Genomic DNA, 69,755 nt, shown 5'->3' on the forward strand with positions numbered 1-69,755 from the left:
TCAATTTATATCAAATATAAATTAATTAATTAATTAATTACTGTTAATTAATTTCTCATAATTAAATTCATATTTAATCAAATTAAATACAAATTTAATTTATACTAAACATCCAATAATCTAGATTTAGTTTCAAGTCATGCTAGGGACTTTGTAATCTTATTGCAAACTAAACCTCTTTAATTAATTAATTAAACTCTTTAATTAATTAATTAAATCACATTTTAAATAGTGATTAGTTTGTGTAGATGTGTGACTTATTAGGCTCATTACTTATTGGCAATGAGAAATGATATTAACTCTTAATATCGTTAGAACTCTTTCTTACCATAAATGATTTTTCTAAATCATTTCAGGTATCTCATAAACCATGATTGACACCTAGCATAGTATGCCATGGCCACCCAATAAGTAATAAGGAATATCTTAAATGAACATTTAATCATATGTTACCATGCACTAGATTCTCTCCGTTATAAAATCCCAATTCGAGCTGAAGTCATAGTTAATGTCAAATCCCATTTGCTATGAACATTATGTTTTCTTTTAATTCTAGTTATTGATTCATTAGATTTTTTTGTCAGAAACTCTTTTCTGATTAAATCTGTCTGTCCTGGTCAGGAACTTAAAACATCAAGAACAATTAAATGAATATAGGATTTTATCCCTATTTACTTAGGGTAACGGATTCCATCTTGATAAACACCTATCTCCATATATAACTAGTAGGAGCCAACACATGTCCATATACCCATACTCAGTACAAGTATGAAAGCAGTATCAAACTCAAACTACCTATATACAAGATAACTGTGTTATCTCAGGTCTAAAGATTATATGCACTTATATGATATATGACAATGCATTGACAAGAGTAAACTCCATGTGATTGTCATAAGCGTCACTGGTTCGGCCTACTTATCATGTATAAGTCCCTATCATGTTTATTATGTGGCATGAGACTCACTACTCTATCTTATTTATATCTCACATAAATACTTTGGGAATAAACATGATTACAATCTTTCTGGATAAGTCATGTCCTTTGTGAAGCATCCTCGATTGTGAATCAATTTTATGATACTTTGTGTTAGAAATACTATCACTCATATTAATAATAGAATTTCTAACAAAATATCAATTGACATTTTCTATTACACATAAATATAAATGAAAAAGTGAAATTACATTTTATTAATAAAATATGTACAAAATACATATAAAATGATATGCTCTAGGACATACTACTAACATCATTTTATAAAAATTTAATGAGATTGAATTATAAAATTTTACTAAATTACCTTATTTTTTATGATAAAGTAATTTTATTTTACTTTAAACTAAATAACCATAAAATACATCATTGTTAGTATCTCCTTTTATAACTAGACTATTTTTATTATTAAGGTATATTTTATTCAGTGTATTATAATAATTAAATAATAAATGTTATGTTGTTAATATTAATTAATTTTAAATTAAATTATATGCATATAACTAATATACAAATATATTGAATGATTAAAATTTTGTTCTAATTGAATTTATTAAATAAATTTAATAATTATTAATAAATGATAATTTTATCTATAAAATGTAAGTATAATATTTTATATTATTATAAAATAAAATTAGATGTGTATTTTAATATAAATAAATTTCTATTTATTAATTATATTAATATAATAAATATATATAAAAAAAACTCGCAGCAGGCTTTAAAGCTTATTTAGGCTAATTTTGATATTTTAAAATTATAAAAACATTTTAAACTGTATTTTTTTTTAAAGTTAAAATAACTATTCCACATTAGTTAAAAAATAAAAATTTGACATTTTGTCAAAGCCGAGTCAGCTGAGTGCTGTTCGATGAATTTCCACTTAAATTGACAGCGAGGACGTACACTCTACACTGATTCAAGATACCGTCAACACTTACCAGTGCAAACGACAGCGTTTTCCTGCAAACACCAGACACTTTCCGTCGGCCGAAAAGACTCTCTTTCCCAAAATCAAGAGAAAAGGAAGAAAGTGTTCTCCTCAAGTTTTCACGGTCACAATTCAAAAGTTCCAAAGTTAAGATTTATCTAAACACAACTTCAAAATTGTAAAACCGAAAAGCCAAAAGATTTGCTCCTCCTTATCCTTTGCGATCATGGAAATATCTTCGGGACCAATCGGTTCTTGCTCAAAAGAAAACCAGAAGATCTACCTTGAATGGTTTAATTTCGCTGATTCAGGTACATTCTCCTCCTCCATTATCTCTATGTATGACTTTTTAACAAAAATTTTCTGATTAATACTGTATATGCGAGCTGTGTTTGGTTCAGATGGTGATGGTCGTATCACTGGTAGTGACGCTATAAAATTCTTTGGCATGTCTAATTTATCTCGACAGGATCTTAAGCAGGTTTTTTCCCCTGCCTCCTTTTGAAGTTTGTATTGAGGTCTTCTTGTTTCATTCATATTATTAGGTTTAACTAAATTTACGCTTTTCCCCGTTTTCTATAGGTGTGGGCGATTGCAGATTCTAAGCGACAGGGATATCTTGGTTTCAATGAGTTCATCAGTGCTATGCAGGTTTCAATTAGTACCTTTTTCCCTTTTTTCCGGGTATAGAATTAAATTAATTGTTATTTACTTATCCAGTGTTTCCTTTGAAGTGTAGTTAGTGTCCCTGGCACAAGCTGGACATGAAATCACAAATGATCTCTTAAATAGCAACGGTAGGCTCTTTCGTTTTATTTTTGTTTTCTGATTTTATATAGTCATTGTGTAATGTGTTACCATATTGCAGCTGACTTTGAAAATTTGAAGCCTCCGTCTATGGAAGGTCTGGATGCCCTGATCGCAGTAAGTGTTTGCTCCTATTTTTGTTTTTAATAAAACTTACTTCTGCTCTAGTTCTTAATCCTTTAATCTAATTCATGGCAGAAGAAAAAGCGCTCTTCAAAAGCAAGTGACCCTGATATAAATGGTAAGAACTTCTGTTATTATTTGTTAGTGATTTTCTTTTCTAATCGTTAAAACAATGGTTGTCAATAATTCAGGTAGTCCTCCAATGGAAACATCGCCGTCAGTCAATTGGTTTTCTTCAAAATCATCAAAAAAGGTTTGTGTTGTAAATTGAAATTGGTGCCTAGGTTCTGTTTTTTTGGCAAGGAACTTGTTGTTTTCATATGCATATTACTAACTATGAATGATCATATGTATGACCTGTATGATTATTTCTACAGCTATTTCTGTATATTTGCTACCAAAACATTCTTGTCTGGTTGGTTTTGGTTATTTTGAAGTCTTTTATGTTTCATTATGTGGACTATCATTGCACTGCTGTTTATGATTATCACAGTAGTGCCAAATCTTACTGGAGTTTATCTCTTCTTAAATGCTTCAGATTGCATAAAAGGTTCTTAATTGGTGATCATTAAGTTTTATATCTGTTTTTATGACTTTATTTGTGTTTTAGAATCTTGTATAAAAGATTCACATGGTTTCACTTTTGGTATTATTGTCCATAAATTAATTGGGAAACTAATAACTACACTATTTGAATATAGGATTTGAATCATCATCCTTTACCCCTTGTTTGGATGATGGTTTCCAATGGTTTCATAGTGTATGGTATGATAATACTACTTGTTTGTGAAGATTGTTCCTGGAGAATGGTAGTTTTAGATTATAAAGTGATGGTTTCTTAACCATGATTTTATCACATATTTTCAAACAACCAAATCGGTGGTTTTAGATGGTTTAAAATTTTTGCATTCCAATTTTTTACTTATACAATTTGTAAAATTTTAATTATACATTATTCTTTTTATTTATAAACGTTCCTTATTCCCTATTTTCAATCTCTCATTTTGACGAAAAATCTTTAGTCTCTCAAATCATAGGTCCTTCATAGCCCCTTCTCAAGTTTTAATAAGTCTGCAATTACACTTCAATATCCCTCTCTACTCTTGGTCTAGCTACCAATTTTGGGTGTAGGTATAGTCAAAACTCATTACAAGTATGAGTTTTTATTGGTAATTATCCATTTTTTTTATTTGATTGTTGGGTTTGGTTTTCTGATTTTTTTATTACCTGGCTCTAGAATCTATTTTCTTGCTTGTTTGTGGGTGATTTCATTTTGTATACCTAAGTTATTTCATCTATTTTGTCAATTGGTAATCAACACTTAACTCTTTGATTCTGGGACAAATTCATTGTTTTTCAAATAGTGTAAGCAAAATTTGAAATAACTTTTTATATAATTAAAACAGCAATAAGGATATTTTATTAATATTGATATTTATTATACCATACCATACTATACCATCTAACAAAATAAGAAAAAGTTATTAAATCATTCTGTACCATACCATCTTTCTAAATATGTTAACAATAAAAGCTATACAATACAATACAGTACGATACGATACACTAATAAACCATGCTGCATTTAATCCAAACACAGTGTTAGAGTTGGTTGGTGGTTTGGAGTTGGACTATGAGGAATGTGTAGGACCAAGATGAAATACTTAGTTTTACAATCCAGCGTTTTGAAAGCCACCCAATTTTATTCAACTTTTTTTCCCATTTATTGTGCATTTCAAGCACGTTGGAGTTCACTTTCTATAGGACTGCATGTGATCTCATTTGGGCCTAGTTGCAAATTTTGCAACCTTGCTTCTTTGGTGCTTCGCTTGTAAGATATTCTTGGCCAATCTGTTACCATATTGTCGGTTCTCTGTCATGCATTTAACGCATTTACAGACTAAATTATAAGATTTCTTATAAGATGATCTGCATATACACACTGTGAAGTGGCAATATGTTGAGTGTTTGTTTGCCTACCTGGTCGTATTGAAAACTCCATTGCTATCCTCAAATAAATTTGTTTCATCATTATAATAAATAAATTTGCTGAACCTGCAAGTGCGATTTTATTTCCGTTTATTTTCACAAGACAAGTTTGCACACTTAATCATTACCCCTTGGCCTAATGATTCTAAGTTACTCATGCTCGCACAATTCTTGTTTTGCATTGTTATCTTCTGTTTGCTTTTAAGTTACAAGTGTCTTTTTTATTGTTATTTAACTTACAATGTTTGCCTTTCTTTGTGCTCAAAATTTATGGTATTTTCTTAGGTGCCTCTATCCACTGTTACATCCATCATTGATGGCTTGAAGAGATTGTACATTCAGAAGCTGAAGCCATTAGAAGTTGCTTATCGTTTTAATGATTTTGTATCTCCGCTGTTGGTAAGTGAGCAATAGTTTCAGTTTGTGGTGTTTTTACCCAGAGAATTTATCCAACTAGTTTTTGGTTTAGTTTTATATTGCAGGATGTGAGAAAGTTTATTCAGTAATATTAGTCATGCTTTTGTGTATATTCTATACCGTGGTAGAATTTGAGCTTATAGGCCTCTGGGCACTTGTTTACTGCAGACAAACAGTGATTTTGATGCCAAACCAATGGTTATGCTATTGGGTCAATATTCCACTGGAAAAACAACTTTCATTAAACATTTACTTAAAAGTGGTTATCCTGGTGAGTTATCTCTTTCCAACCCCTCCTCCCTGCCCCCCAAAAATAAATGTGACTAATATTCCATTTCCTTTTATTTATTCATTTTTCTTTTTGGTTTTGCTACAGGAGCTCATATTGGACCCGAGCCAACTACTGACAGATTTGTTGTTGTTATGGTATTTAGAAAATCCACTTAGTATTTACTTGACATATACCTGAGCCAACTAATGAGTTCATATTATCTAGTTGCCTATATACTATTTGCATGGGAACAATTAATGCATATCACAGTTGCTATCCTTTTCTTAATAATCCACTTAGTATCTCATAATGGATCTCGTTCTTTTTTAGCAATAGTGTTTACATGCTAGTTGTGCTTTTTGTACAGTCTGGTACTGATGAAAGGAGTATACCGGGCAACACTGTGGCAGTCCAAGCAGATATGCCCTTTAATGGACTCACAACTTTTGGAACTGCATTTTTGTCAAAATTTGAATGTTCTCAAATGCCTCATCCTGTGAGTCTTCGAATCTAGAGTCAGCAAAAATGTTCTTATATTTAATCTGAAGCATTTGCTCATATGTATGTCAATGTGTATTTTTTGTGCCTGAAGTTACTGGAGCATATTACATTTGTGGACACACCTGGAGTTCTATCAGGGGAAAAACAACGAACACAACGGGCTTATGATTTTACTGGTGTAACTTCATGGTTTGCTGCAAAGTGTGATCTCATTCTGCTTCTGTTTGATCCTCACAAACTTGATGTCAGTGATGAGTTTAAGCGTGTGATTTCATCTTTACGTGGTCATGATGATAAGATTCGTGTGGTTCTCAACAAGGCAGACCAAGTTGATACTCAACAAGTAAGAGTTTATTCAACTTTTTGTATCTATTTGTGTTTGGATTTCTTTATTTCTCTCTCTCTCATATTGTTGCATTTTAATCCTTTTTTTTTGGGTCCTCTTTCGGCAGTTAATGAGGGTTTATGGTGCGCTAATGTGGTCACTTGGGAAAGTTGTAAATACTCCCGAAGTTGTGCGTGTTTATATTGGGTAGGTTTTATATTGATAAATTTGTTCAATAGCATTGTATGGTGACTGGAGAGATCCATTTCAAGCATATTAATAGAGTGCATCAATGCAACCTGATCTCATTAGGTTGGGTTCACTTGTTTTTTAAGGTTTTTTGGATTGGTAAAAACAAATGCCTCAAAAGGTAGTTTGTGGTTCTGAACTTTTTGCTCCATTTCCTATTCCCCATTAACATGAAACAGAGATTGCATGTTTTTTGTGTCCTGTTGCATGTTGGTTATGTCATGAAAAGTAATTTACCATTGCTCGGCAGCTCATTCAATGATAAACCAGTAAATGAAGCTGCTGTTGGTCCAATTGGGAAAGAACTTTTTGAGAAAGAACAGGACGATCTTCTGTCTGATCTAAAAGATATACCAAAGAAGGCTTGTGATCGCCGAGTGAGTTTATTGTTTTTGTTTGTGTTTCTGTTAGTAGTTAATATTTTTTTCATCAATGCTTGTAAGTTAGAAAAGCACATGGTTGATACATGCAACGGCATATAATTCATATACCATTTGTGCACTATGTACTAGGAATAAACATTAGTTGTGAAATGAATCTTAAGTTGCATGGTGTCCTCTGAATCATATAACTTGGTCAAACCATCTTCTTCAAAATCATTTTTCTAGGAAATAAAAGTTTCTCCTTGAAGATGGCTGTTGGACAGGACACTGATCACGTTAATTTCTTACAGATCAATGAATTTGTGAAACGAGCTAGAGCTGCCAAGATACATGCTTACATTATTAGTCACCTTAAAAAGGAGATGCCAGCAATGATGGGTAAAGCAAAGGCTCAACAGCGACTTATTGATAATTTGGCAGATGAGTTTGGAAAGGTTTCCCTCTCTCTCTGTCTCTCTCTCTCTCTCTCAGAATGTATCTGGATATGCTTGACATTATTATCTTGCATTATATATATATATATATATATATATATATATATATATATATATATATATATATTTTGGTATTTTCCTTATTCTTGTTTCTGCAGGTCCAAAGGGAGTTCCATTTGCCTCCAGGTGATTTCCCAAATGTTGAGCACTTCAGAGAGGTTTTGAGTGGTTACAGCATTGACAAGTTTGAAAAGTTAAAGCCTAAAATGATACAAGCTGTTGATGACATGCTTGGTTATGACATCCCAGAGCTCCTGAAGAACTTCAGAAATCCCTACGACTAAGTAGCAGTTTATAGAGGATGAAATTTAGATCAAGACTAGATGGAAGTTGAATCTCTGTTGCATCTTGTGGGAGCATTGCACAGCTTAAAACTTCACCGTTGTTCATTGATTTGGGTCATTCTGGGCCTCGAATGCAGACTTATGTAGAAAATATATAATCGATTCAGGTGCTTGATTTACTTGTGCTTGATTTAATTGCTCCTAACTTTTTGTAATTTTCCTAGTTTTTATTTCAACGGCTTTTTTTTTTTTTTTTTTTTTTTGAAGAAGGGTGGGATAGCTCATTTATTTTATTGTTTTTAAAAACAGAAAGGAAATAAGGTGGGTGGGGTTCCCAATTATAGTTTTATTATCCATTAATTATAAAATGAAATTAAAACTCGACAAGTAGGAGCGTGCATTAAGTTAAAATTGAATCAAATTGAATCGAATCGTTAAAATTGAATTAATCAAAATTTTTAATTTTACAAATCGAATCGAATTACTGAGGGAATCAAATTAAATTGAATCACACTAATTTGGTTAGGTTTGGTTTGATTTAATACAAACTAAGTTCATCAAAATACAAGCTCAGCATTGAATCCAATGTTCCAAAATTCTCATCCAACACCAAAAATTCAAGCACGCACAACACACAAAATGAAAATCCATTAGAGATGTAAAAAAATTTCAACTAATTACATCAGTACAAAACACACTCAAAACAGGCTATAAGTTCAAATTTCATTCAAAGCCTCACAAATCGCAATTATAAGCAATTTAACAAATAAATAATTTAAAAAAAGAACTCATTCACGAAATACCGAAAAGCTATAACATAATATACAAACAAGATGAGAGTAAGAAGACATAGAGGCCAGTAGCGAGGGAAGGCAAGGCTTCAACGGCGAGGACATGCAAGAAATCCTCTAGCAAATGATCGACAACGGTTGGAAGACATGGAGAATAGTTGATTTCAATGCAAACAAAAATCTTCAATGGCAGTTGATTTGAGGGATTGTCTTCGTTAATAGGAAGACATGCAAGAAATCCTCAAGCAAACAACTGACAAGATGATTGAAGGATGGAGAAGAGACACAAGATGGAGAAGAAGAAATGAAAGGAGCTAGAGATTTTGATTTGAGGCGATGTTTTCGTGGACTGGATGAAAAAGAAGTGAGAAGAAACAGTTAAAGGAGGAGGTTAGGTATCAGACAAATAAAATGAGACTTATATATAACCCTAATTACTAAAACGATTATGTTTTAATAGGGTTTCAATTCAGTTCGATTCAATCGAATTTTTTCTCTTTAAAATTGAACTGAATCAAAATAATTAAAAAATCTAAAAATTAAAATCAAATTGAATCAAAATACATGAAAAATCAAACTGAATTATCAAATTAAGACAATTTAAACCGAATAATGTTCACCCCTATCGATAAGAGCAATAAATTTACTTATATATATATATATATATATATATAGTAAATAAAGTATTATCATATAGACGGATTATCTCTTTGTGCTTTTTCAGGTTATTAATAATTTTTTATAATAATATTTGTAACACCCCTGATTTTTTTATATATTATTATTGGGCTTCGTGTAGGTATCCTCAATTCGCGGAAATTCGACAGTTGTCCGGATCTGTGAATTTCCGGCCAGACAGACCAGCTACCGGAAAAGTCTCCGAATTGGATCGAGGTTTTGGCTACCCCACCATTGTCAGGCATCCCGAGCGCGTTCCTGAAGTCGGAATCGGCAAAGGTAAACCCGAACCTTGCTTTTTCGTAATTTTCTAGTGCTTAAATAGGATTAAAAATCCATAAAATATTCGTGGTAGCTTAGAAAATTACGATTCTTTTTGCAATAGCTTAGTAATATTTCTAAGGACCGCGGGGCAGAGTTTTATAATTTTTAGAGCTTATTTGAGCAGTTTTTGCAAAAATGATCAATTATAAGGACTAAATTGAAATTTTACATATTGTGATGGATGATTGATTTGATGGGCCCAGGAGGGGCTGTGTGATGTGATTGAGTTGTGGATATATGGATTGTGGATATAGAAGTGTGTTTTGAGCCCTTTTACAGGTTGGGTAGGTCCTAGGTATAGGGGAGACTCTGCCGGATTTTCGGCATGACTTAGGACGTATTGGGTCTTTTCTTGATTTGTATTGAGTCATTTGTATTAAATGATTGTAATAAAATTGTCAGGTGAGCCGGGACAGCCTTCTTCCTCCGCCCAGCCGCCTCAGTGACCACCGTCAAGTCTGTGAGTAAAATATTAATTTTAATTGTAATTTCGATATTATTATATATTCAGCATGCCCATGCATCACTTATATGCATATATTTATGTAGTTAAACTCTAGGCACGATTTATGATGCATTGATAACTGTTAAAGTGCCATGATATTGTTGTGGTAATTTGGAGCAGTGTGCGTGCGTTGGCGTGCGTGTAATGTGGTGTGGACTATGGATAGGACGGGTAGTCACGGCTTGAGTTCTTCGCTGGGACCCGATCCTTCGAGGGGTAGTCACGGCTTGAGTTCTTCAGGGACCTCGATTTGGTTTATTAAGCGAAAGTCCGCTTGAGTTCTTCACTGCACCGAGTTGGATTTAAGAGAGTCAGTATAGGGATCGGCCCATATGTTATGATTGATGCTACAGGGTGCGTGAGTGCTCCAAATTACCTTTTTGATGTTATGATGTGAAAATATTGTTGATGTTGCATTTTACTCTACAGGGTGCATTAGTTCTAGATAGTTATAGAGATTATAGTTAAAATTGATATTTTACTCTCTGAGTCGAACGCTCACTCCTGTTCAAAAATTTTTACAGGCCACAGGAGGATATTTTTTGAGGTTAACCTGCTTTCTCCCTCGCAGGTCAATTATTACTGTTTGTATAAACTTGTTAAATCTTAGAATTTCCGCATGTGTTAGAAATGTTTATTTGATTTGGGTCTGTAAACTAAATTATTATTTTGGGACCTGTAAACTTAATATGCTATGCATGTTTGATGGATTGGATGAGGGAGCTGAGCTCCCATTTATTATTATGTTGATGAGTATGTGGAGGGTGAGCTGAGCTCCCCAATTGACTATATATTGTGTTTACAGGTCGGATGAGTCGAAAACTCCCTGTTGGTAAGTCCATTTTATGGCCGGACTCTGTCCGTTTGTTTTCTTGAAATTGGGCCCAAATGGGCCTTAGAGTTGGGTTAATGAACAGTTAGGCTTACTACGGGCCTCGGGGGCTTTAGGCTGGCCTGTGTCCTAGTGCTGGTCCGCCCATAGGTTGGGTCGTGACAGATGTGGTATCGAGCTTAGGCTCCATTCATAGGGAAAAATTATCTAAGTGTTGGGAAGAGTCTACTAGGAGTCACATGCGGAGTATAGGATTACATTCGTCTTTTCCTGTAATTCTTTGTTTCTAGATTCTACGTTATACCTCGGGAAATATAAGATTACCTCAGTTAGTGTCTTGATTTTCGTGGAGTACATAGAAATGTGAAATAGAGTTAGTAGACGTGTGAGGTCTATCATGAGGATACGTACTCCAAGAAATGTTATATTTTTGTCAGTATGGGTTTAAATGGTGTGCCCATTTCGTGCAAGGCACGAGTACATAAAAGTGAGTCTTGAAAGTACAGTTGCCCTAGATAAAGATGAGGATACCGCTGCTGGCAGTCATCAGTGGGTGACCCAGTCAGAACAAGTTTATGATAATAGAAGATTCAAGAGAGATAAGAAATTAGGAGACCTAGTCGGTCAGGACGTATCGTAGTAACTATACAATGTTCTCGATGTCTGCTCTGTAAGCTGCAGATTACAGTACCGACATGAGATTATTGTGTAGAGCTGCGTGCATCCCCGTGGTGCTCCGTAGTGAGGGTGTTTGCGGATGGCTTTTGTTTTGGTACAGTTATGCCAGAACAGAGTTTTATATCTGCAGAGGAGTTGGGAATTCCTGGTTAAGAGTCTAGAGCTAGAATATCGAAAGGTCACAATTGGGTGATAACTAGAGTCAGTGACTCAGTTACCCCAGCATGAGCTAGAGTTACAGTAAAAGTTGCCATCAGACTAGAGGTTTCGGACTAGTTGCAAAGTAAAGGTGACACCTATAGAGTGAGACCGTCTAGTCTTCGGTATGGAATTTTGGATGGTTTTTGCAGAACGATAGACGTTTTGCTTAGAACTTAGTGAGAATTGTATACCTTGTGTGTATCAGTATGGAATAAAGTACAACCCTACTACCTAGAGAAGGTCGAAACTATGAATTGATGATTTACAGAGCTATGATATGATGAAAGAGTCATTAAGTTGACATGATTCTGGCAATGTGGTAAATGTAGTACCTTTGTTGCTGCAAGTTAGGGTATAGTCCTATCTTTTCAGAATGGATCGAAGGTTATTACTGATAATGATGACTTATGGAATAGTGTTCTAGATGGGACTGTAAAGTGTGGTAGAGAGTAGTTGGCTCGGGTATCCTGGAGAAGATACAAGTTCCATTATAGGAATTATATATAATCAGATCACGATGGATGTAAATCCTTTGAATTGGATGACGGGTTTGGGTGCCCGGAACCTTAAGTTTTGGCTAATTGAGTAAACATGGATAATAATAATAATAACAAATAAATAAAATTACTACAGAATCAGTTCTCGAGGTGGTAAGGGTATTATGTAAGCTAAAGGATAAAAATAGAGATCATACAATAAAAGTATGACTGTAATTTGCTGAGTTCCTTTCTAATTTCAAATTATTCAAAACAATAGTATAATCTAATTATAATAGTGTTAAGAGTAATAAATTAGCGAAGATAAATCACAGAAGGCCAATGGATAAAGAAAGTGCAGAATGAAAGTTTGGACAATTGATTGCAGATGCAATATAATCTAAATGCTAGTGGAAGTACTAGCTAGAGTGGTCAAATGACCAAATCTGAGTAGCACAGACATATGATAACGCGATAGAGACTCTGAAAGATATAGTTAGTAAGTACAGCTATTATGTTAGGAAAAAGAATGGAACCAGGGATAGAATAGTCAAGTTCTATTTTGGGTAAGACAAAGGAAATAAATGAAAGGACAACCTAAAGAGCGCATAATAAAAGGAACAAAGTTAAGATATAGGATAGGCTAAGTGTTATTCTTGGCAAGGAGAATGACAAGGATGAAAAACCCAAAATGGGACCACATTAGTGAGAAAAGTGATGGAGGTATGGAATACAATAATAATGAGTAAATGTTAGAAGGTGTGCGATGGTATTGCGGACTACCTAAATAGGTAGAGAAAGAGAAGTTAGTAAGCAGTAAGTTGAATAAAAGTCTGTCTAAGGGATCAAATAGGTATGATGAGAGGAAAAGAATGATAGATAATGACACATAGGTTTTAGGTTAGACTTTTGAGATAGTGAGAAGGTAGTTAGAGGTTCGTTATGAATGTCAGGCAAACATTTTTAGTGTGATCAACAGAATCACTTTGCAGTGAAGCAATAACAACAAAGCAACAGTAGGGGTAGAATAAAAAGTAACAAGTATGGATGGTAATAAATCACTAGAAAGTTTAAGGATCAAATTAATGACCATAGATAAGGGTGGAATTAGTGTTGAAAGAATCTATTAGCGAGAGAAATCTTTCAGGATTCAACAAGGGTTAAGGGCACAATATAAACGATGATAGATATGAATCATAGGTCGAGTATAAGTAAAGTTAATAAATTATAAAATATTATGTCAGGAAGGACGATGGTACAGTAAAGGGTTCATGCAGATGATACCTTATAGGTAGAGCACAATTGTGCTAGGAGATGATGAAATTTGAAGAGAGACTAAGAAACATAGGTTAAACGTTATTATATGGACAATCGAGCGTAGTTGAATATAAGAGGGTTATATAAGGAGCAGAGACTGAGGCAAGGAGACCTAGTTATTTGAGATTTTGATAGGCACCAATTCATATACAATTTCCTGATATGAGAATGACAGTAAGTGCATACCTAGTGTTAAGTATGAAAGGACGATCAGAGTAATAACAGGAGTTAAATTGAGTTAGCTACTAAGGCTTGCGACTGTTTTAAACTATGAGCTAGATGAAGTACTATTTATGGATGAGTTTCAATAGATGAAATTGTTGCTGATGGGTAATTTGAGGTTGAAGTTTAGAAAGCTATGGGCAGTATATATGATTATATTAAGGAGAATGAACACGTGAAGTATCTTGTTTGGAATTAAGGCATGACACATATTTCCTACAGCCGTGTTAGTTCAGATGGAACTTATAGTTTATGGGGCTCATATTCATCCAGGATAAGCAATTTCCTACTGAGGTTGGTGGGGAATGATAATGTTCTGATAGTTAAGTTGGGAAAGGGGATACAAAAAGAATTTTCTATGGTTAATTATAAGTGTTACAAAGGGTGAAGAATGTGCCGGTAGGAGTAAATTGTAAGGTTAGAATTCTTGAAGTAATGAAACTAGTATTCAAGATAAGACTAAGAAATAAAAAGAAAGTTAAAGTTGATGATGGGATAGACATCTTTGAAGGAAAAGGTGTAAGGATGAGATAGGACTAAAATTAAGGAATAAATACAGCAGGTTGAAAAGATACCAACAATACCAAAAATAGGAAAAGGGAAGTGGAAAAGATGCAAAGGACAGGAAGAGAGCTCGATAGAGTCAGTTATAATGATGAGGATAAGGAGTGTCTAACCACTGCCCCTGTGTTAACACTACCTATGAGCGGTGAAGGATACACCGTGTAATGTGACGCCTCCAGAGTTGGCCTAGGGTGTGTTTTGATGCGGAATGGAAAAGTAGTGGCTTATGCTTCAAGGCAGCTGAAGAGGCATGAGCAGAACTATTCCACCCATGATTTGGAAATGGCGGTTGTAGTCTTTGCACTAAAAATCTGGAGACACTACCTGTATGGTGAAGTGTGCGAGATATACACCGACCATAAGAGTTTGAAGTACATCTTCCAACAGAGGGATTTAAACTTGAGACAGAGGAGATGGATGGAGCTTCTGGAAAACTATGATTGCACCATCTAGTACCACCATGGGAAGGCCAATGTAGTAGCAGATGCTTTAAGCAGAAAATCTTCTGGCAGTTTGGCGCACATTTCAGCAGAGAAGAGACCGTTGATTCAGAAAGTACATGAGTTGATGGATCAAGGTTTAATCCTAGATCTTTCAGATGAGGGGGTCTTGTTGGCTCATTTTTCAGTGAGGCCAGACTTGCGAGATAGAGTTAGAGTTTCCCAACACAGAGACCAACAATTAATGAAGATCATAGAAAGAGTACAGCAGGGTGAAGGTGGTGAGTTTGGATTTGCCAATGATGGCGCCCTAGTGCAAGGTTCTAGGATATGTGTGCCCAATGTGGACAACCTCAGGAATGAAATCATGCGAGAGGCACACTATACACTGTACAGTGTCCACCCAGGTTCCACCAAGATGTACCATGATGTGAGAGATAGCTAATGGTGGAATGGCATGAAGAGAGGCATAGCAGACTTTGTGTCTAAGTGCTTGACTTGTCAGAAGGTGAAGTTTGAACACCAGAGACCGTCAGGGAAGTTGCAAGAGCTCCCTATCCCAGAATGGAAGTGAGAAATGATTTCTATGGATTTTGTGACTGGGTTGCCTCGTACCACGCGAGGATATGATTCGATATGGGTAATTGTAGACCGCCTAACCAAATCAGCTCACTTCTTGCCTGTGAAGACTACATATTCTGTGGCACAGTACGCCCGGCTCTACATTCGAGAAATAGTCAGATTGCATGGAGTTCCGGCTTCCATAATATCTGACAGAGGGCCCCAGTTCACTTTTCGGTTTTCGAGAAAGTTGCAGGAGGCACTTGGCACAAAGTTGAACTTCAGTACGGCTTTCCACCCTCAGACAGACGGACAGTCCGAAAGGACAATCCAGACACTGGAAGACATGCTTCGCATGAGTGTTTTGGATTTTAGAGATCAATGGGATGAGCAGCTAGCTTTGGTGGAGTTTGCCTACAATAACAGTTATCACTCCAGTATAGGGATGCCACCCTATGAGGCACTATATGGAAGAAAGTATAGGTCTCCTCTGTGTTGGACGGAAATGGGGGAAGCGAAGGTGCATGATGTAGACCTAGTGCAGTACACTTCAGAGATAGTTCCTTTAATCAGGGAACGACTGAAAACAGCTTTCAGTAGGCAGAAGAGTTATGCAGACCCCAGACGGAGGGATGTGGAGTTTGCAGTGGGCGACTATGTATTCCTGAAGATTTCTCCAATGAAGGGAGTCATGAGATTTGGAAAGAAGGGCAAGTTGGCACCTCGGTATATTGGACCTTTTGAGGTTACTGATAGAGTTGGAGCAGTTGCCTACCGGTTGGAGCTACCACCCAACCTTTCTCACGTTCATCCCGTGTTTCACATCTCTATGCTCAGGAAATACATTCCCGATCCTTCTCATGTACTACAGTCGGATGTAATAGAACTAAAGGAGAACTTGACATTTGAGGAGCAACCTGTAGCCATAGTGGACTACCAAGTGAGACAGCTAAGATCAAAACAGATCCCTATGGTTAAGGTTTTGTGGAGGAGCCAGTCAGTGGAAGAGTGCACCTGGGAGTCAGAACGGGACATGCGTAGCAAGTACCCTTATCTGTTCAATGTGTAATCATGTACTTTATTCTGCCTTGTATAAAATTCGAGGACGAATTTTCTGTAAGGGGGGAAGAATGTAACACCCCTGATTTTTTTATATATTATTATTGGGCTTCGTGTAGGTATCCTCAATTCGCGGAAATTCGACAGTTGTCCGGATCTGTAAATTTCCGGCCATGCACCTACAGGAAAAGTCTCGGGTGGATCGAGGTTTTGGCTACCCCACCATTGTCAGGCATCCCGAGCTCGTTCCCGAAGTCGGAATCGGCAAAGGTAAACCCGAACCTTATTTTTTCGTAATTTTCTAGTGCTTAAATAGGATTAAAAATCCATAAAATATTCGTGGTAACTTAGAAAATTACGATTCTTTTTGCAATAGCTTAGTAATATTTCTAAGGACCGCGGGGCAAAGTTTTATAATTTTTAGAGCTTATTTGAGCAGTTTTTGCAAAAATAATCAATTATAAGGACTAAATTGAAATTTTACATATTGTGATGGATGATTGATTTGATGGGCCCAGGAGGGGCTGTGTGATGTGATTGAGTTGTGTATATATGGATTGTGGATATAGAAGTGTGTTTTGAGCCCTTTTACAGGTTGGGTAGGTCCTAGGTATAGGGGAGACTCTGCCGGATTTTCGGCATGACTTAGGACGTATTGGGTCTTTTCTTGATTTGTATTGAGTCATTTGTATTAAATGATTGTAATAAAATTGTCAGGTGAGCCGGGACAGCCTTCTTCCTCCGCCCAGCCGCCTCAGTGACCACCGTCAAGTCTGTGAGTAAAATATTAATTTTAATTGTAATTTCGATATTATTATATATTCAAAGATGCCCTTGCATCACTTATATGCATATATTTATGTAGTTAAACTCTAGGCACGATTTATGATGCATTGATAACTGTTAAAGTGCCATGATGTTGTTGTGGTAATTTGGAGCAGTGTGCGTGCGTTGGCGTGCGTGTAATGTGGTGTGGACTATGGATAGGACGGGTAGTCACGGCTTGAGTTCTTCGCTGGGACCCGATCCTTCGAGGGGTAGTCACGGCTTGAGTTCTTCGCTGGGACCCTCGATTTGGTTTATTAAGCGAAAGTCCGGCTTGAGTTCTTCACCGCACCAGGTTGGATTTAAGAGAGCTGTATAGGGGATCAGCTCCCATATGTTATGATTGATGCTACAGGGTGCGTGAGTGCTCCAAATTACCTTTTTGATGTTATGATGTGAAAATGTTGTTGATGTTGCATTTTACTCTACAGGGTGCATTAGTTCTAGATAGTTATAGAGATTATAGTTAAAATTGATATTTTACTCTCTGAGTCGAACGCTCACTCCTGTTCAAAAATTTTTACACGGGAGGATATTTTTGAGGTTAACTCGCTTTCTCCTCGCAGTCAATTATTACTGTTTGTATAAACTTGTTAAATCTTAGAATTTCCGCATGTGTTAGAAATGTTTATTTGATTTGGGTCTGTAAACTAAATTATTATTTTGGGACCTGTAAACTTAATATGCTATGCATGTTTGATGGATTGGATGAGGGAGCTGAGCTCCCATTTATTATTATGTTGATGAGTATGTGGAGGGTGAGCTGAGCTCCCCAATTGACTATATATTGTGTTTACAGGTCGGATGAGTCGAAAACTCCCTGTTGGTAAGTCCATTTTATGGCCGGACTCTGTCCGTTTGTTTTCTTGAAATTGGGCCCAAATGGGCCTTAGAGTTGGGTTAATGAACAGTTAGGCTTACTACGGGCCTCGGGGGCTTTAGGCTGGCCCAGGTCCTAGTGCCGGTCCGGCCCATAGGTTGAGTCGTGACAATATTAATATTAGCAAAAAATAATATTTAGATGTATTAAATTTTTTTATATAATTTAAATATTTTAAAGTGATTTAAATTTATTATTAGCCAAAAAGCACGGTAATTCCTTAGTTTGTACATATATCAAGATTTTTGCTGACATGATTTCTATGAAGGCTTATCCATCTGAAATTTCTCCCAATTTTTGCAGTGTGAAAAATTTCCTTAATTAGCAACAATGCATATCGGGAAGTTGGATCTCCACATCAATCCTGTTATGTGGTAAAGGAAAGATTTCTGCACTGCACGTAGCAGCTTCATCCATTTGATGTATCAAATTATTATCCAATTTTGGAAGAAATTCTTCAATGCTACTACTAGAGTACACCCCAAACGAAATAAAGAGCATCAAATATTGTTCTTCAATAATTAACATCCTCCATTAAAGCAGGAAAAAAAGGCTCCTTCCTTGATTAAAAAAAGATTTGAAAAAATACTTAAATTTTGACATGTAATTATGAGTGCTTAGATGTTAGAATCACAATAAAATAAGATTTTTCCCTAAGATTTTAACAAATCTTCAGAAATAAATATAAATGCAAAGAAATATTCAGCGAAAACCATATTTTCATATTCTTCATCACCTGTTTGATTTTCTGAGAAAGAAGAAAAAGAAAATTAACCCCAAGAATTTCACACGTTATGGCATTCCTTAGCCCAGAAAAGAAGCTTTCAACCCTTAACAAGGTATGGAAGGGCCTAATGTCCAAACTTCAAAAGAAATTTAACCATCTTAAAGAACCAAAACCCTTCAACAGAAACAGAACCACTCATCAATCCTTCCAACATCCCCATTACTATTATAAGCCCTGCTATCACCACCGTCAATCAAATCCAAGTAGTGATCATTTTGAAGGTGAACGATACAATCATAAGGAAGATAATCAGGATGACTTGGAAGAAGATGATGGTGATGAAGATGATGGTAACAAGGACATTCATGATTAGGTTCATTCAAATGATGAGTCTACTTCTACTTCTGTGGCACTGCAATTGAATGGAGTGGATTCAAGTGCTAAGGAGTTCATAGATAAAATGAAACGAAGCTGGAAACTTGAAAGGCTATATCTGACGAGAATTATATTCAGATATGGGCTCATCTTCATGATTATTGAGCATGTATATATATATAAATTCTTGGCTTTTCGTCTAGGCATTTGATGCGAGTTTGGATAGACATTTTTATTTAGTAGTATTACTCATAATATGTACTACCATGATTGTTGATGCAGTTCTTGAAACATAATTATTGCGATACTAATTCATTTTATTCATATCCAAATATTAAAGACCTTTTGAAATGATAATTTGTATTGATTATGATCTTGTGATTTACCGTTTTCATTCAAGGGAATTTTGTGATGTAGTCATGGATAAAATATTAGCTTGGATATCGCTTACATATATATGTTCTATTTTTATCCTATTGAAGCACAAACCACATTGAGTTTTTGTGATGCTATTAGGAGAGGAGAGGAGAGTAACATAAAATGTTGTCCTAATTTGCAATAGCGGCTCCTTCTCCTTGTCTACCACTCCCATTGCTGCCTCCTCCTTGCTGCATTTTGTATTTATAGTATTTATTTTAATAATAGAAAATTATAAGTTTTATGAAATATATTTATTTTATAGTATAAATTTATGTAAAGTGATAACTATTTTTGTCAAATAATTATTTTATAAAAAAAATTTGAGATTAATAAAAAAAAATTTACATTTAGATGTAGTAATTTTAATAATAATAATATAGAATGTTATTTTTAATTAATAATAATATTATATATTTTCATTATTAATAAAATTAAATAATTCAATTCATCATTAATAATTTGATAATTTTTTATTATATTAATAACAAAAAATACTATATTTATATATTTTAAAAATAATATTATTTTTTCATTAATTTAATATATTTTTCATAATTTATAAAAAATAAATATCAATTTACATAAATTATGAGATAAAATATAAAAATTTTATTAAATTTAAATAATTTTTAAATAAAGTACTTTAATTACATTTTAAACAAAATAATCATGAAAATTACTCTTAATAAACGTATAAAAAGAAATAAATAGATATTTTAATTAACTACAATATAAATTAATTAAAATTTTATTATTATGATAGGTAAAAATTTATTCAAATTAAATTAAATAAAAAAATTTTAATTTAAAATTAATTTAATAATAATAATAATTTATTTTATTTAAAATATAATTAAAAAATAAAAATTATAAAATATTCATGTATAGCATGAATATTATGCTAATTATTATACTATTTTCTTTTTTAAAGCTTATTTTATTACCTTTCTCGTATCTTGTGAGATAAATAGTAATTTAATAAAATTAAAAATATTTTATTGTAATCAGATATTTAATTATCCACTTAATTACCATGTAAAAACCTCAATGACAAATAAAAAGGGACACGAACAGTAAAAATTAATTGGTTCTCATAAAACAAATTTCCCCGCAATGGAGTAAATTGGCAGTTAATGATTAGCTAACGAAATGTGGAACTTCAAAGGTTAAAAAATATTGAGGACTTGGTTGTACAAATATAAAGCTAAGAGGCCACATTAAGAACACACCAAATTTAGAGGGACAAATTTCAATAATAATAATAAAGTGGATTTTTGTATTATTTCTTCCCCGTCTGCAGAACTTTTTTCACTGCCTGCATGGTCACAGGGATAGTGGGAAAAATAAACGGGGAATCACTCTCTCAGAATATAGGAATTCCGACTCTAAAATCTTCCATTAGTTTCCTTTTGGACCTTCAAGTTACAATCTTTTCGTATTTTTCATTTAGTAGCATTCTTTGTTCCGTTGCTCTTCAATTTCTTTAACTCTGTGTTGTTCTATTTGATTCTAACTGACTAAACTTTATGCCATAATACGTTCAGTAGATAAATTTGTTGCTCTAATTTTCATAGCAAGACACAACTTTTTTTTTTTTTGTCTTTTGGTATACCAAGGAGGGTTCTTTGAATCTGCATGCCAAGTGCTTGATTAAATTCTCCATAGACCTGTGTTTGGATTTTCTTATGCTTGCGGATTTGCCGTCTACTTCTGCTGCTCGATTTTCGTTTTTCTTTTTTCCTTTCAGGAATTTTGTTCTTGAATGAGCAATTGTTTGGAAAACTGCGAAATTTATGTGTAGTTAAGAACTAAGTAGGAGAGGACTATTGATCTATTTATTAAATTTGAGCTGCAGAAATTAAAGAAAGCAAAAGCAGGTTTGAGGAGAATGTTGCCACAGAAGATGAAGAAGGCTGTCACGGACAACCCTAAGAAGCTTGCTAATTTAATTGATCTCGTAAATCTTCCTTCAACACTTCGGGAGTTTGTGGGTCAGTCTCAAATTTCTCGTTTGGGCTGTTTCATACGTGTCTGGTCCTACATCAAGACCAATAATCTCCAGGTTTTTTTAATTTCTCTTCTTGAAGTGACTTTCTCTAAAAATTTATTGAAGAGAATATTTTGGCACCAAGCATATTTTGTGTTTCATATATTTCTGCTTTCATCTATACTATGAATGAATATTGGTATACTGATTTCAGTGCATGTGTGTTTGGAAATGTGTGTGCATTTATTTTCTCAACCCTCATAAATATTCTGGGTGTATCTTTCATTAGGATCCTAATAACAAGAATGTTGTCAACTGTGATGAAAAGTTGAAGAGTATTTTGTTGGGCAAGCCTCAGATTGATCTAGCTGAACTTCCGGCACTGATCAAACTGCATTTCCCCAAAGAGCCAAAGTAAGTTGCAATTTGAGATCAAGACATCGAGCTAATGCACAAAGCATCTCACACTTGTGAGTCTGGAGAGGGTTGTTCTATTTGCATTTTTAACTGTGACTTTTAAAGATAAGGTTCCAGTTTCATATTAAAGCTTGCTTCGCTTTAATGAATCTTTTTTCTCAGTGGGTTTTTAGGTTTTTTATGTCAAACTGATTGTTTTAGTGTCTAGTGATCGCGGGGATAATGGGAATCCATAAAAAAAAAAAAAAAAAAAAAAAATCAAAACAAAACAAAAAAAAAGTTTGAGTAATAATCTCTACTTTCCATGAAGCTCCTTGCAACTTTTCAGTTAGGATTCTTCATATACAAGGAGAGATACTCCATGATTGTTGCATCTGCTAGTTCTTTCCCTTGCCTTTGATTCCTTGAAGAAAACATAGACATTGAAATGTTATGCGACCCACTTCTGAGCTGCTGCTTTTGCAAAATTATCAATTATGCATTTTTCATCTATATCTGGTGGGATCACATTGGAGCATTCATTTTTGTTCATTAGAATTTAGATTACCATCATGGTGTGCTCAAGGAGAAACTTTTTTACTGCAAACAAAATAAATTTGGAGGAATTTTGCTAGACACATTACTAAATAGATAATTAGTTTACAATAAAGACCTGTAAAAAAATAATGAATATTTGAAATAGAATCGTTACACTAAGAACATTTTCTTTTGTCATCGTTACAGAAACTGAGCTAAACTATTTTTTACTACATAATCTGCTATAATCTTATTTGTTTTCTCTGTGGGGTGGAAGGAATCCCAGAACACATATTTATTAGCATCTGAGCATGTAAAGGGGCTTCTTTTATTGCACAAGTAACTCATCTCAAACATTCCGGTTCCACAGCAAGCTTTTGCTGCATTTTCAAACCCTGTAAATAGGAACCACATCAGAAAACGCTTAGTTTATGAACTCAAATAAGCACAACTAGCCATCATGTAAATTATAAATGTTGGAGTTGGATCGCATTGTTGGATGAGCATCTCAAACTATAACCCTTAACAATTCAATACCTTGATGCCAACTAGAGTATCACATAGCATTATTAGCATCAGTAACATTATTAGTTAGAGCAGATATATGGTTAATCACCTAGGTTCATATAGAATGATCCAAAGCTTGTCATATAGCACCAATAATGGAGAAAAGCACTCACCAAAAGAACTTGGATTCTGAATAATTTGTGAGAGGATATCATAAGGGTTTGAAAGCACCAGTTTAATCCCAGCAAGCTCCTTATTCAGTTCAATGATCATTCCATTCAATTTCTTATTGAAATCCCTGGCCACATTATTGTATTCTTCAATGCAATGACTTCCAGAAAATAGATTTGTGGTTCTCTCCAAAGGCAAACACCCCATTGGAGGAAGCCCACTTATAGATACCTTTCGTGCTCCAAGACGATGAAGCTCTGTGAGGAAATTTCTGGCGATTTGCACAAGAAAATGCTGGTACTCCACAACAGAAAACTGAGATTTTCTTCCTCGAAATATGTAGTAGTTCTCTAGGAAGTCATTTGTTCCTATGCTTATCAAGTAAAGCGCTTCTCCTAGTAGATCTTTAGCTTTCTCATTTCCTAGATAGCCTCTAAGCTTCTTCTGGTATTCTTTATAGTACTCCAATTCCTTCCAAAGAGGAATTACAGACTGCAAGCAAGAATGAAGAAAATAAGCCCATGTTAAAGCACATATAATTCCTTGAAAATTATCTTTTACTATAAATGTGTTGTACAAAAACATTTGGAAATTCATTCAAAAAGTGCTTAATCATATGCAAAGTTCTTATTTCTAGTATTAGTAAGTGAACAAAACTTACAAGTACGTCAGAAGTAGCATTGTCATAGCCTGTTCCTGCAGAAGCAAAGCAAACTCCAGTAGCAAAATCTTTTATATCATACGTCGTATCCAAGTATGCAGGTATTAACGGCTTGTTCCCGAAGGCTTCGGAAATAAAATCTGTGGGAATGCGACCATTAGAAAACCTTCCAGTGGGCTTGCCACCACGGAAATCTCTACCATAAGGCGCAAAATTACTCTTCAGTAATGTACCAACGTGGTTGTTGTTGCCTGAGTCGACGGAAGAGTCTCCAAACACAATGATGGCCGGAACTTTTGCATTTACAGCAAGAATTTGCAGTAGCAGATAAGCTAAGAAGCATGGAATGGCCTCACTTGCCATATTTGGTTTGCCTTACCTAAGTTTTTCTTTTTTGGATAATCAGAAGCACTAATTAGTTAGGAATGCCACGCAACTTGTGTATGTTATATATAGGAAAAAAATAAAAAAAAAAGCCTTTATACTTTCAATCAAGATGAAATTAGCCCAAAATTAAAGTTAATGCCAAATAAACCTATACTTTTAAATAAGGCCAAATAAGTTAACACCTAATAAATATTATTTTTTGATAATAAAATATTATTTTTTTCTGGTTTTTAAATAATAAAAAATTAAAAAAAAAATAATTTTAATATTAAATAAATTTTATTCACCATATTTTTAAAAATTTCTTAAATTTTATTTTAATTAAAACTAATAAATAATTTTTAATATTTAAAATTAAGGAAAAATAATATTTTATTATTAAAAAATATTTTATTAGGTATTATTTTATTTGGCTTTATTAAAAAGTATAGATACTTATTTAATTCAAAACTTAATTTTGAATTTATTTAATTATTTACTAAAAGTATATAGACTTATTTAGTCTTATATATATATATATATATATATATATATGAAGGTTGGTGAGGCTGGTAGGAATTATAATTACTTGTTAAGCAGGAGAAGGGGATATTTCTAGTGAAAAAAGGTTCTAGTACATACAAGTTTGTTGAGACTTGATTGGCCTACATTGGGTATTGACTTGATGTTTTGCCATTTTGAGATTTATTAGTTAGATGCAAGCAGTTGTAACGTTCGCAGAAATTTGGGATGGGATGCAAGTTTTGAGTCACAGTTAAAATGTGATGACCAGTTGATCTATGGCAGTTTATGTTAGGTTTTGATTCGACTGCAAAACAGCCCAACAACGAGATTTCTGCGGGGTGTCTTATCTTCGCTTTAGTCGTCTGTAATGCTGTTCTTTAGCGTCTTTTCCCTCTTGTTAATTTTTTAATAATATAAATTAGTTTACACTATCACCATGTTTAATTAATTTCAAAATTTAAAGCAAATTCCTATCAAATTTCTTCCCACTTTTTCTTTTGTTTAGCCATATATCAATTTCTTAATATTAATCATAATGTGTATGTCTCAACAAGATACATATCTTGTAAGATAAATAGTACATTAATATCGTTAATATAATTAATGAATTATTGTTTTATAAATCTCCTATATTATGAGATATATAATTTTATTTTATATTTACTATTATATGACTAGTTAGTTTATATGTTTGTTAATTATTATAGATGGTCATTAATATCATTAATATAATTAATTCATTGTTGTTTTATAAATCTCCTTTATTATTATATTTTTAGTTAGTTTATATATTTGTTAGTTATTATAAGTTTATTAGGTATAAGATTTTTTTAAAATTATGTAAAAAATTATAATTTTTTAATTTTATTTTTAAGGGTAATATAAGAAATGAGTATAAATAAGTTTTAATTTTGAATTATATCAAAAATAAATTATGTGAAATTTAATTGAATTCTGGATTTTAAATTATATTATATTAAATAATAAAATTTATTTAAAATAAATTCTAACTATAATTTATTTCAAATGAATCCAAATCTTGTGATGGAATTTAATCAAATACCGTGTAAAACTCAAGCAGGACTGAAATGGATTAAAAAAAAAAAAAAAAAAACACTGTTTGAGAAGGGAACATTTAACGGTTGGATCTGTGCCAAGGCTAATAAAAGCCTCCCTCATGCTCAACCTGATCACATGTCCAAATATCTTGTTCGCCACCCTGCAAAAGCTTCTGGACCATTCCCAACAATACGTAACTTCCATCATAACCGGACAATAATACCCTTCAGCATCTCAAAATCGATTCCCTCTACGACATATAAGTAGCGAGTATTTTTCTAAAAGACAAGGGTAGTACGGTCATCAAATAAATAAATTTCTAGAATTCAACGGCTTCTACTTTCAGGCCAGGGACTCCAAGCGCGCACTTTCCCTGTTTATATTTTCCTTCACTTTCCCTCGAATCTTCTTCTTACTCTCTGGAAATTTGTACATTCCCCATTTGCCTCTCCAAATTCATCATCTTCTACAGCTATGTTGATGTCCAGGGTGGTTTTGTCACGCGTATCGAGGGGCCTGAGCCAAAGCTCTCTGCTTCTGTTTTCTCCTTCGCAGAAGCAGCATCTACCAATCTTCTCTAATCGGATTGACTCTCTGGTTCATGAATATCCTAACCAGGTACAGTATATGAATGAAAAGCTTCAATTTTAGTCTTGGCCTTCATGTAGGGTTTTGCTAGGGTTTAAGTATTTATAAAAAAATTGGTCAAAGTTTTGGGATTTATTCTTGAGTTTTGGTTGTATTATCGGGAAATTTGTCTCATTCTTGATTTCGAGTACGGTTTCTTTAGGGTTTAAGGTTTTCTGTTTTTAGAGTACAATGCAGGCGTTTCTATTGGGAGGATGATGCTTGTTATCAGTAAAAATTGATTTTAATGTTAATGTTTGTTTGCTTATTTTGGAAAATTTGGAGATTTTACTGAGCAATGGTTTGGAATTTCAAGTTTCATTGTGTTCTGGTGATTAAAGAATCTCAATAGTGTTTATACCTCGTGGAGTGTGAAGTTATATAGGTCACTTAATACAGTTTTTGTAAGCTTCTTTGCTAGAGTGTGAAATTATTGCTTAAATTTTCACATTTTAGTTATTTACTAGAGGGCATGTCAATTGCACATGGTTTTAGAAAAAGTGGAAAAAAATTATTTAGTTCCTTTTTCATAATCATTAGGGACCTTAGTGGGATTTTGTTTTCCTGTGAATTTTTCCTTATTTCTTTCAGATTTTAAGTTTTCCATTAGTCTATTGTGGTACTGGTTTAGTTGGATTGCTTTGCATTAGGCTGCATTTTTTAGTTCAAACATCTACTAACACTAAACATAACATGTGAGACAAGTTCCTCTTGGTTATCATAGCATTCTATCTTGCTTACACAGTTTAGAAATATCACTAATATTTCAAGAGTGTTGGTATAATATTTAGCAGAAGGATTTGTAATCAGCTAAAGTATTCAATATTAAAGGCTTATGGTATGCCTTAGTTTCAATATCACTAAAGTATTCAGTTATGATAGTTTACGTTATATGGTATCAGAATATTAGATCTTTGTTCACCTTATAGAGTTCAATTTAAGGTTCAAAAATAAAAAAATTGTGATCTCTTATGAAGGCTTAGTATTAGAATTGAATTTTCTTCAAAATCCTAATAATGGTTTCACTCACAGTCTGGTTGTTGAAAGAAATTTATTTCCTCTTAGACTGATGTTTGGCTGGGTTGTTGAATATGTGTGCATCCATGACTCTCTCTCTCTCTCTCTCTCTCTCTCTCTCTCTCTCTCTCTAATTTTTTTTTTTACCTCAAATAAATGCTGTGTGTTCTTGCTCTCAAATAATCTGTTTTGCAATTTTTGATTATTGCTTTTCAATTTTGAATATGACCTGCCCTTTAAATCTTCATTTGGTAATTTTTTGATGCAAAATTTTAAGTCTCATATGTGTTCATCCTATTCCAGTTTGTTGCAAGCCAGGTGTCTTTGTTTCATCAATCAGCCTTTAGTTCTTCTCCCTTTCAACGATTTGGATTTTCTTCATCAGCATCCGCTGAGCTCAATGAAAAGGAACAGGGGAGCAGTTTCGATAATAATGTTGCTTCATCAAATGTTGAACCAGAAAAACCAAATGGAGATGCAAAGCCTTCTGATCAGGTAGAAGATCCATCTCCTGGAGAGACCAAACAGTCAGGTTTTAACTCAGAATCCCAACCAAACATGTCTCCATCTGTCAAAAGAAGGATAAGAGGCACTAAACAAACTGCATTTTCTGATTCAGATTCAGAAGCTGAAGGTGATCTGTCAATGGATGATTTGGTGAAGCTTGTGGCGGAAAAGGAAGAACTTTTGAAGTTGAAGCACAAAGAGATAGAAAAAATGCAAGATAAAGTTCTTCGCATTTATGCAGAAATGGAGAATGTAATGGAAAGGACAAAACGTGAAGCAGAGAACTCTAAAAAGTTTGCCATACAGGTTTGTTTAGTAGCTGCTTCACGTTCAAAATGACTGTATGCTTTTGTGTTTAGATTTGTGCAGAAATTGTTGTTGTTGTCTTTTGTTTTTTTGGATTGGTTATTATCGCATTCACTAATTTTACGCTGCATGACAAATTCTTATGAATGCGCTGCAGAATTTCGCAAAGAGTCTACTAGATGTTGCAGACAATTTGAGAAGAGCTTCATCAGTTGTCAAAGACAGTTATTCAAAAATTGATGCATCTACTGACACTGCTGGGGCAGTGCCACTTCTTAAGACCCTTTTGGAAGGTGTTGAAATGACTGAGAAACAGCTGGCAGAGGTAAACATCCTTTATTACTTCATCAATCATAACTCGGCTACATGGTATCATTGTTGTTTAAATTTTGCATTAGAGGTGCTTGGGAGGACATTTATGGGTTAATTTATTGCCAAAACAACTTTATGATGTTTGGGATTTCAGGTATTTAGGAAATTTGGAGTAGAAAAGTTTGATCCAATAAATGAGCCATTCGATCCACATAGACATAATGCAGTGTTCCAGGTACCAGATGCTTCTAAGCCTCCAGGCACTGTTGCAGCGGTACTAAAGGTATCATTTGACTAACAATCAGTTATTCTCATATAAATATTAGTGTGTGCATCGCTATATTATCAATACAAATTAAGGACACATGGTTGTTCTTGTCTTCAAAAGAAATTTTCTTTCAACTCTTAAGACTGTTGAACCTAGGACAGAGGAATGATTCTAGATGTTATACTTCCCCTTTGTTTGAAACTGTTATTCATACAAGATGATTGTTTCTGTTATAGCAGTCAGAATGATCTCTATTGTTAAAATGCACATGATTTTTTTTATTCATTTTTTTTTGGCGAAGCACATTGTATGTCCTCTTATTGCACCTTATAAAACTTTGTAATTCCTTTCCCATACGTGCAAAATATTGCCTTAATGGTTGCTAGATTTGAAGTGATATTGAATCGGCTTATCTAGCTACAGATTCATGACTAAATAGTAAACTGCTTTCTTGTGTTATTTACTGCAGGCAGGATACACTTTGTATGATCGTATTATTCGGCCGGCTGAAGTTGGCGTTACAAAGGCAGAAGAGAATGATACCGAGTAAAAAGAATGAGGTGATAATGCTTGAACACATGGATAGGATATAGATTCAAAAAGTTTTGCATTTGGGGGAGAAAAATAGAATGTATTGCTTTCTTGCCACGGATTAGACAACTGTTATTTAGTGGACTTATTACTAGAGGTAGAGGGCCATTGGTATGAAAATTCTTTTTAAGCGGATGATACAGTTTTCTAGGATTAACTTCCCATTCCTTTCAAAGAAGAATTGTTATGATCTCTTTCCTAGGTTCGAGTCACAAGCCTATTCTTTCTTCGACCTATTGTTGCTAAAATGTGAGCTCGATAAAAGAGAGCTCTAATCTTAAACTCTTTGGAGAAGAGAGAGTTCAAATCTCAATTTAGTTGAAAATAATTTTGTTTGATATTTTATTAATAATCTGATCTCCTTATAAAGAGATTGTTACATGATTTCATATGGAATTCTCTATTATTGGAAATCAACATTTAAAGTCATAATTTAATATAATGACAATTAGAGTAATATTGGGATATTTATTTCTGTTAATTAGTTGTTGCTGAATCCACCTTTGATGTTAATTTATTTATTGTCATTCTTATCGTTATTGATCGGAATCTATTGTGGATCACTTATTGCATAAGTCTTGTGCACAAATATGCATCTATAACAAGAATCCATCCACCAATTAGCTTCCCTAGTAGGGGGAGGTGGATTAAGAATTCAGCTAGAACTACAGAATTACAGTTCTTTTGCCAGCCGATATGCTGCATGGTAAAAATAGGTAGAAGTAGAACTTTTTTAAAGAGCAGAACAATATGTTTTGTTGGGTGACAAAAGAGCCAACACTATATTCCTGGAGTACAATTGCATGTCTGATCGTAGCATTTTAAGCGTACGTTCAATGGGACGGGATATTGAGTGGAGATGCATTGTCTGTTTGCTATTGGTGCTGGATAAATTTTGCGATTCGTGCTTCGTTTGGATGAAGGTTTTTTAAAGAAACAGACATTAAAAACTTATAAGTTTATGTTTGAGAGAGGATAAGGTTTTCTTAAAGTAAGGTTTTTGAAGATTTTAAAAATTTTTAAAAATTTTAGTTTTTAACTCATTAAAGTAATGAATTAAGAAAATTTTTTTATAAGCGTATTTAATAACTTATTTAAATTTTTCTTCCTTTTATAAAAATTTAAAAACTATAAAAAAAATCATTTTAAATAATTTTATTTTATATAATTTTACTTTGTTCAACTTTCTTCCAAACAGAGGGTGGGCACATAGCTAGCCATTTCTCCCAAGTCTCATTGATGTCGGGGAAGGTGAGAAAATTTTTATTATTTATATAAAAAAAGAGAAAATATAGATTTGAACCAGTGATAATCGAATTTAATGATATGATTTTTTTTTAATTTATAAAACTATAAATATTAATTTATTAAAATAAGTTCACAATTCAGTTTCTTTCAAAAACAAGAGGAAATTAAAAAAAAAAAATTCCTCTCTAAAAAAGTGAAGAGTTGATCTCACTAATCATAACAAAATAGCTTTTTTTTTCCTCCTCCTCATATTCAAACATGAAAAAATAATAATAATAAAATCCCTTTTTTATTATTTTTCTTCCATTATTTCATTTCCCTCACCCTTCTTCCAAAGATGTGTAAACTCCCACAGGCCCTATCATAAGAGTGCAGTAAGCCCAGGCATGGTGGGTCAAATGAAAAAGAACTGCCATAATAAATAGTGCACCACCGTACAAACTTTGCATCGTCTACGCCTCCACCACCATGTTAATCGTTTTTAACTGGCCTCTCAACTGAATAACATCTGTAAACATGGACGCAAAGCTCAATCCCTGCTGCCCGGGGGTCTGCTAACAGTGAAGCTAAACGACATGCTTGGGCTGCAAAGTTTAGCATCAGATGGTTTTCCATATGTACAAATGCCATGCAGCTCAATAAAAAAATAAAAAAAATTATGTACAATTGCCATTAATTGACCTTAAAACATTCATCTAGAAACTGCATACGTGCCCAAGCAATTTCACTCTTACAGCATAAACTCAAATGAGTCACCCAATTCAGACTTCATACTAGCTTAGAACTAACAAGCTTCTTCAGTTTCAAGGATCCTTAGGGTGTCAACTAGTTGTCTATAACCCATCTGAGCTTGCTTTCTTCATTTGACCCTTTAATTTGCTCTGGCCAAGGCAAGGCTATCATGGTTGTGCCCTTTCAAGCATAACCCCAAATCCAGATTGCTCTTGTTTGAATCCTGATAGGGAGAAAGACTTTCGTTTAATTCCACTAATGAAGAGTTGATTTTAACGGTATAGAGGTCTAAGAAAAAAACCCTACTTAGTGAAGACTGAGGACACACTGGCATGACCGTGGGCACAGTAACACATCAAGCACTTCCGTGGAAAACAACAATAGGTTATGGGAAAATAGTATTTTCACTGTTCCAAAGAATAATGAAAGTGTGCTCTCGTAATAATGCATCAACATCCATCATGGATGTAAAATTTTATACCCCATGATCCGTGGAAAGATTAGATATTCCATCTTCATGCCTATTAAGAGAACCTCAGGTGACGCATAAGAACAAATGTCGTCCTCTGGATATCAAACTAATCTTCATAAAACAATACGGAATTGGTCCACAAAACCTGTCAATTTCAATTAACTCCATCTTATTTCATGTATTCTTCTATCATGATAAGCATGCAACAACAATCTTAAGCAAATCCAAAGACCAAGAAGTATTCTGGCGTTTTCTTCTCTCTCTCCTTTAAATAAGTGTTGTTGAGCAGATGTAATGGAAATTTAAAAGTTAGGGAAATGTGGAATATGAAATCATACCATTCTCATGAAACAAGATAAACAACTAAAATTCCCAACCACAACAATGAAAAAAAAGAAGGCTTAAAGATCAAATAGATGCATAAAAACTAAAGGGATATAGATCAGATAGGTGTATAAAATTCCTAATCACAACAATGAAACAAAAAAGTGGAAGCACAAATGGTAGATAGTAACAGAAAATATATAAATGGTGCCTGGGTTTGTGTCTTGAAAGCATTGTAAGTTTGCAATGCTCTGAACTGGTTGATCCCTCCTGTCTGCTTCATGATAAACACTTTTAGCTACCTAAGAGGTGTTTGTCTTATCTTATAAGCTCACCAATTTATAAGCTCTGATCTATTTGTTTATAACAATTTTTAAACTTGTAAATTACTCTCGATAAGCTAAAAAGAATTAAATTTAGAACTCAGCTTTTTATTTTAGTACTTATAAGTATAAACTAGTTTAACCAAATATTTTACTAATACTTATTTAATTTTTAAAATTTCATTTAATATCATTTTTAATCATTTTGATAATAAATGTGCTTATAAACTATTTTAACCAAACGCTTAAATTTGGGCATTTTACCAAAAGGGTGTAATTGAAAAATAAATTTACCGAAAGGGGGGAACATAGAAAATATTTACTAAAAATGGGTGAAATTTGATAATCTGAAAGAGAGAGAGGCAAACTCAACTAATAATAGCGTCCATGTATTTGAAAATATTAAAAAATTTACCATTACATTGAAGAGTTAAAAAAATAACAAAAAATTTATGCCTACAGGTGGGTGCTACTAAGAGTGGCGACTAACAATTGACTAGTCTTCTGGTGCGGCAGGTGGACGCTAGCTAGGATAGCGACTAGCTGCTGACGAGATTCCCTTAGCAGGTGAACGCTACCTAGGATGGTGACTAACTGAAGTAATAATAAGATTCCCTCGCGCAGCATGCTGGCAATATATAATAGTACATGTGAGATTTCTTGGCAGCTAGACTTAGTTATGGGTAGTGTCCAGCTGCTTAAAATGATCACTCCTCTAAACATAAAATATACTAACGTCTAACAACAATTTAAATACACCCTAACGTTCTTTCTTTTGTTTTTTAGCAAAATTTTTGAGCAAAAAATTCCAACACTCAATCCTTTTCATTTTAGTCACCACAACAAGATATTGTGAGTGTGAAAATAAAAATTTCATCATTGAGCATTTATTTTACTCTCCCTCTCTGGCTATAGATAAAAAATGTGCATAATTTTTTTTGTAATAATTTTTTTTATCATTGATGTTATATAAAATTTTAAATAAAAATTGTTGTTCTATAATTTTTTTTCACACTCTCACAATATCTTACTGTAGAGACTAAAATAAAGAGAATTGAGTGCTGAAATTTTTTACTAAAAAATTTTACCGAAAAGCAAATGAGAGAATATTGGGGTGTATTTAAATTGTTATTAGACACTAGCATATTTCACATCTAGAGGAGTGGTCATTTCAGACAGCTAGACACTATCCATAACTGAGTCTAACTGCCAAGAAATCTCACATGCATAGCTATAGACTACCAGCATGCTGCACGAGGAAATCTTATCAGCACTTCAACTAATAGTTACCCTTGGTAGCATCTACCTGCCAAGGGAATCTTGTCAGTGGCTAATTGCTACCCTAGGTAGGTCCACTAGTAGTCTAGTTAGTAGTGGGCCACTACTCTTAGTAGCGTCCACTTGCATGTATAATTATTTTTATTATTTTTTAACTCTTCAATACAATGGTAAATTTTTTAATATTTTCAAATACATGAACACTTTTATCAGTTAAGTCTCCCACTCTCTCTCTCTTCCAAATCACCAAATCTCACCCTTTTTGATAAATATTTTTTATGTTACTCCTTTTGATAAATTTATTTTTCAATTACATCATTGTGATATAATACCCCTTAAATTTTCAAATGCTTATAAGTTAAGCTAATTAGCCAAACACCCCCTAAATTCTTATGGTACCGAAATCTTAAGGCATGAAAGCAATCAAATCATGCTCAACTTAAGAAATAAAATGGCTTTTCAAAATTGAATGGGCAACGGAACCGTCTAGCCTGGGCTCTGACTGTTGCAAAATTAAAACACAGATGAGAGCCTTCATTGAGTACAGGGTAATGTAGATTGAGCCAAATCCATGACTATTTCTGATCAATCCAATGATCCTCAAGAACCAAATGCAAAATCCAAAAAGCCAAACCAGAGGTCAAATCGTTATTTTTCTTTCTAAAAATGGTTAACTGTTATGCAATCAGCTTGAATGCATGACTTCACAGATATGTCTTTAGGGAACATTTGAAAAAATAATAATAATAAAGATGAGCTAACAAGACACAGGTCAGTATTTGAGTGCATACAACTGAAAGAATTCTCTGTTAGAAAAGAAAGAACAAGAATCAATTTAAAAAAGAAAAGAACTTCATGCAATCTTCCTTTAATCACCTATCCGAAGCAACACTGGAATACACAGCGACCTAGGATATTCAAAGGTCTACAAAACTTTTCCGCAGCTTCAGTTGTCTCTCTTGTGAAGCTGCCTCTCTTGGAATATCTGCCCTAGCTTGTTATACAAAACTTTCTGCTCCTCTAAAGTAAGGCTCCCCAATATCTACATCATCATTTGTTCATGCTAAGTAAAAGGATTCATGCACTTTTCTTTATTCAGAAATTAAATGGAAATGAAGGTTCCCATTGTGCTCCATCCGGATATTAGGATAAAAAATAAAGAACATAAGAGGGAAAGCGGCCATTTCCATATGATTTGGACTCCCCTCTACCACTGAGATAAAATAGTTACCTGGTCCAAAACCATCTCAACTGTATAGTCTTGTGTAGAAACAAATGACTGATGATAGATGTAGGCAAAAACAGCCATGATCATCTGCAACATGCAACTGGGTTTAATTTCAAGAAGAAGAAAAAAATAATATTTATAACTAATCTAATGAAGGCAACAGGAAAGCTTCATCATGTAAGGGCATCCTTAGTGCACAAAAGCCCTCGCACATTCTCGCTATGTTTTGCAAATAACGCTCATGCAACACGCAACGCAGCAAAGAAACAGTGAAACAATACCCAAATAATTAAAATTACCATGAAAGTTTGCACAATGAAAAGCTTACCTGGCAGTCCATTCTATCAGTAAATCCACCATGTCCAGGTATGCTATCCCCAAAATCCTGTAATAATTTGGGAGAGTTAAAAAGGAGAGGAAAATCAAATATTAGTAATTTACAGAATTGCCCATATAACTTTTAAGCAGCTAAATATAATAAACAGACTCACCTTGATCTTAAAAGCTCTCTTGAAACCACTAGCGAAAAAGCCTCCAAAAGGAGCTATAACTGATGCAAATAAACCCAAACATAAAGCATGCCACTGCACTGGCAAAACTGAAATCTCTTTCCAAGGGAACTGTAAAACATCGGCAAGAAGAATTGCACTTTGTGTTCAACAAGAAATGAGAATGAACAACATGAATAATCAAATATTTCAATCTTAAAGAACAAGCTAAGCATTGACATTGAACTCAGAACAAAGGCAACATATATCTCAGAGTGTTTAAGCGCAGAACTTTAACAAAAAAGTGTAGTATTGAACTGAACTATCTTTAAGTCTAGCTGAATTGACATTGAAAACATTAATCTTATAATCACAAACTAATATCATATATGATAAAGCAACGTTCAGTTCTGCACTCAAAACAGACTCGTTGTAAGCATTTAAGGTATAAACCACTCTACCTATGCCATGATGACCAATGGAATTTTTTTTAAGTGTGGCTCAGTTAAACTTCACTCATATTAAACTAGCCTTTGTTTGTTTAAAGTTTTTAGCATGGCTAAGACTATCATCAACTCAAATATACTTGTGCTATAAATTAAGCAGAACATGCTCAAATTCTTGAGATGTATCTATGAAACATTTCTAGATCAATCACTCACCCAATATGATATCCATCCAGGTAAGGAATGGTACTCTGGTTTAAATAGCGGGCCAGGATCACACTGAAGCCACCCTGTTGATAAGTCCTGCAGGCTTTCTGTCCAAATGAGAAACATATGAAATAGAACAGGCAACTTCCATAAAACATATGTCAAACAAGTTACCTTTCTTGGACATGTCAGCCACTGGAAATGCCCAAAGATGTTTGCTAACTGGATGACAGGTAGCGGAAACATTTGTGAATCCCCAATACAAAAACAACACTGCCTTGATATGAACAAGCATTTCCAAACACTACTCCAATCTCACTATTATCATTTCCCCTATTTTTTGAGCAGGCAGACGCACAAGCACAACAGCATGCATTCTAAACATATGATTCCAAAAAAATGGCAAACTCAAAATTGATAAAAAGCACACTCGTAAACTTGGTAACTGAGTGAAAATGGAATATAACAGAAATAATGTCAAAGGAAACTGCTAAGTTGTGATAGAACAAGTATAGACTATAGAATGTGCTATTGTTTTTAGAAAAGTATACTGACATGCTAGCAAGTTTTCGTTCGGATTTGTGGACCATGGTCAGAATCTTCAATCAGCTTCTGTAAATTGGATTTTACTTTTTAATTCATATTTGATGTTTTGGATGGCTAACTAGCTTTAAGAACGTCACTGATAAGAGTAGGCAGATATTTTCGTGTCACGTCCTCTATTAGTTAGGAACTTAAACAATGATAAAGGATCTTTGAAAGGAAGACATAGTTGCAGAACAAAACGGTATCAGGAGTTAGGATTCAGTGCTGATAGTCCAGAAAGCAGTCCTTTTTATTGAAAATTTACACTTCTTGAAATATCTTATTTCAGCCAAGAAGGACTAAAACACAAGAATATAATCTGTTCAAAATACATGGTCCTTCAAATTTGTGACATTACTCCCAGACCTATAAGTTAAGACAAATAATTATAGTTTTTGTTTAAATAAATATAAGCATAAAAAAAAAAAGAAAAAACTTGGATGAATTTGTTGTGTTCAGATCAAGCTTCAGACTTAGGCCTAGTGCACAAAATTTTAGAAGATTACTGTTCACCCACCACATGATGCCAAAATAAATGAACAACAACAACAATAAGAATTTCAGTGAATTTCCATGAATTCATTTTTTTATCATATTCAAAACCAGCTAATTTTGTATCAACTGAACCAACTGTCAATTTGAGGAATGAATAATAATAATTACCACAAATGCTGATATCAAAGTTGCAACCGATGCTCCAATAAAACCTTCCCATGTTTTCTTTGGAGATAACTTGATCAAAGGTGTTTTCCCGAAAAAGAAACCAAAAAAATAAGCAGCAACATCATTAATAGCAATAAGTGATGCTGGGAGAAGAAACTTGCATGTATATCCAGACTTCTCAGGTATCTTACCACAGAGTAGAATTTGCGGGTGTAAAAGTAAAATGCAATAAGAATAATAATTAAATAGAAGAAAGAGCCTATGTATCTTTCTGCAATAATTAAAAAGGTAAAAGCAATTCAATAAATCGCAAATAAGAAATACATTTCAATCAAAAGGAAAAGAACTATTATAAGCAGTGAAACGTTCCAGACTCCCTGTAGTTAACCAGTCCGCACTAATGATATTTTCTGTGAATGCATTAATTACTCATAAGATTGTTATTTAAGCCATTACAGTATAGCAGTAAGAGAATAATGATTACTAAGCAATGCAGATATATATCAACTCAAGAATGGATAAAACTGACTATGAAGAACTATTTTGATAGGTGTGTTACCAGAAGATCCCTTCGAAAATATTGGCTACAGTGAAGGCTGACTGGGTAAACACTATGATGAGAATCATGTGTGTCCAAGCATATTGCCCAAATTGATACTTGTACATCTTCTTCTTCAATGTAAGAATGAACCACATAAAACCTGACAAATTAGAGATAATTAAACCATTTTTTTAAGGATTGCAGCATCAAGAATGACAAGTCAATAAGCTCCCTGAACAGCAACTCAAATAAAACAGTTTAAAAGGAAGCTCAAATTCCTCAAAATTAAGGAGTAAAAGCGAGAATAAACTGATGTGATTAGAAATTCTTGAGTAAGAATTACAATTATGATAAGTTGTAGAACCTGCAATGTATAGAAAATAGCAAATGACCATCTGGTACTTGACGATACCGCCCACAAGCCTATAGAAGAATTTATCAGAAGTTACTGTGTTCACGAGTCGTTGACTGATAATGCGGCCATAAACAAAAAGCATTGCCGTGAAGAAAAAATGCCTGCAACGACATATGGCAGATTATCATCACTTTCATATTGTCCAATACCAGAACAAACCTAACATTATTGTTACCAATTCAGAAGTCTAAACCCAGGAAGACGTCTATCTTCATGAGCTCTTCTGAGTAGATTAAAGAGCTCCCTAGTCATAAATATTTGGATTACAACAACTGCAGCCCAAATGTAAAGATGCCCCAAGTAAAGCATAAAAAGAAAACCCCCAAGCATCCACAAAGACGAGTGTGCTCGAATCCACATTGATTTGTATTTATCTTGGTCATTAATGAGCAAATGGGTTCCATTCAATTTGGTTAACTCATGAGGAATCTGCCAAGTACCAAATTAAGCAAAAATCTGAATACAGATATGAATCTAAATACCATCAAAATACCAAGCCATCATTTGATAAAACCTCCTGCAGGTATATGTGCGAGAACAGACTAATAAAATAACCTCATTAGAACGCCTCCGATGGCGAATTCTTGGTGTTGTTGGTGCACTGGAAGAATTATTATGGTCTTTGTGCATTGCTATTACTGTAATATTCTCTTTTCCACTCCAATGTGACAGAGGAGATGATTGTATGCGTTTTCTGAGGGTTGAAAAACTAAAATGGAATCGATGATTAGAAGTTGATCTCTAATCGATTCAAAGAAACAGAACTGACAGAGAGAACTACAAGATTGGACACCGTTTTCAGGCCAATAGATGGCAACAGCTCTTCATTGCCACGTGGCAAATAATCACATGGAAGTACTTATAAAGCATACATATTTTAAAATTTAAATGCAGCCAGCATAATGCTCATATTATATATAAATAATTTATAATTTTTATTTATAATTTATTTTTTAATTATATTTTAAATAAAATAAATTATTATTATTATTAAATTAATTTTCAACTAAATTAATTTTTAATTAAAATTTTTCGCTTTTTTAATTTAATTTAAATAAATTTTTAATTTTTCTCTTATTTAATTTAATTTAAATAAATTTTTTTTATTGTAATAATAAATTTTTATTTAATTTATAACGTAATTAATTAAAATAATTATTTAATTTCTTTTATACATATATTAATAATAATTTTGATAATTATTTTATTTAAAATATAATAAAATTACTCTATTTAAAAATTAATTTAAATTTCATGAAAATTTTATATTTTATTTCATAATTTAAGTTGATCGATATTTATATTTTATAGATTTTAAAAATATATTAAATTAATGTGAAAATAATACTATTTAAAAAATATATAAATATAATATATTTTATTATTAATAAAAGAAAAAATATATTAAATTAATAATAATGAATTGAATTATTTACTTTTAATAATAATGAAGATATATTACATTATTATTAATTAAAAATAACATTTTATTATATTATTTTTTAAAAATATTATATCTTTAAATTTTTATAATGTATAAATTTTTTTTATTAACTTGATATATTATAAATAATTCTTTCAAAAAATAATTATCCTTTTACATAAATTTATGATATAAGATAAATAAATTTCATAGAAATTAAAATTTTAAAATATTATCATTTTCTATTAATATAATAAATATTAAAAATATATATTATTTTTTAAAAAATAAATTTTATAATCTTGATATTATAACTTTAATTTTAATCATCTTAATTTATAGTAAAAATTTCAATATAATCATATTTGCAATTTATTTTTAAAATTCTACTTCTATATAAAAATATAGTTGAGAGATAATTTATGCATAAAAATTTAGATATCTAATTAAAATTTAAAAATAATTATGTTAAAAATTAATAATAATAAAATATGGATAATTAAAATATTAGCTATAATTACATTCGATATATAATTATAATGAAATAAAGTATTAAAAATTTAAAAATTATTAAAAAAGAAATTTGTAAAAAAATTAGTAATTAAATATATTTAAATTAATAAATTTGATAATGATAACTAATAACTTTTTAAATAAATATTAATTAAATATATTTAAATTAATAAATTTGAAAATGATAACTAATAATTTAAAAAAAAATAATAAAAAATAGAGTAAATAAAAAAAATATTTAAAAGTATTTAGAGAGAAAAGTGATTGATATGTATCAAATATCTCATATGAGATACTATATATAGACAAATATATATAAACTATTTAAATAAAAATTTAATTTTATAGTTAAATATTATTTAATTAAAATATAGTAACAAAAATATTTAAATTTAATTTTTATAAGAGTAAAATATTTCTCATTTACTTGGCCGTTTCAATTCAATGGCCATAATTGTCACGACCCAACCTATGAGCCGGACTGGCACTAGGACCTGGGTCAGCCTAAAACCCTCGAGACCCGTAGTAAGCCTAACTATTCCTCAATCAAACTCTAAGGCCCATTTGGGGCCCAATTTCAAAAATTCAACCGGACATAGTACGGTCATAAAATGGACCATTTAACGAGGAGTTTTTGACTCACCCGACCTGTAAACACAATATATAATCATCTGGGGAGCTCAGCTCACCCTCCATATAATCATGATGCCATAAAAATAAATGGGAGCTCGGCTCCCTCATCCAGTCTAACATGCATGCATTTAATAAGTTTACAGGTCCAACATGACATTTATATTACAGACTCAAATCAAATAAATATTTCTAACACATGCAGAATTCTAGGAGTTAACAGAATTATACAAACATTACAGACATTAATAGATGACCTGCGAGGGAGAGAGGCAAGTTAGAACTCAACAAGAAATCTCCTGTATCCTGGAAAAATAAGGTGAACAGGAGTAAGCGTTTGACTTAGAGAGTAAAATACTAATTTTAACCATAATCTCTCTAGCTATCTAAAGCTAATGCACCCTGTGGAGTGAAGTGCAACATCGTCATAGATTTTATACAAAACACATCAAAAAGGCAATTTGGAGCACTCACACACCCAACACTGTCAAACAATACATCATATATGAGAGCTGTTCCCCTATACAGGCCTCTTAATCCAACCCCTGCCAGCGAGTGTCTCTCAAGCCGGACTTTCGCTTAATAAACCAAATACGGAGTCCCAGTGATTGTCTCTCAAGCCGTGTCTACCCCGCAGGATCGGGTTCTAGCGAGTGTCTCTCAAGCCGTGTCTACCCGTCCTATCCATATCCAATACCATATCACACACACGCCACACACACACACACACTGCTCCAAATTACCACAGAACAACATCCATGACACTTCAACATTTATGAATGCAATGTAAAATGTGCATAGTATTTAACTACATAGATACATATTTATAAATGATGCATGGGCATGCTTGAACATATAACAATATCGAAATTACAATTAAAATTACTATTTTACTCACAGACTCAACCGAAGTCACTATGGCGGCTGGGCGGAGGAGGAAGGCTGTCCCGGTTCACCTGACAATTTTATTATAATTATTTAATACATTTTACTCAACACAAACTGAGAAAAATACCAAAGATGTCCTAAGTCGTGCCGAAAATCTGGCAAAGTCTCCCCTATACCTAGGATCTACCCAACCTGCAAAAGGGCTTAAAACGTACTTCTATATCCACAAACTATATACTCACAACTCAATCACATCACACAGCCCCTCCTGGGCCCATCCAAACAGTCATCAATCATAAAATGTAAAATTACAGTTTAGTCCTTATAATTGACCATTTTGCAAAAACTACCCAAATAAGCTCTAAAAAATCTAAAACTTTTACTAAACTAATGCAAAAGGAATTATAATTTTCTAAGCTACCATGAATATTTTATGGATTTTTAATCCCATTCAAGCACTTGATAATTAAGAAAAAGTAAGGTTCGCGTTTACCCATGCCGATTCCGACCCCGGGGACGCGCTCGGGACGTTTGACAATGGTGGAGTAGCCAAAATCTCGACCCAATTCCAAGACTTTTTCATTAGCCTATCTGTCTGGCCGAAAATTTACAGACCCGGGCAACTATTGAATTTCGACGAATTGAAGGTACCTACATGAAGTCCACAACACGGGGGTTAGTACATAATTTTTATAAAATTTTCTAAGCTCATTTAGCGCTTGGAAAAATACTACGAAGTTTCGTGGGACCCACCGAAAAACGGTGCCAGAAAATTTTGAAATTTATATTGCCGCGAAGCTCTCGACTAGTGGAGTGCTCCACTACTCTCGGTTTTCTCGTGGGGTTCACGGTTTGCGAGAAATCTAGCCCAAAAGTAGAAATGGGCTAAAACTTTCCGGAAAAAATTTGGGCAAACTACTCGATGGATTTTGGTGGTCTTGGTGTCTATGGAAAACTCTCGAGATGTAGAAGAGTTTTGACACAAAACCCAGTCCGATCAGTAGCCGAATCGGCTAGATTTTGGCTTGGTGTAACACCCCAAAATTTTAAATTTTATTATTTTATGAGCATTTTTGGTATTTTAATTTTATTTAAATTTTAGGAATTTTTTTGAGATTTTTCGAATTTTAAAAATCGAGTTCGATTTTCCGAAAATATAAACTTTGATGATTTTTAAAAATTAATTTAAAAACCACGTCGCAAAACTAAAAATATATTTAGAGTCTACGAATTTTTCTGAGTTTTCTGGAATTTTTTCGAAATTTTTGGACCTCGTTTTCGGTCCCGAGGCAGAGTAAAAATTTAAAATTTTGTATTTCGAATCGAACCGGCCGAATCGAATTGGACCGGATCGAATCGGACCTCTTTTTTTCTTCTTCTTTTTCTTCCGCGTCCCGACCTCCTCCCTTTTCTCTCTCTTTCTCTCCTCCTCCTTGCCGCGCCGCCACCTCCCCGCCTCCCCACTCGCCGGCGCCCACTTCACCCTCCCCCACGGCCGCCGCCTGGAACGCCGGAAAACGGCCCCAGAAACAACGCGCAGCGCGCGCACGACTCCTCGGCTTCCCGGCCAAAATCCGGCCGATCCGGCCACCAATTGGACCGGGTCTTGTGTCTAAAATCATCTACTCGTCGAGAGCTTTCCATAGACACCAAGAAAACCGAAATCCATCGAGCGATTTGTCCAATTTTTGCCCGAGAAGTTTTAGTCAATTTTGATTTTCGGGCTAGATTTCTCGCAAACCGTGAATCCCACGAGAAAACCGAGAGTACCTGAGGGCTCCACTCGTCGAGAGCTTCGCGGCGACATAAATTTCAAATTTTTCCGACATCGTTTTTCGGTGGGTCCCATGGAACTTTGCAGTGTCTTTTCGAGCATTAAATGAGCTTAGAAAATTCTGAAAAATTTATGTACTAACCCCCGTGTCGTGGGCTTCGTGTAGGTATCTTCAATTCGCGAAAATTCGACAGTTGCCCGGGTTTGTGAATTTCTGGCCAGACAGACCCGTTACCGGAAAAGTCTCCGAATTGGACCGAGGTTTTGGCTACCCCCCCATTGTCAGACATCCCGAGCGCGTCCCCGGAGTCGGAATCGGCAAAGGTAAACCCGAACCTTGCTTTTTCGTAATTTTCTAGTGCTTAAATAGGATTAAAAATTCATAAAATATTCGTGGTAGCTCAGAAAATTATGATTCTTTTTGAAATAGCCTAGTAATATTGCTAAGGACCGCGAGACAAAGTTTTAGAATTTTTAGAGCTTGTTTGGGTAGTTTTTGCAAAAATGATTAATTATAAGGACTAAATTGAAATTTTACATATTGTGATGGATGACTGATTTGATGGGCCCAGGAGGGGCTGTGTGACGTGATTGAGTTGTGGATATATGGATTGTAAATATAGAAGTGTGTTTTGAGCCATTTTGCAGGTTGGGTAGGTTCTAGGTATAGGGGAGACTCTGCTGGATTTTCGGCACGACTTAGGACGTATTTGGTCTTTTCTTGATTGTATTGAGTCATTTGTATTAAATAATTGTAATGTAATTGTCAGGTGAGCCGGGACAGCCTTCTTCCTCCGCCCAGCCGCCACAGTAACCGTTGTCAAGTCTGTGAGTAAAATATTAATTTTAATTGTAATTTCACTATTATTATATGTTCAAGCATGCCCATGCATCACTTATATGCATATATCTATGTAGATAAACTTTAGGCACGATTTATGTTGCATTCATAACTGTGAAAGTGCCATGTATGTTGTTGTGGTAATTTGGAGCAGCGTGCGTGCGTTGGCGTGCGTGTGATGTGGTGTGGACTATGGATAGGATGGGTAGACACGGCTTGAGATCTTCGCTGGGACCCGGTCCTTCGGGGTAGACACGGCTTGAGTTCTTCGCTGGGACCCCGATTTGGTTATTAAGTGGAAGTCCGAGCTGAGTTCTTCGCTGGCACAGTTGGAATTAAGAGAGCTGTATAGGGGATCAGCTCCCATATATTTTGATTGATATTATTGGGTGTGTGAGTGCTCCAAATTACCTTTTTGATGTTATGATGTGAAATTATTGCTAGTGTTGCATTTCACTCCATAGGGTGCATTAATTTTAGATAGTTATAGAGATTATGGTTAAAATTGATATTTTACTCTCTGAGTCGAACGCTCACTCCTGTTCAATATTTTTTCAGGCTACAGGAGGATTTTATTGTGGTTAACCTGCTTTTCTTCTTCGCAGGTTGTTATTCAATATTTGTGTAATTTTATTTACTCCTAGATTTTCCGCATGTGTTAGAATTATTTAAATGATTCGGGTCTGTAATATAATTGTTATGTGGACCTGTAAAATTATTATATGCATGTTTGATGGACTGGATGAGGGAGCTGAGCTCCCATATATCTTTATGTTGATTTGAGTATGTGGAGGGTGAGCTGAGCTCCCCAAGTGATGATATATTTTGTTTACAGGTCGGGTGAGTCAAAAACTCCCCGTTGAAAGGTCCACTTTATGGCCGGACTTCATCCAGTTGATTTCTTGAAATTGGGCCCAAATGGGCCTTAGAGTTGGGTTAAGTGAATAGTTAGGCTTACTACGGGCCTCGGGGGCTTTAGGCTGGCTTAGGTCCTAGTGCCGGTCCGGCCCATAGGTTGGGTCGTGACAATTGTGGTATCAGAGCTTAGGCTCCAGATTCTTAGGGAAAAATTATCTAAAGTGTTGGGAAGAGTCTACTAGGAGTCACATGCAGAAAAATAGGGTCCACATTCGTCTTGCATTGTCATATTTGCTTCTAGTTTCTGCTTCATATATTGTGTGTAAATATGAGTCTATAGAGCTATGTAACGTGCAGTTTTGAATTTTGTGGGCTAATGCTGCTGAATTTCAGGAAAATGCGTAGAGGTGAGAGCCGCCATCGCACTGCAACCGATGTGCTGATGAGGTGTCAAGACAGATGAGGCGCCGGCCCCGAGGAGGCGGGGTAGGTGGCCTAGAGCTGCTCAAGTAGAAGAGCAATCAACGGTCAGATCGATCTTTCATGGCACAGGGTCCCATGGACCCCATGGCAGCTACTCTAGCTGGTTTGCAGAGGACCATTGATATGATGGTGCAGTATATGATCCACCCTCCACAGCAGCAGCAGTCCACTGTACCAAGAGGGGAACCTTACAAACAGATCATCAATTTCAAGAAGTTAGTGCCTGGTACTTATGATGTGTCAGACGATGCATATCGGTTTTTGGATTCCTGCAGACAGGCAGGAACAGAATTGCAGTTGACTGATAGAAGACTAATAGAGTGTATGTAGCATGTCATGGGGCCTATGCCTAGACAATGGATGAATGACTACATATTACCTCGGATGGAGGGTTTGTCGTGGACTCAGTTTGTGGAACTGTTCATCAACCGGTTTGTACCAGAAAGCTTCAGGGATCAAAAGCAGTGGGCCTTTGAGGCCTTAAGACAGAATGGCAGGTCTGTAGATGAGTATGCTACAGAATTTCTGGAACTGAGCAGGTATGCCCCCACAGCAGTATCTACAGAGACTATGAAGGTGAAAAGATTCCTAAAGGGGCTTGACAGGAGGTATGCAAACCTGGCCATGATGTCTGATCAGTCGTTTGATGTGGTAGTTGATCGAGCCAGACAGATAGAGATTAGCTATACTGCGGATGACAGCGGAAGAGCAAAGAAAAACAAAGCAGAGGGTTCTTCAGGTGTTCCACACATGGGTACTACGGATAGTGGTGGCCAAACTACTTACAGAGGAAGAAGCAAGAATAAGAGGAGTGGTTTTAGACACAAATCCCGAGGGTTCAGACTAGGGTACGGATCCAGCAGTGATAACAGTTCGGGGTACAACAGTTCTGGGTCTGGTTCAGGATCCTCCTTGGCACCTTGTGCATAGTGTGGAAGAGGATATTCAGGACCTTGTTTGATGGGTCCAAGAGTATGCTTCAGGTGTGGCCAACCAGGTCACTTTGCTAGGGAATGCCCCGTGTTCAGCGAGCCACAGATGGGGTCACAGGGTTCTGTTGCGAATGTTCCTCGTCAGTTGTATCCCGGTGCTTCCAAAGATGGCAGCACGATTCGATGGTCAACAGGGCCGAGGACAAGGGGGACGTGGATTTGGGGGCAGATCAGGAGGGAGAAGTCGGTATCAAGGTTCTGCCACTCAGGGTAGGGGTCAAGCTCGGGTTTTCACCCTGACCCACCAGGATGATCAAGCTTCAAATGCAGTTGTAGCAGGTATTCTTCTGGTCTGTTCCTATGAGGCTCGTGTTTTGATAGATCCGGGTGCTACGCACTCATTTGTCTCCCCTGTGTTTGCCATGAGATTGGGTAGAAACCTTACAACTCTAGAATGCCCTTTGTCGGTAGCTACCCCACTTAGTGACAACATAGATGTAGATATGGTTTTTCCGGGTAGCCCAGTAGTAGTGGATGGAAAGATCCTCCCAGCAGACTTGGTTCCTCTACCAGTAATGGATTTTGATGTAATTTTGGGGATGGATTGGTTGGCAACTCATTATGCCACCTTAGACTGCAGGAACAAAAAGGTGCATTTCCACATACCTGGTGTGGAAGAGTTTAGCTTTGATGGTGACAGGAGCGTGGCTCCATATAACTTGGTGTCAGCAATTAGTGCTAGAAAAATGTTGAGACGTGGATGCCAAGGGTATTTGGCATTGGTGAGAGATACATCTGTAGAAGGTGCCAACATGGAAAATGTTCCTGTTGTCAGAGAATTCATGGATGTCTTCCCTGAAGAGCTTCCAGGGTTGCCACCAGAAAGGGGAATAGAGTTCTGCATTGATGTTGTTCCGAGTACAAACCCCATATCAATGCCACCTTACAGGATGGCCCCAGCAGAATTGAAAGAGTTAAAGGAGCAACTACAGGAGCTGTTGGACAAAGGTTTCATACGTCCGAGCACTTCACCCTGGGGTGCTCCTGTTCTATTTGTGAGAAAGAAGGATGGGTCATTGAGGTTGTGTATTGACTATAGACAGCTGAACAAGGTGACAGTGAAGAACAAGTATCCCCTTCCTCGGATCGACGATCTGTTTGATCAGCTCCAAGGAGCTAGATTCTTTTCCAAGATAGACCTGCAATCAGGCTACCATCAGTTGAGAATCAGGAATGAGGACGTGTCCAAAATGGCATTCAGGACAAGATATGGTCATTATGAGTTCTTGGTGATGTCTTTTGGACTTACTAATGCACCAGCAGCCTTCATGGACTTGATGAACAGGGTGTTCAAGCCATTTTAGGACCGTTTTGTCATCGTATTCATAGATGACATTTTATTATACTCTCAAACCGAGGAAGAACACGTGTGGCACTTGAGGATGGTGTTGCAGACTTTGAGGGAGCACCAGCTATATGCCAAATTTTCAAAATGTGAATTTTGGCTAGAAAGCATCTCATTCTTGGGACACGTGGTTTCTAGTGACGACATTCAAGTGGATCCCAAGAAAATTGAAGCTGTAACTGATTGGCTTAGGCCTACAACAGTCACTGAGGTACGAAGTTTTCTGGGTCTAGCTGGCTACATAGGCATTTTGTACAGGATTTTTCCAGGATAGCAGCTCCCCTAACTAAGTTAACCCGGAAGAATGTTCCATTCATTTGGACAGATGACTGTGAGAAGAGTTTCTAGACACTTAAGGAGTGTCTAACCACCACTCCTGTGTTGACACTACCTATGAGTGGTGAAGGATACACCGTGTACTGTGACGCCTCCAGAGTTGGCCTAGGGTGTGTTCTAATGCAGAATGGAAAAGTAGTGGCTTATGCTTCAAGGCAGCTGAAGAGGCATGAGCAGAACTACCCCACCCATGATTTGGAAATGGCGGCTATAGTCTTTGCACTAAAAATCTGGAGACACTACCTGTATGGTGAAGTGTGCAAGATATACACCGACCACAAGAGTTTGAAGTACATCTTCCAACAGAGGGATTTAAACTTGAGACAGAGGAGATGGATGGAGCTTCTGAAAGACTATGATTGCACCATCCAGTACCACCCTGGGAAAGCCAATGTAGTAGCAGATGCTTTGAGCAGAAAATCTTCTGGCAGTTTAGCGCACATTTCAGCAGAGAAGAGACCATTGATTCAGGAGGTACATGAGTTGATGGATCAAGGTTTAATCCTAGATCTTTCAGATGAGGGGGTATTGCTGGCTCATTTTTCAGTGAGGCCAGACTTGAGAGACAGAGTTAGAGTTTCCCAGCACAGAGACCAACAATTGATGAAGATCATAGAAAGAGTACAGCAAGGTGAAGGTGGTGAGTTTGGATTTGCCAATGATGGCGCCTTAGTGCAAGGTTCTAGGATATGTGTGCTCGATGTGGACAATCTCAGAAATGAAATCATGCGAGAGGCACACTATACACTGTCACACCTTACCCCTCTATAAGGCATAACATGGTCCCGTAGAACACCTAATGAACTACCAAACTTCACCTACCGATAACTCATTAAGTACCCTACAAGGGATTTTAAAACAATTTTATTATTTTTGATAAGTGGTGAGCATTTCTAATAAGTATTTAAAATATGTAATTAAGTTGAAAGCTAGTTAGAAATTTTAGTCCATTTTATTTTTCCGCAAATTTTATAAAAATTTTGACAGAGTTCCCTCTGTATTTTGAGAAAAATGATTCTTCAAATACATAAAAGCACTTCTAAAAATTTTCCTCAACAACTGCTTCAATTTCATACTCAAACTCAATCAATTTCTCAACACATTTATCAACTTTCAATTTTCATTCATATTTCATTAGAAACTAAACAATTTAGATACATCATTACAAAATTTACATTAAGAGAATTTCAAACTACAATATATATTACAACTTTATACAAATTTTATACAACTGCTCAAGACCCATTTTTACATGTCCATACATTTATGTGCAATATATATACATCAAAAGAAATATTTACAATTAGGGTATAAATTATACCCGAAGACCTTAGGCTGAATGATCCTCAATCTTTAGCAGCTCAGTCTGCTGCTCCTCTAGTCTCTGTATCTGCGACAGCAATAAAAGCTATCGCTAAGTACTAGGACTCAGTGGTGCACAACATACTAAAATAATCTTTATGCAAAACTAAAATCACATTTATTCAAAAATTTGACTATACATGAGCATTAAACACAAAACATGAATTATGAGATTTTAATGCAAACCACGTTCATTTCGAAGTATTAAAACACATTTCATAAAACCCACAGTTAGATCATGCCATTCGAAACAAATAGAATCTCAATAGCCAGAGGCTAAAGAGAAATCACATCACAAGGCTAGCTAGCTCAAATATATGGATATCCATTCACATCCTCTTCTACTGGCACACCTCAACACTTCTCCAGAGAAGGAATCAAAATTCGAAACTAATTACCCCCACTAGTCGTGCTAGTGAGGTGTTCAAATATATGGTCATGACACTGTGGTTTCAAAACTTATCTTAACAATTTGCTAAACATTGCTATTTTAAATATACACAATAACTTTCACAGTTTAAATCAAAACATCATAAACAATGTCACAAATAAACTTTCAACAATTCCAAAGCACAAGTAAAATACATATTTCGTTCACTTTATCAATGAATTTTAAAGCATGGAGATGTTGTGCACAAACCTCAAGCGAGTCGTCCCTTAGCCTCGACTTGGTTCCTCGGGTTCCTTCCCGATATTCTTTTCAACTGAAACACACAATTTTATAATGTTTCAGTACTAGAACTTAACACAATTCCAAAATAAATTTAGCTTCACATTTACCTAGTTCTAACGTGTTAAATTCGACGTTCTCGAAATTTTTGTGTTTCGGGTTACTATTCACTACACTATTCAAGTCAAATTGTTGACTTTTTAAGGCTTAATAGGTATGGGAACTCCAACTTCACCCACATACCACATTTTGACCATTAAACTTGTTGGTTTTGGTCATTTTCTCAAAGCTTAAGTCATTTTGGCAAAATTGCCAATTTTCGATTTTGGTGCTCCGAAGTTGCACTGTTCCATTGGTCAATCTACTGTTAGAATTTGGCAAAACTTTCTTCATAGAAAATGTTCCTTATTGTCTTAAGTGTATTCTCATTTTTGGATCACCCCAATCAGAGTTTTGTAGCTCAAGTTATGGCCAAAATACAATTACTGTTCACGTGCACTGTTCATGCTGAGATTTTGGTTGTGGCAGATTTTTGGTCCAACTTTGTTCAGTAATTTGATTAAGTTCATAATTTGGTCTAACTTTCTTCATATGAAATGTTCTACTATGTCTTAGGTTTCCATCGGTTTAAGAATCGCCTAAATCGGAGTTTTCTAGAGAAAGTTATAGCCCTTCAAGCATTACTGCTGAAATGGAATTCTGCAGAATCGCAGGTAAAGTTACTCAACTTTGCTCAATAATTTGAATGGGTTAATGGCATAATTTGGGGTGGTATTCTTCATGATAGTTTTAGATCTATATCTTATCTAATTGCTGGTAAAATTTCAGGTCAATTTGACCTTCCTAGCTCGAGTTATGACTAAATGAACAGTTACTATTTATTTGGTCAGTTTGGTGCAGTGGCAGCCTGCTCTCATTTCACTTTGGTCAATTGGTTCACCAAGTTTTAGTCAGTTTTTGGCCATGGTTCCTCAATGAAAATTGTGCTATTTTATGTCTATTTTCATCCCCAATTGGTGGCATATCAATTGGGCTTGTAAAATTCCCGTTTTAGTCCTTCAAAGTAGGTTTGGTCATGCTGCCAGCAGCATGACCATTTGACCTACGAATTTGGTTTTCATTCCAACAATTTCCACACATCTCTTTTGTTCATTATTGACGATTTTTCATCTCATAATAGACCAAAGTCATCATTTAAGCATTTCTCTAAAATTTGGTTCACAAACCCTAGCATTCAAACCCTAACTCATACATTTCATGCAATTAACTACATCTAATGGTTTTAATGCTAATCAATCAACTAAGTAAGTTTCCTAAACTCATTCAAAACCCTCAAGCCATACAAAATCATACTCCCTCTAAGCTGGACGAAATTTCAACAATGGTCCTTCCCCATATTTGTTTCATTTAATCAAGTTCTAAGCTCACTTAAATACCTAAGCATGCATTTGAAGTAGAAAATTGAAAGTTAGCACACTAACCTTTCTTAAATCCTCCAAACCCTATCTTTAACTCCTCTTTCTTCTTGTAATCCTTGTGCCTAAGTTGAGATTGCAAGTTCTAACAAGGTTTTTAGGGGATTTATGAAGATTAAGTGGAGCAAATTAAGCTTAAGTGTAAGCTTAATGGAAGAAAATTTCATGGAGGACTTGAGAGGAAGTGGGGCGGCAAACCAAGGGAAGAAGAAGACTTTTTCTATTTTTTTTTCTTTTGTTTCCTTTAATCTTATCCCTTTTTGAAGACCAAAATTCCCAATTTAATAAAATAATTTAATTTAATCTTTTATGACATCATTCATGATGTCATCACCTTTGACTTTTCTAACTTCTTTCTTCTTTTTTTTTTCTATTAGTTCTTTAATTTAATTCTCGATTCCGAAATTTTCTTTTCTCCGATTTTATTTGACAGTTAGGTTAGGAGTCAGCTCTCGGGATTAATTGACCAAATTGCCCCTCGCAGGTTCATCCGGGTTTGCAAATAATCCAATATTTTTTTCGGCTCCCTGACCTAATTATTTGATTGACTTAACAGTTCTTTTTCGTGATTTTCTCTTTTTCACTGTGTCCATAAGGGTCCTAAGGACCGCAGCATCACTTTTTACGGTTCGAAATTTGAGTTTAAAATGACTTCGCAGTCGTTCCCGAGGAGGTCCCTCATCGCTGTGACTCACGGCTCGTTTAACTTCTTATGTCTGTTTTTCTTATTTATAGTTAACTAATTAAACATTACTAATTATTTGTGTTTATGGCTTCTCAAGTTGTCTTACGTGTGGCTCTAATCTCCTTAATTGTTCGGACCGTCACCGGTCACCGGAACAGTGAAATCTACCAGGCTATGCAAACGAGGTGTTGTAATTCTCCCCCCCTTAAATAAATTTCGTCTCGAAATTTTACCTGGTACTAATCTCTAAATAGTTGTGGGCGTTGTCTCCTCATGTCCTCTTCTCGTTCCCAAGTAGCCTCCTGGCCCGAATGATGGTTCCACAACACTTTTACCAACGGTATCTGCTTGTTTCGTAGCTGCTTCACCTCATAAGCCAGAATCTCTATGGTTCTTCTTCATATGTGAGGTCTGGATTCACTTCAATTTTCTCTACTGGTAGTACATGAGATGGGTCTGATCGATACCTCCTCAACATAGACACATAGAAGACGTTATGTATCTTCTCCAACTCTGGAGGTAGTGCCAAACGATAAGCCAAAGGACCCACTCTTTCCAATACCTCATATGGCCCGATAAAACGAGGACTCAGTTTCCCCTTTCTACCGAATTTCATAATTCTCTTCCAAGGAGAAACCTTGAGGAAAACTTTCTCACCCACTGCATACTGAATATCCCTTCTTTTCAAATCAATGTAGGACTTCTGACGGTCTGATGCAGTCTTAAGTCGATCTTTGATCACCCTAATTTTCTCTTCAGTCTGTTGAATAATTTCGGGTCCAATCATTTTTCTTTCACCCACGTCATCCCAAGACAACGGGGTTCTACATTTTCTGCCATACAAAGCTTCATATGGAGGCATCCCAATGCTTGATTGGTAGCTGTTGTTGTAAGCAAACTCAATCAAAAGCAAGTGTGTATCCCAACTACCCTCAAACTCAATCACACAAGCCCGTAGCATGTCCTCCAAGATCTGAATTACCCTCTCAGACTAGCCATCTGTCTGTGGGTGGAATGCAGTACTGAAGTTCAATCTAGTTCCTAGGGCTCTCTGAAGACTACCCCAGAATCTAGAAGTGAACCTAGGATCTGCATGCGACACGATGGATACTGGCACTCCATGCAGTCTCACAATCTCATCGATGTATAACTTGGCCAATCTTTCCAAACTATAATCCATCCGGACTGGCAGAAAATGAGCAGACTTAGTTAGTCTATCGACAATGACCCATACTGCATCATAACTCTTCTGTGTCCTCGGAAGTCCCATCACAAAATCCATCATTATTCTTTCCCATTTCCATTCTGGTGCTAGTAGTGGATGTAACAACCCAGTAGGTACTTGATGTTCTGCCTTCACTTGCTGACAAGTTAGACATTTGGATACAAACTCTGCCACATCTCGTTTCATACCCATCCACCAGTAATGCTCCTTTAGCCCCCTATACATTTTTGTGCCACCAGGGTGCATGGCAAAAGGAGATTCATGTGCTTCCTTCAAAATAATCTGCCTCAAATCAACATTATTAGGAACACAGATTCTGCCCTGGTGTAATAGTAAACCATCATCTCTGATTGAGAACTCTGGTTTCTTGCCCTGTCAGACTTCTTCCATCAACTTCTGATACTTCTGATCATTCTGAGCAGCCATTCTAATCTGATCAATCAACACTGGCTGTACATGCCATGCAACTGTTGTCTGCCCATCATCATTAATCTCTAAGCTGGCATGTAATGATCTCAACTCATGTACCAAAGACAAAGGAGTAACCCGTAGACTTGCCATAGTCTTGCGACTTAAGGCGTCAGCCACAACATTAGCTTTCCCTGGCTGATAGTCTATTAGACAATCATAGTCTTTTATCAACTCTAACCATCTCCTCTGTCTCAAATTCAACTCTTTCTGGGTGCCCAAATACTTCAAACTCTTATGATCTGTATAGATGTAACACTTTTCCCCATACAAATAATGTCTCCAGATCTTAAGAGCAAACACAATAGCTGCAAGCTCCAAATCATGTGTCAGATACTACATGCCCCAAAAAGGATATCTCCTTCAGCCAAAATTCACATTTCGACAATTTGGCATATAGTTGTTTCTCTCTCAAAGTCTGCAGTACAATCCACAGATGTCTATCATGCTCTTCTGCATTCCTCGAATAGACCAATATATCATCTATAAATACCACAACAAACTAGTCGAGGTATGGTCTGAAGATAGTGTTCATCAGATCCATAAAAGCAGCCGGAGCATTAGTTAACCCGAATGGCATGACTAGGAATTCATAATGGCCATAGCGAGTTCTGAAGGCAGTTTTAGCAATACTCTGCTCTTGTACTTTCAACTGATAATAACCTGATCTTAGGTCAATTTTGGAGAACACAGCTGCACCCTTCAACTGATCAAACAAATCATCAATGCGGGGCAATGGATATCTATTCTTTATTGTCACCTTATTCAACTGCCGATAGTCAATACACAAACGGAGAGCGCCATCTTTCTTCTTTACAAACAACACTGGCGCTCCCCAAGGTGACACACTAGGGCAGATAAAGCCTTTGTCAAGCAACTCTTGCAATTGTACTTTCAACTCTTTTAATTCTGCAGGTGCCATTCTATATGGCGTTATGGAGATTGGGTCCACACCAGGCATAACATCAATCTCAAACTGCACCTCTCTTTCTGGAGGTAATCCTGGCAATTCATCAGGAAATACATCCGGAAAATCACATATGGTAGGGATGTCCCTTAGTGCTGGACTCCCCACTTGGGTGTCTATCACATGTGCCAAGTATGCTTCACACCCCTTTCTGATCATCCTTCTTGCTAATGCAGCTGAAATGATATTTGATGGCAGTAATTGCCTCTCCCCATGTATTACCACATCACCGTACAAAGGGAGACCAAAAGTGACTGTCTTCAGTCTACAGTCAATCATAGCATGATGCCTGGCTAACCAATCCATGCCCAAGATGATATCATACTCTCTAAAGGGCATTTCAATCAAGTCTGACCGGAAAACATGTCCTTGGATCACCAAAGGACAGTCTTTATAAATTCTGTTGACCCGAACCTCTTGTCCTAATGGACTAGTTACTAGCACTTCAAAATCCATTTGCACACATGGAACAGCAAGTGAACTAGCTATGCTAGCACTAACATATGAATGGGTTGAACCCGGATCAAACAACACAAATACTTCTTGATCAGAGATAGAGAATATACCAGCTACCACGTCAGAAGTCTCAGCCTCTTCTCGCTGTCTCATTGTATAAATTCTGGTTGAAGCACTTCCTTGTCTGGATCGACCAATCGCGTACTCGATCACAAGTAGTGCCTCTACCTCTACCTCTTCCTCTGCCAACTGACTGTGAACCTCTGAGAGCAGGACTCTGAATAGATCCCTCGGCAGTAGTAGGAGCTGAACTATATCTCGGAGCACTAGTACAGTCTTTAGCTATATGGCCCTTGGCTCCGCAGTTAAAGCAGGCTCCAGTGGCCCAATAACACTCCCCCACATGAATCTTGCCACAAGTCTCACAGGGGCGGGCAGAATGTGAACCCCTACTCGACTGCTGACCAGACCTAGGGGGTCTCTGTCCGGAGAATCGGCCCCTACCAAATCTTCCACCTCGACCCCTGCTGGGTCCAATAAATTTCTTCTTTTTCCCAGTAGTCCCACCAGAACTCGGCTCTACAGACTTTTCCCCCTTGTCTTTGTCTGATTTCTCAGCTTTCTCTGATTTTTCTTTCACTGGGGTTGCTTCTTATTCTATTCTTTCCAACTCAAGTGCTTGAGACATGAGCTCTGAAAAGTTGCTGTGTCGAAATCCCACAACTTGCATCCTTATGCTAGGCTTCAAACTCGTCTCAAATCTCTTACACCTAGCCTTGCTGGTAATAAGGAGATTCCCCGCATAGTGACTCAGGCGGGAGAACTCCCTCTCATACTCTGCCACTGATCTGTTGCCTTGTTTTAAACTCAGAAACTCTTATAACTTCTGATCAACATATGCATCTGGGATGTGTTTCTGTCTGAACTCTCTGATGAAGTCATCACAGGTCAGCACTGGTGGTTCAGCTAAGCTATGGGGGATGGTCTTTCACCAATCATATGCATCCCCTTGGAGTAGCGACACTGAATACTCAAACTTTAGTTCCTCTTGGCAGTGCAACTTCTTAAATACTCTGTCCATTCTTTCAAGCCATTGCTCTGCCTCTAAAGGGTCCACTGTACCCTTAAATTCTGCAGCCCCATACTTCAGTAGTTTATCATATTGTCTGGCTGGAGGCAGTGGTTGTGCCACAGGTGGTTGGGGTGGAGCTTGAACAGGCATACCCCCAGCCATTTGCTGAAACATCGCAGCTATCTGCTGTGCGAACTGTGCAGGAAACTGCGACATTTGTGGGGCTGGTGCTGCTGACCCACTAACATTCGGTAAAGCTGGGGCTTCCCCTTGTGCCTCAGCTTCAACAGACTGCTCAACTGAGCGATCCCCTTCTTCCATAACGATGCAGGTAGGGTATCTCCTGAACAAGTAACACATGGAGATTTCCCTACGTTAGTTCATATTCATGATGTAATGCACTGTATGTAACAATTATGGACATTGAGCAGTTGTACTTAACAAAGAAAAACACAAATTCACAAGTTAAAACATACTTCAAAAATTTGCTCTGATACCACTAAAACATGTCACACCTTACCCCTCTGTAAGGCACAACATGGTCCCGTAGAATACCTAATGAACTACCGAACTTCACCTACCGATAACTCATTAAGTACCCTACAAGGGATTTTAAAACAATTTTATTATTTTTGATAAGTGGTGAGCATTTCTAATAAGTATTTAAAATATGTAATTAAGTTGAAAGCTAGTTAGAAATTTTAGTCCATTTTATTTTTCCGCAAATTTTATAAAAATTTTGACAGAGTTCCCTCTGTATTTTGAGAAAACAGTTCTTCAAATACCTGTAAAAAGCACTTCTAAAAATTTTCCTCAACAACTGCTTCAATTTCATACTCAAACTCAATCAATCTCTCAACACATTTATCAACTTTCAATTTTCATTCATATTTCATTAGAAACTAAACAATTTAGATACATCATTACAAAATTTACATTAAGAGAATTTCAAACTACAATATATATTACAACTTTATACAAATTTTATACAACTGCTCAAGACCCATTTTTACATGTCCATACATTTATGTACAATATATATACATCAAAAGAAATATTTACAATTAGGGTATAAATTATACCCGAAGACCTTAGGCTGAATGATCCTCAATCTTTAGCAGCTCAGTCTGCTGCTCCTCTAGTCTCTGTATCTGCGACAGCAATAAAAGCTATCGCTGAGTACTAGGACTCAGTGGTGCACAACATACTAAAATAATCTTTATGCAAAACTAAAATCACATTTATTCAAAAATTTGACTATACATGAGCATTAAACACAAAACATGAATTATGAGATTTTAATGCAAACCACGTTCATTTCGAAGTATCAAAACACATTTCATAAAACCCACAGTTAGATCATGCCATTCGAAACAAATAGAATCTCAATAGCCAGAGGCTAAAGAGAAATCATATCACAAGGCTAGCTAGCTCAAATATATGGATATCCATTCACATCCTCTTCTACTGGCACACCTCAACACTTCTCCAGAGAAGGAATCAAAATTCGAAACTAATTACCCCCACTAGTCGTGCTAGTGAGGTGTTCAAATATATGGTCATGACACTATGGTTTCAAAACTTATCTTAACAATTTGCTAAACATTGCTATTTCAAATATACACAATAACTTTCATAGTTTAAATCAAAACATCATAAACAATGTCACAAATAAACTTTCAACAATTCCAAAGCACAAGTAAAATACATATTTCGTTCACTTTATCAATGAATTTTAAAGCATGGAGATGTTGTGCACAAACCTCAAGCGAGTCGTCCCTTAGCCTCGACTCGGTTCCTCGGGTTCCTTCCCGATATTCTTTTCAACTGAAATACACAATTTTACAATGTTTCAGTACTAGAACTTAACACAATTCCAAAATAAATTTAACTTCACATTTACCTAGTTCTAACGTGTTAAATTCGACGTTCTCGAAATTTTTGTGTTTCGGGTTACTATTCACTACACTATTCAAGTCAAATTATTGACTTTTTAAGGCTTAATAGGCATGGGAACTCCAACTTCACCCACATACCACATTTTGGCCATTAATCTTGTTGGTTTTGGTCATTTTCTCAAAGCTTAAGTCATTTTGGCAAAATTGCCAATTTTCGATTTTGGTGCTCCGAAGTTGCACTGTTCCATTGGTCAATCTTCTGTTGGAATTTGGCAAAACTTCCTTCATAGAAAATGTTCCTTATTGTCTTAAGTGTATTCTCATTTTTGGATCACCCCAATCGGAGTTTTTTAGCTCAAGTTATGGCCAAAATACAATTACTGTTCACGTGCACTGTTCATGCTAAGATTTTGGTTCTGGCAGATTTTTGGTCCAACTTTGTTCAGTAATTTGATCAAGTTAAGTTCATAATTTGGTCTAACTTTCTTCATATGAAATGTTTTACTATGTCTTAGGTTTCCATCGGTTTAAGAATCGCCTAAATCAGAGTTTTCTAGAGAAAGTTATAGCTCTTCAAGCATTACTGCTCAAATGGAATTCTGCAGAATCGCAGGTACAGTAACTCAACTTTGCTCAATAATTTGAATGGGTTAATGGCATAATTTGGGTGGTGTTCTTCATGAAAGTTTTAGATCTATATCTTATCTAATTGCTGGTAAAATTTTAGGTCAATTTGACCTTCCTAGCTCGAGTTATGATCAAATGAGCGATTCGTTCATTTGGTCGATTTAATCTGATGGCACTGCTCTCATTTCACTTTGGTCAATTGGTTCACCAAGTTTTAGTCAGTTTTTGGCCATGGTTCCTTAATGAAAATTGTGCTATTTTATGTCTATTTTCATCCCCAATTGGTGGCATATCAATTGGGCTTGTAAAATTCCCGTTTTGGTCCTTCAAAGTAGGTTTGGTCATGCTGTCAGCAGCATGACCATTTGACCTACGAATTTGGTTTTCATTCCAACAATTTCCACACATCTCTTTTGTTCATTATTGACCATTTTTCATCTCATAATAGACCAAAGTTATCATTTAAGCATTTCTCCAAATTTTGGTTCACAAACCCTAGCATTCAAACCCTAACTCATACATTTCATGCAATTAACTACATCTAATGGTTTTAATGCTAATCAATCAACTAAGTAAGGTTCCTAAACTCATTCAAAACCCTCAAGCCATACAAAATCATACTCCCTCTAAGCTGGACAAAATTTCAGCAATGGTCCTTCCCCATATTTGTTTCATTTAATCAAGTTCTAAGCTCACTTAAATACCTAAACATGCATTTGAAGTAGAAAATTGAAAGTTAGCACACTAATCTTTCTTAAATCCTCCAAACCCTATCTTTAACTCCTCTTTCTTCTTGTAATCCTTGTGCCTAAGTTGAGATTGCAAGTTCTCACAAGGTTTTTAGGGGATTTATGAAGATTAGGTGGAGCAAATTAAGCTTAAGTGTAAGCTTAATGGAAGAAAATTTCATGGAGGACTTGAGAGGAAGTGGGGCGGCAAACCAAGGGAAGAAGAAGACTTTTTCTAATTTTTTTTTTCTTTTGTTTCCTTTAATCTTATCCCTTTTTGAAGACCAAAATTCCCAATTTAATAAAATAATTTAATTTAATCTTTTATGACATCATTCATGATGTCATCACCTTTGACTTTTCTAACTTCTTTCTTTTTTTTTTTATTAGTTCTTTAATTTAATTCTCGATTCCGAAATTTTCTTTTCTCCGATTTTATTTGACAGTTAGGTTAGGAGTCAGCTCTCGGGATCAATTGACCAAATTGCCCCTCGCCGATTCATCCCGGTTTGCAAATAATCCAATATTTCTTCCGGCTCTCTGACCTAATTATTTGACTGACTTAACAGTTCTTTTTCATGATTTTCTCTTTTCCACTGTGTCCATAAGGGTCCTAAGGACGCAACGTCACTTTTTACGGTTTGAAATTTCAGTTTAAAATGACTTCGCAGTCGTTCCCGAGGAGGTCACTCATCGCTGTGACTCACGGCTCGTTTAACTTCTTATGTCTGTTTTTCTTATTTATAGTTAACTAATTAAACATTACTAATTATTTGTGTTTATGGCTTCTCAAGTTGTCTTACGTGTGGCTCTAATCTCCTTAATTGTCCGGACCGACATCAGTCACTGGAACAGTGAAATCTACCAGACTATGCAAACGGGGTGTTACATACACTGTACAGTGTCCACCCAGGCTCCACCAAGATGTACCATGATGTGAAAGATAGCTATTGATGGAATGGCATGAAGAGAGACATAGCAGACTTTGTGTCCAAGTGCTTGACTTGTCAGAAGGTGAAGTTTGAACACCAGAGATCATCAGGGAAGCTGCAAGAGCTCCCTATCCCAGAATGGAAGTGGGAAATGATCACTATGGATTTTGTGACTGGGTTGCCTCGTACCACGCGAGGATATGATTCGATATGGGTAATTGTGGACCGTCTAACCAAATCAGCTCACTTTTTGCCTGTGAAGACTAAGTATTCAGTGGCACAGTACGCCCGACTCTACATTCGAGAAATAGTCAGATTGCATAGAGTTCCAGCTTCCATAATATCTGACAGAGGGCCCCAGTTCACTTCTCGATTTTGGAGAAAGTTGCAGGAGGCACTTGGCACACAGTTGAACTTCAGTACGGCTTTCCTCCCTCAGACAGACGGACAGTCCGAAAGGACAATCCAAACACTGGAAGACATGCTTCGCATGAGTGTCTTGGATTTTGGAGGTCAATGGGATGATCAGCTAGCTTTGGTGGAGTTTGCCTACAACAACAGTTACCATTCCAGCATAGGGATGGCACCCTATGAGGCACTATATGGAAGAAAGTGTAGGTCTCCTCTGTGTTGGACGAAAATGGGGGAAGCGAAGGTGCATGATGTAGACCTAGTGCAGTACACTTCAGAGGTAGTTCCTTTAATCGAGCAACGAAAAATAGCTTTCGAGGCGTAAGAGTTATGCATACCCGAGACAGAGGATGTGGAGTTTGCGATGAGGACTATGTATTCCTGAAGGTTTCTCCAATGAAGGGAGTCATGAGATTTGGAAAGAAGGGCAAGTTGGCACCTCGGTATATCGGACCTTTTGAGGTTACGGATAGAGTTGGAGCAGTTGCCTACCGGTTGGAGCTACCACCCAACCTTTCTCACGTTCATCCCGTATTTCACATCTCCATGCTCAGGAAATACATTCCAGATCCTTCTCATGTACTACAACCAGATGTAATAGAGCTAAAAGAGAACTTGACATTTGAGGAGCAACCTGTAGCCATAGTGGACTACCAAGTGAGGCAGCTGAGATCAAAACAGATCCCTATGGTTAAGGTCTTGTGGAGGAGCCAGTCAGTGGAAGAGTGCACCTGGGAGTCAGAACGGGACATGCGTAGCAAGTACCCTTATCTGTTCAATGTATAATCATGTGCTTTATTCTGCCTTGTGTAAAATTCGAGGGCGAATTTTCTGTAAGGGGGGAAGAATGTAACACCCCAAAATTTTAAATTTTATTATTTTATGAGCATTTTTGGTATTTTAATTTTATTTAAATTTTAGAAATTTTTTTGAGATTTTTCGAATTTTAAAAATCGGGTTCGATTTTCCGAAAATATAAACTTTGATGATTTTTAAAAATTAATTTAAAGACTACGTGGCAAAACTAAAAATATATTTAGAGTTTACGAATTTTTCTGAGTTTTCTGGAATTTTTTCGAAATTTTTGGACCTCGTTTTCTGTCCCGAGGCAGAGTAAAAATTCAAAATTTTGTATTCCGAATCGAACTGGCAGAATCGAACCGGACCGGATCGGACCGGTCGAATCGGACCGGCTCCTTTTTCTTCTTCTCTTTTCTTCCACGCGTCCCGACCTCCTCCCCTTCTCTCTCTCTTTTCTCTCTCCTCCCTCCTCCCCTTGCCGCGCCGCTACCTCTCCTGCCTCCCCACCTCGCTGGCTCCCCACTTCAGCCCTCCCCCACGGTCGGCCGCCGCCTGGAACGCCGGAAAACGGCCCCAGAAACAATGCGCAGCGCGCGCGTGACTCTTCGGCTTTCCGGCCAAAATTCGGCCGATCCGGTCACCAATTGGACCGGGTCTTGTGTCTAAAATCATCTACTCGTCGAGAGCTTTCCATAGACACCAAGAACACCGAAATCCATTGAGCGGTTTGTCCAATTTTTGCCCGGGAAATTTTAGCCTATTTTGACTTTCGGGCTAGATTTCTCGCAAACCGTGAATCCCACGAGAAAACCGAGAGTACCTGAGCGCTCCACTCGTCGAGAGCTTCGTGACGACATAAATTTCGAATTTTTCCAACACCATTTTTCGGTGAGTCCCACGGAATTTCGCAGTGTCTTTTCGAGCATTAAATGAGCTTAGAAAATTCTGAAAAATTTATGTACTAACCCCCATGTCGTGGGCTTCGTGTAGGTATCTTCAATTCGAGGAAATTCGACAGTTGCCAGGGTCTGTGAATTTCCGGCCAGACAGACCCGTTACCGGAAAAGTCTCCGAATTGGACCGAGGTTTTGGATACCCCCCCATTGTCAGACGTCCCGAGCGCGTCCCCTGAGTCAGAATCGGCAAAGGTAAACCCGAACCTTACTTTTTCGTAATTTTCTAATGCTTAAATAGGATTAAAAATTCATAAAATATTCTTGGTAGCTCAGAAAATTATGATTCTTTTTGCAATAGCCTAGTAATATTGCTAAGGACCGCGGGGCAAAGTTTTAGAATTTTTAGAGCTTGTTTGGGTAGTTTTTGCAAAAATGATCAATTATAAGAACTAAATTGAAATTTTACATATTGTAATGGATGACTGATTTGATGGGCCCAGGAGGGGCTGTGTGACGTGATTGAGTTGTGGATATATAGATTGTGAATATAGAAGTGTGTTTTGAGCCATTTTGCAGGTTGGGTAGGTCCTAGGTATAGGGGAGACTCTGCCGGATTTTCGGCACGACTTAGGACGTATTTGGTCTTTTCTTGATTGTATTGAGTCATTTGTATTAAATAATTGTAATGTAATTGTCAGGTGAGCCATGACCTTCTTCCTTCGCCACCACACAAGAATCGTTGTCAAGTCTGTGAGTAAAATATTAATTTTAATTGTAATTTCACTATTATTATATGTTCAAGCATGCCCATGCATCACTTATATGTATATATCTATGTAGATAAACTTTAGGCACGATTTATGTTGCATTCATAACTGTGAAAGTGCCATGTATGTTATTGTGGTAATTTGGAGCAGTGTGCGTGCGTTGGCGTGCGTGTGATGTGGTGTGGACTATGGATAGGACGGGTAGACACGGCTTGAGATCTTCGCTGGGACCCGGTCCTTCGGGGTAGACACGGCTTGAGTTCTTCGCTGGGACCCCGATTTGGTTATTAAGTGGAAGTCCGAGCTGAGTTCTTCGCTGGCACAGTTGGAATTAAGAGAGCTGTATAGGGATCAGCTCCCATATATTATGATTGATATTATTGGGTGTGTGAGTGCTCCAAATTACCTTTTTGATGTTATGATGTGAAATTATTGCTGGTGTTGCATTTCACTCCATAGGGTGCATTAGTTTTAGATAGTTATAGAGATTATGGTTAAAATTGATATTTTACTCTCTGAGTCGAACGCTCACTCCTGTTCAATATTTTTTCAGGCTACAGGAGGATTTTATTGTGGTTAACCTGCTTTTCTTCTTCGCAGGTTGTTATTCAATATTTGTGTAATTTTATTTACTCCTAGATTTTCTGCATGTGTTAGAATTATTTAAATAATTCGGGTCTGTAATATAATTGTTATGTGGACCTGTAAAATTATTATATGCATGTTTGATGGACTGGATGAGGGAGCTGAGCTCCCATATATCTTTATGTTGATTTGAGTATGTGGAGGGTGAGCTGAGCTCCCCAAGTGATGATATATTTTGTTTACAGGTCGGGTGAGTCAAAAACTCCCCGTTGAAAGGTCCACTTTATGGCCGGACTCCGTCCGGATGATTTCTTGAAATTGGGCCCAAATGGGCCTTAGAGTTGGGTTAAGTGAATAGTTAGGCTTACTACGGGCCTCGGGGGCTTTAGGCTGGCCCAGGTCCTAGTGCCGGTCCGGCCCATAGGTTGGGTCGTGACACTTGGCAAGCGAAACGACGCGCGCAGGCAGGGGGGGACTTCGCGCGTCGTTTCCAGCTGCCTGGAGCATCGGCCAGCGACGGGGAGGTGCTAGGGTGGCACGTCGTCGAGTGGGGAGGGCTGGGGTGGGGCGACGCTGTGAAGGGAGGTGAGAGGAGAGAGAAAACGGGAGAGAGAGAGAAAAGAAGTCGGGCGCGCACGAGAGGAGGAATAAGAAAAAGAAAAGATCGGTTCGATTCGACCGGTCCGATATGATCCGGTTTGATTCAGTCAGTCCGATTCAATATACAAAATTTTAAATTTTTACTCTGCCTTGGGACCGAAAACGAGGCCAAAAAATTTCGAAAAAATTCTAGAAAACTCAAAAAAATTCGTAGAGTCCAAATATATTTTTAGTTTTGCCACATGGTCTTTAAATTAATTTTTAAAAATCATCAAAGTTTTATATTTTCAGAAAATCAAACCTGATTTCTAAAATCCGAAAAATTTTAAACACTTTCCTAAAATTTAAATAAAATAAAATATTAATATTTACCCAAAAAATAATAAATTTAAAAATTAGGGGTGTTACAATAATAATAATAATAATAATAATAATAATAATAATAATAATAATAATAAAGCATTAATTAATATTAGAAAAGTGAAATAAAAATAATATTAAATTATTAACATAAAAAATAATACACAATAATTATAAAGAAGTCAAATCTCTATATTTTATTTTTATAAATTTTTACGTAAATTATATTTTTTATCTTTTAAATTTTTTAAATAAATATTTCATAATAAAACTAATAGAAAATATAATAATATAATATAAATATTTATTAAAGATATGAAATAATTTAAAATTAATTAAAATATATAATAATTAATTATAAGATCACAAATTAATAGTCAAATTTTTTAAAAATTAATGGCCATCAGTGACTTATTATTATTATTATTATTATTATTATTATTATTATTATTATTATTATTATTATTATTGTCACATTTTAAATTATTTTTTAAATTTAAACTATTATTATTATTATGAAGGGTAAACAATATTTTTGCATAAATTAATTTATAAAAATAATAATATAAATAATTTTTAAATATTATATTTAATTACAAAAAGTCTTAATTTTTAAAAATTAAATTTTAAAGAAAATAATAATTTAAATTATAAATATTAAAATAGTATTGTAAATAATAATAATAATAATTTAAAGATAAATAAAAAATTAAATAATAATTAATATAAAGAGAGTTATTAATAGATTATGACACGTAGTAAGTTATTTAAAAAAAATGTCACATGACATTCTCTTATAAATATTTTTTTTAATATATATATATAATTTGATATGTCACCTTTTGAAATATAGAATTTAATTAAATTTTATATAATTTATATTTAGTATAATTTCGAATTAAATTCCTTTATCCGCATTTCTTAATTACTTTAAAAGGAAAACTAAAATTTTATAATTTTCTACATAATTTATGATTTTCATTTCAATTATTTTTTCTTGAAGATTCGGGTTACTTTCAGTTCTTCTAATTAATTAATAATACTTGTTGAGTAGATTAAATTTTATTAATTGCAATAGCGATCAAAGTTTTAAAAATGTAAGTATATAAAAAGATGAATGATTGAAAATATTTTTTTTTTATAAAGGTACTTTAATTGTTATGTAAGTTTTGTAAAATTGATTTTAAATTTTATTAAATTTAATAGGAATAGATTTTAATATAACTCATTTCTAAAATTAAATTTATAAAAATTAAATTCTTTTTTTTTTCTAAATGAAACACACAAAATATAAATTTTAATTAAATACCATAAAATTTTATAAAATGGAATGTAACTAACCTTACAGTTAAAGTTCACTTGCAATTAGCTCAACACCACTAATACAATCACTTATTAGTTGAATTGATAATATTATTATTAGAATATTAAAACATCATTGTTTTTTTAAATAAAATTGATTATTATTGAAATTTGAATACGGAATGATTCTAATATTAAATTAAAACTCATTGATATTGTGATATATTTTCCTACAAACAAGCATAAATCTTTTGATATGTTTTTTGTGAGTCAAATTTTCTTAATCAATTAAAAAAAAATTTTTAACTAGTTCCCGTCAAATTAAAAAAAAAAATTGATGAAATTTATATAGTGGATAATAATTAAAAATTACTATTGAATGTTTTTCATTATTTAATTAGCATAAACTGTTATGACCCAACCTATGGGCCGAACCAGCACTAGGACCTGGCCCAACCTAAAGCCCCCGAAATCCGTAGTAAGCCTAACTATTCCTTAACCCAATCTAAAGGCCCATTTTAAGCCCAATTTCAAATATTCAACTGGACAGAGTCTGGCCATAATATGCACCATACAACAGATAGTTTTTTACTCTCCCGATCTGTAAGCACAATATATAACAATTTAAGGAGCTCAACTCACCCTCCACACACTCATAATGTCATAAAATAAAATGGGAGCTCAGCTCCCTCATTCAATCTAATCAAACATGCATTAAAGAAATTACAAATCCAACACAACATTATGTTACAAGTCCAATTCAAATAAAATACTTTTAACATATTCGGAGTTCTAGAAGTTAGTAAAATTATACAAAATATAACAGATATTAATAGATACCCTGTGAAGGAAAGAGACAGGTTGGAACTTAACAAGAAATCTCCTATATCCTAGAAAAATAAGGTGAACAGGAGTGAAAGTTCGACTCAGAGAGTAAAATACCAATTTTAAGCACAATTTTATAGCTATCTAAAGCTAATGCATCATAAATAGTGGAATGCAGCATCTTCATAATTTTCATACAAATTACATCATAACAGCAAGAAGGTAATTTGGAGCACTTACGCACCTATATAATATTCAAACAGTACATATATGGGAGCTGATCCCTAATACAGCTCTCTTAATCTAACCTCTGCCAGCGAGTATGTTTCAAGTCGGACTTTCACTTAATAGACCAAATACGGGGGCCAACGAGATCATATCGAGCCGTGCCTACCCCGACTTATCTATAAAAGGATCGGGTCCTAGCGAATCAAGCTCTAACTGCGTTTACCTGTCCTGTCCATATCCAATACCACACACCACACGCACACTATTCTAAATTACTATAAAACAACATCCATATCATTAAATCAAATAAAAATGCAATATAAAATGTACCTAGGATTTAACTACTTAAATATATATTTATAAGTGATGTATGGGCATGCTTGAATATATAATAATATTGAAATTATAATTAAAATTAATATTTTACTCACAGACGTGAACCGAGGTCACTGTGGCGGCTGGACGGAGAAGGAAGGTTGTCCCGGCTCACTTGACAATTTCATTATAATTATTTAATATAATTGACTCAATACAAGCTTAAAAAGAACCAAAGACATCTTAAGTCGTGCCGAAAATCCAGCAGAGTTTTCTCTATACCTATGACCTATCCAACCTGCAAAAGGGTTCAAAATACACTTATATATCCATAAAGTCACACAACCATATCTCAATCAAATCACATGGGCCCTCCTGAGCCCATCCAAACAGTCAACAACCACAAATTGAAAAATTACAATTTAGTCCTTACAACTAACTATTTTGCAAAAACTGTCTAAATGAGCTCTAAAAATTCTAAAATTTTATCCTGCAGTCCTTAGCAATATTACTAAGCTATTAGAAAAGGATTTATAATTTTCTAGCTACCCACGAATATTTTATGAATTTTTAATCTAAATCAGGCCTAGATAATTAAGAAAAATGAGGGTTATGATTTACCTATGCCAATTCTGACCCTTGGGACGTGTTCGGAACATCTGAAAACGGTGGGTAGCCTATAATCTCGACCCGATTCTGAAACTTTTCCCGGTAGCCTGCCTGTCCGACCAGAAATTGCAAACCCGAGCAACCGTCGAATTTCCTCAAAACGAGTGTACCTACGTGGAGCTCACAACATGGGGGTTAGTACATAATTTTTACAGAATTTATTAAGCTCATTTAATATCCAAAAAAATACTATAAAGTTCTGTGGGACCCATCAAAAAACGGTGTCAGAAAATTTTAAAATGGTATTGCCACAAAGATCTCGTCGAGGGAAGCATTCTGGTACTCTCAGATTTTTCGTGGGGTTCACAGTTTGCGAGAAATCTAGCTCAAAAATCGAAATTGACTAAAAGTTACCGAGCAAAAATTGGACAAACTGCTCAATAAATTTTTGTGTTCTTAGTATCTATGGAAAGCTATTGAGGTGTAGATGGGTTTTGGGACAAGATCCGATCCAATCGGTGGCTGGATCGGCCGGAACCGGCTTGGGAAGCTAAAGCTGCGTGCGCGTAGGGGGGTTTTTTGCGCGATTTTTCAACTACCTGGAGGCCAGCCGGCGACGGGGGAGAGGTGGGGAAGGTCACCGGCGATGCAGGGAGGCGGTGGGAAGGTGGTGGCCAGCGCGAAGGGAGAGGGAGGAGAGAGAAACGGGAGGGAGAAGTGGGCATCGGGGAGAGAGAAGGGAGAGGAAGAAAAGAAGGAAAGGGGACAGGTTCGATCCGATTCGGTTCGGTTCGATTAGCCGGTTCGATTTAAAATATATGAAATTAAATTTTTACTCTGCTTTGGGATCGAAAATGAGGTCCAAAAGTTCTGAAAAAAAATTTCATAAAACTCATAAAATTTTGTAGAGTCTAAATATATTTTTAGTTTTACCACGTCGTTTTTTAATTAATTTGTAAAAATTAATAAAGT

General features: G+C 35.5%; 5 protein-coding genes across 5 annotated transcripts; 3 read left to right on the top strand and 2 right to left on the bottom strand.

The window, feature by feature from the left end:
- The first annotated feature begins 1,915 nt into the window (after positions 1 to 1,915).
- On the top strand, positions 1,916 to 8,022 carry LOC110634687 (EH domain-containing protein 1). Its single transcript, XM_021783784.2, has 16 exons — positions 1,916 to 2,242; positions 2,333 to 2,412; positions 2,514 to 2,582; positions 2,671 to 2,728; positions 2,800 to 2,855; positions 2,937 to 2,979; positions 3,053 to 3,114; positions 5,136 to 5,249; positions 5,436 to 5,538; positions 5,644 to 5,693; positions 5,906 to 6,034; positions 6,131 to 6,382; positions 6,492 to 6,571; positions 6,864 to 6,990; positions 7,287 to 7,430; positions 7,589 to 8,022. The coding sequence occupies exons 1-16, from the start codon at positions 2,158 to 2,160 to the stop codon at positions 7,772 to 7,774; spliced, it is 1,638 nt and encodes a 545-aa protein (XP_021639476.2). The 5' UTR covers positions 1,916 to 2,157; the 3' UTR covers positions 7,775 to 8,022.
- Positions 8,023 to 20,856: 12,834 nt separating this feature from the next.
- Positions 20,857 to 22,241, top strand: LOC110634689 (upstream activation factor subunit UAF30). Its single transcript, XM_021783786.2, has 2 exons — positions 20,857 to 21,711; positions 21,926 to 22,241. The coding sequence occupies exons 1-2, from the start codon at positions 21,538 to 21,540 to the stop codon at positions 22,052 to 22,054; spliced, it is 303 nt and encodes a 100-aa protein (XP_021639478.1). The 5' UTR covers positions 20,857 to 21,537; the 3' UTR covers positions 22,055 to 22,241.
- A 431-nt stretch (positions 22,242 to 22,672) lies between these two features.
- LOC110634688 (GDSL esterase/lipase At4g26790-like) lies at positions 22,673 to 24,339 on the bottom strand. Its single transcript, XM_021783785.2, has 3 exons — positions 23,909 to 24,339; positions 23,250 to 23,739; positions 22,673 to 22,964 (listed from the first exon to the last, which is right to left on the bottom strand). Exons 1-3 carry the CDS (start codon positions 24,269 to 24,271, stop codon positions 22,771 to 22,773), a joined length of 1,047 nt encoding a protein of 348 aa, XP_021639477.2. The 5' UTR covers positions 24,272 to 24,339; the 3' UTR covers positions 22,673 to 22,770.
- A 1,710-nt stretch (positions 24,340 to 26,049) lies between these two features.
- Positions 26,050 to 29,838, top strand: LOC110652701 (grpE protein homolog 2, mitochondrial). The gene is made up of 6 exons (XM_021808316.2): positions 26,050 to 26,476; positions 27,806 to 28,034; positions 28,122 to 28,315; positions 28,473 to 28,640; positions 28,782 to 28,910; positions 29,365 to 29,838. Exons 1-6 carry the CDS (start codon positions 26,333 to 26,335, stop codon positions 29,443 to 29,445), a joined length of 945 nt encoding a protein of 314 aa, XP_021664008.2. The 5' UTR covers positions 26,050 to 26,332; the 3' UTR covers positions 29,446 to 29,838.
- A 4,742-nt stretch (positions 29,839 to 34,580) lies between these two features.
- LOC110646359 (phosphatidate cytidylyltransferase 1) lies at positions 34,581 to 39,176 on the bottom strand. The gene is made up of 11 exons (XM_058136829.1): positions 38,992 to 39,176; positions 38,612 to 38,865; positions 38,386 to 38,537; positions 38,040 to 38,181; positions 37,481 to 37,637; positions 36,407 to 36,454; positions 36,242 to 36,328; positions 35,583 to 35,711; positions 35,420 to 35,476; positions 35,095 to 35,178; positions 34,581 to 34,905 (listed from the first exon to the last, which is right to left on the bottom strand). Exons 1-11 carry the CDS (start codon positions 39,064 to 39,066, stop codon positions 34,810 to 34,812), a joined length of 1,281 nt encoding a protein of 426 aa, XP_057992812.1. The 5' UTR covers positions 39,067 to 39,176; the 3' UTR covers positions 34,581 to 34,809.
- Between the last annotated feature and the right edge of the window lie 30,579 nt (positions 39,177 to 69,755).

The sequence above is a fragment of the Hevea brasiliensis genome, chromosome 15 (genome assembly GCF_030052815.1).
Source record: "Hevea brasiliensis isolate MT/VB/25A 57/8 chromosome 15, ASM3005281v1, whole genome shotgun sequence".
NCBI lineage: Eukaryota > Viridiplantae > Streptophyta > Magnoliopsida > Malpighiales > Euphorbiaceae > Hevea > Hevea brasiliensis.

Excerpts from the sequence above, each read along its gene's own strand:
- LOC110634687 (XM_021783784.2), top strand. The coding sequence starts at position 2,158 with ATGGAAATATCTTCGGGACCAATCGGTTCTTGCTCAAAAGAAAACCAG. Across the intron at positions 2,583-2,670 it reads AGTTCATCAGTGCTATGCAG|TTAGTGTCCCTGGCACAAGC; the intron begins GTTTCAATTAGT and ends TTTGAAGTGTAG. Across the intron at positions 6,035-6,130 it reads GTTCTCAAATGCCTCATCCT|TTACTGGAGCATATTACATT; the intron begins GTGAGTCTTCGA and ends TTGTGCCTGAAG.
- LOC110634689 (XM_021783786.2), top strand. The coding sequence starts at position 21,538 with ATGTTGCCACAGAAGATGAAGAAGGCTGTCACGGACAACCCTAAGAAG. Across the intron at positions 21,712-21,925 it reads TCAAGACCAATAATCTCCAG|GATCCTAATAACAAGAATGT; the intron begins GTTTTTTTAATT and ends ATCTTTCATTAG.
- LOC110634688 (XM_021783785.2), bottom strand. The coding sequence starts at position 24,271 with ATGGCAAGTGAGGCCATTCCATGCTTCTTAGCTTATCTGCTACTGCAA. Across the intron at positions 23,740-23,908 it reads ATGCTACTTCTGACGTACTT|TCTGTAATTCCTCTTTGGAA; the intron begins GTAAGTTTTGTT and ends TCTTGCTTGCAG. Across the intron at positions 22,965-23,249 it reads TCAGAATCCAAGTTCTTTTG|GGTTTGAAAATGCAGCAAAA; the intron begins GTGAGTGCTTTT and ends TCCTATTTACAG.
- LOC110652701 (XM_021808316.2), top strand. The coding sequence starts at position 26,333 with ATGTTGATGTCCAGGGTGGTTTTGTCACGCGTATCGAGGGGCCTGAGC. Across the intron at positions 28,035-28,121 it reads TGGAGAGACCAAACAGTCAG|ATTCAGAAGCTGAAGGTGAT; the intron begins GTTTTAACTCAG and ends TTTCTGATTCAG. Across the intron at positions 28,911-29,364 it reads CTGTTGCAGCGGTACTAAAG|GCAGGATACACTTTGTATGA; the intron begins GTATCATTTGAC and ends TATTTACTGCAG.
- LOC110646359 (XM_058136829.1), bottom strand. The coding sequence starts at position 39,066 with ATGCACAAAGACCATAATAATTCTTCCAGTGCACCAACAACACCAAGA. Across the intron at positions 38,182-38,385 it reads CTATTTTCTATACATTGCAG|GTTTTATGTGGTTCATTCTT; the intron begins GTTCTACAACTT and ends CTAATTTGTCAG. Across the intron at positions 35,179-35,419 it reads CTGATAGAATGGACTGCCAG|ATGATCATGGCTGTTTTTGC; the intron begins GTAAGCTTTTCA and ends TGCATGTTGCAG.